Below are 72,089 nucleotides of genomic sequence, written 5' to 3' on the forward strand. Positions count from 1 at the left end.
AGAGTTAGGACATGTTGGCACCCCCCTCATCCTCTCCCATATCAAGCTTCAGATTAGACTTACAGTGTGGAAACAGGCCCTTCGGCCCAACAAGTCCACACCGACCCGCCGAAGCGAAACCCACCCATACCCCTACATTTACCCCTTACCTAACACTACGGGCAATTTAGCATGGCCAATTCACCTGACCCGCACATCTTTGGACTGTGGGAGGAAACCGGAGCACCCGGAGGAAACCCACGCAGACACGGGGAGAACGTGCAAACTCCACACAGTCAGTCGCCTGAGTCGGGAATTGAACCCGGGTCTCTGGCGCTGTGAGGCAGCAGTGCTAACCACTGTGCCACCGTGCCGCCCACAAATATACCCCCTTTCTTTCCTCCATTCAACCCCCTGCTCACCCCCTGGCAATGATACTGGACATCCCACCTCCTCAGGATCTCACTATTCCACTTCTTGTGTTGCCACGGAGAATCTGTGCACTCCCTTTCAGTCTTGAGCCGTCATATACAGAAGAACCTCAATTATCCGAACAACACGGGGTATTTTGTTCGGATAATCGAATGTTTGGGGAATCAAATGCCGGATGACACAGTTTAGCCAAGAGGGGGGAACCTTATGATCTTATCCAGAAAATCTGAAATTTGGATAATTGAATACTGGATAATTGAAGTTCCTCTGTACTCAGGGCCTGACCATGAAGCCTGCATATACCTTCGAAGGAAGTTAAAATTAATCAGTAATCAGGACCAACATTGTATGCTGAGTCAAAACATCCATTGTGAAACAATTCAATCTTTAAAACGGGTTAATGTTGTTAGTGTTTCACCTTCTTGATGTCTGCCTTTACTTTTTGGCCAACACAACGCAATCATTTCTTAGAATTGATGTCATTTCAGTTGCGTTAGGTGATTTGCTCAATAGTTCTTTCTGATCTGTCTCTCCCATTGCCGTCAGTGATACAATAATTTTATAGAGTCTATTCTCATTAATTCAAGGTTGCTTAACTCAAAAGGGCTGTTAGTTGAATAGAAAGCACCTCATTTTTAAATTGCTTGATTCAAAACATTGAATAACTTGATATTTCTAAGCAGAGGTAAGGCTAATGAATGTATTTTAAATAATGAACAGAAGCAAGTGGTACAGTGCAGGGAGAAACTGCTTAAAATTAAGGATAATTGTTACGGTTTAATCTTTAAATGAGGTACTGATGTTGAGACTGGCACTTTAATTAATTTCTGTCATTCTTTTACTCTCTGACCTTGCAATTACTTTGAAGAATACTGTCTGGCTTTATGTTCCCATAAGCACGATAAATTAGACAAGATATTTCTGTCCTGTCGGCTGCTCAGGCGGAAGATGAGGTGTTGTTCCTCCAATTTGCGATCTGATTCACTGAGGCAATGGAGGAGACCAACGATGGTCATGTTGGAAAGGGAGTAGGAAGGGGAATTAAAATGGGCAGTGACTGGGAGGTCTGGTCAGTCCCTGTGGGCCCGGCTGAGATGCTCGGTGAAATGTTCCCTTAGTTTACAATTGGTCTCACCGCTGGAGAGAAGATCACATCAGCAGCACTGGATACAGTACACTAGTTTGGAGGAGAGGCAGGTGAACCTCTGTCTCACCTGGTAGGACTGTTTGGGGCCCTCGATGGAGGTGAGGAGGCTGGTGTGCCGACAGGTTTTGTATCTTTTCGATTGCAGGGGAAGGTACCTGGGGGTTCTGGGGATGGTGGGAAGAGTGGGGTGAACGAAGGATCAGAGAAGGGAACGGTCCTTGTGGAAGACAGAGATGGGTGGGGAGGGGTAGATGCTCTTGGTGGTAAGGTCTAACTGGAGTTGGCAGAAGTGTTTTTAAGGAAGATGAGTTGGATGCAGAGGCTGATGCGGTGGTAGATGAGGACAATTGTCTTTATTGCGTTGGGGGGGCGTTTTAGAGCAGTGGAACAGGGAATGGAATTGGTGTGGTGGAGGGCTGTCTGGGTGACAGAGGGGGGGAAAGCATGTTGTTCAAAATAGGTGGACATCTGGGATACTTGGGAGTGGAGTGTCTCCTCATTTCAGCAGATGCAGCAGAGGCAGAGGAATTGAGAAAATGAGATGGAGTTGTTGCAGGATACTGGGTGAGAGGAGGTGTCGTCTAGGTAGTTACGGGCGTCTATGAGTTTGAAGTAGATGTCCATCTGGAGACTGTCACCAGAGACGGAAATGGTGAGTTCAAGAAAGGGGAGACGGACTAAGTGAATTTGAGAGCGGGGTGGAAATTGTGGGTGAAGTCGATGAACTGCTCAAGTCCAGCCTGGGTACAGGACATGCACTGATTGTCTCAGAAGGAGAAAGCTTAGGACTTGGACCAACAACTTTCCTGACACAAGGGCAAAAGTGACACTTCAACACCACACGATGGACCAGTGTAATTCTCACACCCAGGCATGGTGTTCAGCATAAGTCAAACTACAAGGCAGAGCAATGATGACTTTATTTTAAGTTAAGGCTTACTTGCTTCCTCTGCCATTCGATGAGTTCTCAGGTGGTGATAAGTGCACTGCACAATCTCCAGGCTCTGCTACATGAGTTGCAGCTGGTTTTCTGAAGAGTCAGATACACACGCTTCTCTCTGCCTCAGCATCACCTCCGTACATTGCTGACAATAGCCATCATCGATGTAATGGCAGAAGAGTGTAGGTACTGAAGAGGGACTATTCAATGTAGTCGATAAAGAGGCAGGCATAGCTGAGGCCCATCTGAATGCCCATGGCCACCTCCTGGATTTGGAGTAAATAGGAGGAGTTGAAGGAAAAGTTATTAAGGTTGAGGATTAGTTGGCAAGGCAGAGGAGGATATTGGTGGAGGGGGACTGGTTAGCTCTGTTGGAGAGGAAGAAGCACAGGTCCTGAAGGCCAGCTAGCCTGTATGTGTGGTTTCTAGGACCTTAAGTGGAGATGCCTGCCCTCAAATGGCACACTTTACAAGTTCTTAATGTAGTATGGGAACATATTACTCAACACATTAGTTCAAACACTCCAACCCTGGCAACATCCTTGTAAATCTTTTTCTGAACCCTTTTCGGGAGACCAGAATTGAACACAGTGTTTCAAAAGTGGCCTAACCAATGTCCTGTACAGCCACAACGTGACCTCCTAACTCTTGTACTCAATGCACTGAATAATAAGGGCAAGTATACCAAAGGCCTTCTTCACTACCCTGTATACCTAGAAGTCCACTTTCAAGGAATTAAGAGCCTCCACTCCAACGTCGTTTTTTAAGTCTTTTTAAATATTTGTTATCACATCCCATAATTGGATTCCAAGCTATCACAATTCCACATTGCAAAGCTAGAAAGAGGAACAAATTCACCTAATGTAGCACCTCACCACATCTACTTAAATAAAGTCATCATTGCCCTGCCTTGTAGTTTGACTTATGCTTTACACCATGCCTGTGTGTGAGATTTACATTGGGCCATCATGCAGGGGTTGAAGAGTCACTCTTGCCCTTGCATCAGGAAAGTTGTTGGTCCAAGTCCACACTTCTTGTTGTACTACTGTGCCTCACCTCTAGTAAATTACCCACAAAATCGTGGAGATAATGTACAGGAAATATAGGAATTGTAGTATATCTACTCTGGCGGTTCAAATGAGATTCAAATGCAGGTCCCAAGAGCAATACCTGAGCCTTTGGATTCATAAAATCCCTACAGTGTGAAAGCAGGCCATTTACCCCATTGATTCCACACCAATTCTCCAGAGAGCATCTCAACCAGAATACATCCCCAGTAACTCTAAATTCCCCAGGCTAATCCACCTAGCCTACAGATTCCTGGACACTATGGGACAATTTAGCATGGCCAATCCACCTAACCTGCACGCCTTTGGACTATGGGAGGAAACCAGAGTATCCAGAGGGAACTCACGCAGACTTGGGGAGAATGCGCACACTTCACACAGCCAGTCCCCCGAGGGTGGAATCGAACCCGGATCCCTAGTACGGTGAGACAACAGTGTTGCTCATTGAGTCATTGTGCTACTGTAGGCTAGCAATGATACCACCAGGCCATCACCTCCTCTTGGGCTTCATATTAACACGGAGTGCCTGGAATGGTACATATTCCCTTCAGCAGCGTTACAATGGAGAACGTTAAATTAGCAAGACATCGATTTTTATAAAATGGTGGCTTTGTTAGCTGTTGGCAGATTAATGTGCTGCAGGGTAAAATGATGCTGATGCACATACAGTATAATGTCTGCACATTTAATTGGATGAATTAATGGAATGAATAATAGAATCTCGAGCACTACCATTCTGGACACCAGGCCTGTTCTACCAAGGATGATACTCAAATATATTCAACTGAGCCTGCAGTACGGAAAGCATCTGTAATCACTTTTGTTTTTGCTGAATTTATTCAATTCAGTCATTAGCGGCAATCAAACTTCACTGTGACCTTATTCTGTAAATGGCCTAACTTTGTGCCTCTTGATTGGGCAATTTTCCTCTCATCATTAAGTAGCTTAATGAATAACAATCAACATTGTGAGTCTATGATTCATCATCTCAATTCCCTTTTATTTGAATTTTGCACTGCATTTCTATTTTGTTCAGCAAAAATTATATTTCCTTCATATTTCAACTTTCTCCTGTCCCCCTCAAGCTTCAGCTGGTTAGAGGAGAAATGTGCAGCAGTGTAGGGAGAAGGGAGAGCGTGGCAGTGTATGGGTTGCTCCTTAGGAGGTCCACAATGCGCATGATGGGCCAAATGGCTTTTTCCCCCATGATGACAATTCTTGGGGTAGGGTCCCATCCAGAATGAGCTCCAGGTGCCGGTCAGCAAAGCAGGGTTTGGGCAAATGTCGCAACATGTGTAGGGTAGCTCTAGACTGACCATGCTCATTCGGACACATAATGGCCTTTTAAAGGCAGCTGAAAATGTGTTGCTGGAAAAGCGCAGCAGGTCAGGCAGCATCCAAGGAACAGCAGATTCGACATTTCGGGCATAAGCCCTTCTTCAGGAAATTCCTGAAGAAGGGCTTATGCCCGAAACGTCAAATCTCCTGTTCCTTGGATGCTGCCTGACCTGCTGCGCTTTTCCAGCAACACATTTTCAGCTCTGATCTCCAGCATCTGCAGATCTCACTTTCTCCTTTTAAAGGCAGCACCAGCAACAGGGATGCCGGTTCGTTCTGCGATACACAAGCACAGGCAAATTCTTCCAGCTTCAGGGAGTGGGAGAATCTGGTTAGCATTAGATGAGAGGTGTGTCATAGGGTAAGTAGATACTAAGGAGACTTGAGATAATAGAGAAAGCAGGTTCAACCATGCGAAACATATGTTGACAGCCATGATTAGTAAGCTGATAACATTATAATGAGTATAATTAGCTGTCAACTAAAAATCAGGGAGGTCCTTTAAGGCTCCCCCCTCATAGAGCGTAAATGTTTATCAGGATAAATTCACACCACTGAGTGGGGAATAAGATTTCCAGGCGACAGGTATTCACCATATAAGAATTATCAAAAGCTTTTGTTTGGAGGATTTATTCTCTTGCTGTTGAAACATTTTATCATGTTGTAGTCAGAGACACAAGGTGAAAATGAGATTGAATTTCCTTTGATCCTGTCCTGGCAGTGGATAGATAGTGTGAGGTTGACGGGCTACCATTTAATTGAGTTCAAACTTCACACGGAGGGGCTGACCACATCAGCAGAGAATTAACATGGCTCTAGAGAAGGATTAACCCAGTGATATTACCATCACACCACCACCCTCCTTCCAACTTGAAGCAGTAGTGGTGTACTTTATAATGCGATGAGTAGCCTCTGTCTCCAATGCACTACTAACCAGAAGATGCAGGCTATTGATGAGTCTGAGGCACTGTACTCCAGTAGTTCAAATTGCATTCAGACCATTGTTTACACCTGTGAGCATGCATTGAATTAGCAAGGAGTTAAATTGTAACATGAACATTGTCTTCAGCAGAACTAATTATTGAGTGATAATTATTATAGGGTCATAGAGTGACACAGCGCGGAAAACAGACCCTTCGGTCCAATTCGTCCACGCCAACTAGATATCCTACATGCATCTCATCCCATTTGCCAGCATTTGCCTCATATCTCTCTAAACATTTCCTGTTCATTTACCCATCCAGGTGCCTTCTAAATACCACCTCCACCACTTCCTCTGACAGCTCATTCCATGCACACATCACCCTCTGCATGAAAACGTTGCCTTGTAAGTCTCTTTTAAATCTTTCCCCTCTCGCCCTAAAGCTAAGCCCTCACCCCAGGGAAAAGACCTTGTCCGTTTACCCTAACCTTCACCTGGGGAAAATACCTTGTCTGTTTACCCTAACCCTCACCCCAGGGAAAAGACCTTGTCTATTTATCCCAACCTTCACCAGGGGAAATGACCTTGTCTGTTTACCCTTTCCATGCCCTACATGATTTTATAAACCTCTATAAGGTCACCCCTCTGCCTTCAACACTCCAGGGAAAACAGCCCGACCTATTTAGCCTCTCCCTGTCGCTCAAATCTTCCAACCCTGGGAAAACATTGTTATTACTCTTTTCTGAACCCTTTCAAGTTACACAACATCCTTCCTATAGCAGGGAGACTAAAATTGCACATAGTACTCAAAAAGTGGCCTAACCAATCTTCAGGACATCCGCAACATGAACTCTCAACTCCTCTACTCAATGCACTGACCAATAAAGGCAAGCACACCAGATGTCTTCTTCACTATCCTATCATCCTGCATCTTTCAGGGAATTATGAATATGTACGCCAAAGTCTCTTTATCTCTTTGTTATTCTTTGTGCCCTAAGTAACACCTTGATTGCAATTAATATGTTCCCTTATTTAAGCATACTCAGCAGAATACTCATCTTCATACGCTTTCTGATAACTCGAATGTGCAATTAAAAAGAATCAACTGTGACGAATGGGAAGCATACTTAAGAATGCCACTGACTTGGCGACATTGCCTGCTTAATTTAATAAATAATATAGTGTTGGTCAATTCGATGAACAGTGTCCGTAAGAAGTGGAAGGAAAACAGAAGAAAGGTTTGATGTCAGCATGAAGTTACAATTACTTTCTCCAGTTACAGAACTTTAAAGTAGAGAAGGAGACCAGTCTGCCCCTTATGTCTCTGCTGGCCTTTGAATGGGGCATCCTATTCAGGATCTATGCTTTGGTCTCAGATGTACAATGCATTTAAAAATAGGGAATTCTTGCTACAGCTGCACAGGGCTTTGAACAGAGAGCACCAACAATGCTGTGCACAGTTTTGGTCTCCTTGCTTGAAGAGGGATACTGGAGTTGCTTCATTAGGCTGCTTCCTGGAATGTCTTCTAAGATTAATGTTGGGTCTAAATACATCGGAGTTTAGAACAATAGGAAGGGACCTTACTGAAACATAAAATTCCAAGGGTTAACTGGGTAGATTCTAAAAGGAGTGGGTGAATCTAGAACTAGGGCACATTTTAAAAATAAGAGTCTGTTATTAAGTTGGAGTTGATGAGAATTTTTTTTTTCTCTGAGTGTATTTAGTCTTAGAGTCAGAAAGGTAAATAACCATGGCCTTCCCAAACCATTGGCATTCTCTTTCACCAGAGAGAGATAACTGGTGATGGTTTGGTCTGAGGGTCACCATGCCTCAGATGAAGGGAGAGATTGAGGAGGAGGGCACTTCATTGTAATCGCAGCCCGTGAGGGAATTGAACCCACACTTTTGGCATCACTCTGAATTGCAAACCCAGCCTTCCAGCCAACTAAACTGCCACTCTCCCTTCCTCAAACAGCACTGGAGGCTAGGTCAGTGAATACATTCAAGATTGAATTCTATGTATTTTTGGTCTACAAGGGAGAGAAAGGCTATGGAGACAGGCAAGGAAGCAGAATTAAGTGCCTCTGAGTGTAAAGAGCTAGTCAACCAGATTTTCAATATCAATGGGGCTGATTTCTAACTTCCAGTGGTAAACGAGATGGGCAGTTGTCCGAACACATTATTTTCTTACAAATTCATGCACTGGATGTGAGCATCACTGACTAGGCCAACATTTATTGCCCATCCCTAGTTGCCCAGCAGACAGCTAAAGGCCAACCCCATTGCTGTGGTCTGGAGTCACATGTAGGCAAGACCACATAAGGGATGGCAATTTCATTCTCAAAAGGACATTAGTAAACCAGGTTTTCACAACAACAGACAACAGTTTCATGGTCATTATCAGACTCCTAATTTCAGATTTGTTATTGAATGTCAATTTTACCATCTGCCATGGTGGGATTCAAACCTGGGTCCCCAGAACATTGCCTGGGTCTCTGGATTAATAATCTAGCGATATGTCACAAGAACATCACATTCCCTGACAGTAGAGTCCCAGTGGATTCAATAACTGCTCTCATCAGATGGTCAAAACTGGTGGTTATTTGACCTGAGGGGTGAGGGGCAATGTTGAGAAGGTAAGACCTTCATCATAACCTGAGTCCACACATGAATTGAACTTAGAAGCTGAAAGAGCTGCAGATGCTGTAAAACAGAACCAAAAAGAGAAATTGCTGAAAAAGCTCAGCAGGTCTGGCAGCATCTGTGAAGAGAAATCAGGGTTAACATTTTGGGTTCAGTGATCCTTCTGATTTCTCTTCACAGATGCTGCCAGACCTGCTGAGCTTTTCAAGCAACTTGTGGTTTCGATTCACGAATTGAACATGTCCTTTTGCTGTCACTCTGCATTGCAAAGCAACCAACTGAGTTCAGCAACACCATTCCACTTTGCAAAAGCCATTATAGAGGCCTAACCTTGTTTCTGTTCTGCTGGTAAGCTGCAGGGGTAAAATGGATGATGGGCCCAGCTCCTGTACTGTGAAGGCTGTCACTTTGCATTGACTGTGGGCGGCAAGCCATACAGTGTGGGGAGATAGGGAGTGGAAGGATTGGGTTAAAGTCAACAAAGCCTTCAAAAGATCATTCAGAACTGGTTGATAAACTGTCTCTCAATAGTTTCTTTGCCAAAAGCACAGGAACATTAAAATCTCATTGACTGTGTCTGATTACTTGCTCAAAACCTCAGCGATCAAACCCTGAATGTCCTACATCTGCTGCCAAATGGGCCTCGAGAGAACTTTTTGTGCAATACTTTTCCCTTTATTGTCTCTTGTCTTTGATTCAGGAACACTCTCCAACAGGATTTCAATCTGTCTGGCTAGCTGCAGGGCATCCACCAGTCTCAAAGCAAGAAAGCTAACCAATCCAGTTATCAGCTGGTAGACACAGGCCATGCTGCCATAGCACTGTGAACTACAAGCCAGAGGGAGGAGAGATGCAGGCACTGCAGGATGTAAGTTAAACAAAAATGTTATTTTTATTCCAATTAAAAGTTTTGAAGCAAAAGAGACATAAGTCAACAAATACTGTGCTCTGACGAATTTCTAATTAGAGTCATAGATTCATAGAGATGTACAGCATGGAAACAGACCCTTTGGTCCAACCTGTCCATGCCGACCAGAGACCCCAACCCAATCTAGTCCCACCTGCCAGCACCCGGCCCATATCCCTCCAAACCCTTCCGATTCATATACCCATCCAAATGCCTCTTAAATGTTGTAATTGTACCAGCCTCCACCACATCCTCTGACAGCTCATTCCATACACATATCACCCTCTGCGTGAAAAAGTTGCCCCTTAGGTCTCTTTTATATCTTTCCCCTCTCAACTTAAACCTAAGCCCTCTAGTTCTAAAATTTTAAAATTCTTCACAATGCAACAGGAAGATTCACCAAACTTCACCTTGCTCTTGGGAAATAATGTTAGTTCATAGTGAGAGATGTCAGATCTTAGTGAATGGTGTGTTTGAAGGGTGAGGTGAAAGTGACTTACCTTGGCATTAGACTGAGGTGTGGTACCAAGGAACCAAGCGATGTTAAAGTCAATGGCATTCAGGGGTGCAGGGAAGGGTCACACGAAGCTAAAGGCTTGTGAGTTTTGGAGGCCGATCATTTCAACTGCAGGACATTGTTACGGGAATTTTGCACTCCTTGGGCCAACCATCTTCAGGCACTTCGTCAATGGTTTCCCTCCATTATAAAGTCAGAAGTAGGAATGTTGTTGAATATTGGAGTCCCTTAAAAACTGAACTGTTTTAGTATTGACGATGGAGCAAGAGATTTCATTTAACAGCCAATACAGTACACTTTCCAAAATTCTAGCATATGAAAGAATTACAGCAAAAACAGAGGTCATGGTGCCCAAGACCATCATCCAGAGTTCATCAGATGCCAAATGCATCTTATTAACAGGGCGTTGTGCTTGAAAATAAGCTTTGAGAGAATGGTAAACTGACCCTCAGATGAGGGTGGGCAAGGGGTCAATGATCATTCAGCATTTTGCGTGGTTGTCCCATGGCCGCTGGTCAAAAGGATTCAGAAGATTGATAGACTTGGATGATAACATGCCCCTGGGAGTTTGAGATAACAGTAGGTGCCATGGTCAAAGAGACGAGTACTGAGGACAGGAGGCACTGGTATAAGTTCAAAGGTTCAAAACAGATTCCTCCAGGAGGAATACGCTAGTCCAAGGAGGTCATAGAACCCTACACCATGGAAACAGGGCATTAGGCCCAACAAGTCCTCACTGACCCTCCGAAAAGTAACCCACCCCCCAACACAATGGGCAACATGGCCAATTCACCTAACTGACGTACTTTTAGATTGTGGAAGGAAACCCACACAGACACAGGGATAATGTGCAAACTCCACCCTGACAGTTCCCTCAGGTAGAAATTGATACCAGGACTTGAGTGTTCTAAGGCAGCAGTGCTAACCACTGAGCCAACCCCAACTCAGAGAAGCCAAATCCATGCTGGATTAACTGCATTAGGTCTAGGTCAAATTACACTGGAGGACCCCAGCAGGTGCCAAGAAAAGGGTAGACTCAGGGCAGTTGGGGGGATTTCTCAGTCTTCACTGAGCAGTCCTTAAGATGGAAGATGAACCAGAGGAGAGGAGGAAGACCCCAGGAAGGGCTCCCTATTACCTCAGCTGGGAGAAAGTGAGGACTACAAATGCTGTCGATCAGAGTCTAGATTAGAGTGGTGCTGGAAAAGCACAGCAGGTCAGGCAGCATCCAAGGAGCAGGAAAATCAACGTTGCAGGCAAAATCCCTTCATCTCCCTATCACCTCAGCTAAAGAGTAGATGTTGCCTGCACGGCTTTGACAACACTGAAACATTCTGACCAACAGCTCGATTATCCTTTGGTTTCAGTGAACTATCCCCAGTTGTCATAATTGTCTACTTTCCTTACCTAACTAACTAATGTATCATAGTTCAGTTACTGCTTCGTCACACACTCAATAAACTATAAAATTACTAACAAACTATCGACTGCCTAAGTGTGATCATGAACCCCTAAAAACAGTAATGTGCAATTATAAAGACCATAGGGTCATAGAGTCACACACCGTGGAAACAGACCCTTCAGACAAACTAATCTATGCCAATCCAGTTTCCCAAACTAAACAAGTCCCATTTGCCTGGTCATATCTTTGTATTTTTCTTAACTCTGAATTGTGATCACTGTGGCAAAAAGGTACTGCTGTAAACCAGGGAGTGTAAAACAGTTACTGCACTTTTAAAAAACAAGGTACTGGAACTCATTGTGAGTTGTGTTTGTGCTATTGCTTTGTTCAAGCTGTGGGCAAAGATGTTTGAAACCCAATGTCACTGTGATTGTGTTTAGAGTAAATTCACCCAGAGACAGAATTCTGATTGATTGTTCAATTAGGACAGTCAAGCAGGCCAGGAGTCATCATGATGATAGTAACTCTCTGACTGGTTCCTTGGCAGGGGGTCAGAGTATGTGTGTGTACAATACGGTGGTGGGCTGCAACAGAGTCAGTATCTCTTATTCTTTTCCCGCAGAGAAATAAGCAAAACAGATAGAAAGTTCGTTATTCTTTCCCACCATTTGTTTTAATTTGCCTCTAACCAGTGACTGAGAAACTGAGCAATTAATGTGCTGTCTACCCAGCGTCTTCAATAAAGATCTGAAAGGACTTGGAAATGAAAATCGGAGATCAGAAGGACTTGAAAAAAGCAAAGGGACACCCCACTGAATCCTGTGAACTGGTGCTATTGAACTATATTCCCCTCATTTTCTTTTTCTGCTTCCATAATATTTATTTTTGTTGGTTTGTCTGTGTCTGTTGGCATGTGCATGCAGGGATTTAAGAATGAAAATGGCTTATTTAGAGTTATTAGTTGGTAAGTCTTATTTTGCATTCCTTTGGCTAGAACTGATTTCTTGTGACAAAAAGCAGTTCTGCAGGATGACCAGGTTTTAAGATTGTGTCTCAGTGCCATCTCCTAGGCAACAATCCATAATGGGTTTCAAATGTTGGCTTTAGCAGCTTACATCCCATGAATGTATACATCTAAACAAAAGTGGGACAAAAATGAGTACATGAGGGTAGGTTGCAGTTCAGCCATGATCTCATTGAATAGTGGAAGCAAATGGCCGACAGCTACTCCTATAATCCTATTTGTCTTGAATGATTTTGAGTTGGCATGATAAACACACATTTTATACATCTCAGATGTCCCTATACTCTAAGTACTTCAATCAACATCATTTAAATGGGAGAAAACAGTATTTTTTACTCAGTGGACTGGAATGTGCTACCTGGAAATGTGGTGGAGGCAGGTTGACTCAAAGCATTCAAGAGGCCATTCAATGATCATTTGAGAGAGTAGTGAATAAAATATACAGAATGCAAGGCTTCATTAATATGGGCATACAGTAGAAGAACAATGAGATTATGGTGAATTGGATTGGACATTGTTTCGACCCCAGCTGGCGTATTGTGTACAGTTCTGGGTACCACACTTTAGAAAGGATGTGAATGCTTCATAGGAAGTACAGAAGGATGGTTCCTGAGATGAGAAACTTCAGTTGTATGGATAGATTGTAGAAGTTGGGGCTGTTTTCTTTGGAGAAGGGAAGGCTAAGTAGAGGTTTGATGAGGAGAAATGATTCCCACTCATAAGAGCACTGAGAACCAGAGGACACAGATTGTTTTGCAAAAGAAACAAATGCAAGATGAGGAAAATCTTTTTTCAATCAGAGAGCAGTTAGGCAAGGGAATGAATTGCCCAGAAACATTATAGAGGCAAGTTCAATCAAGGCATTCAAGAAGGCATTCAGTAATTATTTAAATAAAAACAGTGGAGAGACTGAACAGGCTGGGGCTGTTTTCTCTGGAGCGTCGGAGACTAAGGGATGATGTTATAGAGGTTTACAAAATTATGAGAGTCATGGATAGGATAAATAGACAAAGTCTTTTTCTTGGGGTTGGGGAGTCCAGAACTAGAGGGCACAGGTTCAGGGTGAGAGGGGAAAGATATAAAAGAGACCAAATGGGCAGCTTTTTCACACAGAGGGTGGTAAGTGTATGGAATGAGCTGCCAGAGGAAGTGGTGGAGGCTGGTACAATTGCAAAATTTAAAAGGCATTTGCATGGGTATATGAATAGGAAGGATTTGGAGGGATATGGGCCGGGTGTTGGCAGGTGGGACTAGACGAGTTGGACCGAAGGGTCTGTTTCCATGCTGTACATCTCTGTGACTCTATGACTCTAAGTGAATGGGACTAAGTCAGAATGACCATTCAGTAAGCCAGTAAGCCAGTGAAAGGCTGAGTGGTCTCCATTTCCACCATTAATTTGGTGACATTGAAGACTTTGCATATATGCGCGATCATACTGCTACCTAGCTGAACCACTTCTTAACAATGGTTACTATTGCTTTGTCATAACAACAGGAACCAGTCAGTGCATTGAAATATCCCATAATGAGACAGATAAGGAAAAAGTAAGGACTGCAGATGCTGACGGTTCAGAGTCAAAAAATGGGGTGCTGGAAAAACACAGCAGGTCAGGCAGCATCTGAGGAGCAGGACATTCAATGTTTCAGACATAAGCTGTTCATCAGGAATGTAGAGGGGAAAGAGGCTGAGAGATAGATAGGGGTTGGAGGTGGGGCTGAGGGAAAGGTATCTGGGAAGGTGATAGGTAATGCAGGTGAGGGGTGATTGTGATAGGTCGCTGGGGAGGGTAGAGTGGACAGGTGGGAAGGAAGATGGACAGGTACAACAGGTCCAGAGGGCGGTGGAGGGTTGGATGTGGGATGAGGAAGGGGAAGAGGAGATTTGGAAACTGATGAAGTTGATGTTGATGCCGTGTGGTTGAAGGTCCCAAGGCTCATCCTGCCTCATCCCAGATCCAACCCTCCAACTTGGCACCGCCCTCTTGAACTATCTGACCTGTCCATCTTCCTTCCCACCTATCTGCTCTACCGTCCCCACCAACCTGTCACAATCCCCCCCACCCAGCATCCACCTATCGCCTTCCTAGCTACTTTCCCTCAAGCCCCGCCCCTACCCTCCTATTTATCTCTCAGCCCCCTTCCGCTTCCTCATTCCTGATGAAGGGCTTGTGCCTGAAACATTGACTCTCCTGCTCCTCTCATGCTGCCTGACATGCTGTGCTTTTCCAGCGCCACCCTTTTTGACAATGAGATAGATAAACCAAAATCATAACTGTGGGATAAATGTTGGCCAGAGCACCAAGAGACGTCCTCAGCTCTACTTGAAATTGTGCCATAGGAACACTAGCATTCACTTGTGTACTGTTGTTCCTTCAGTGTCACTGGGTCAAAATCCTGGAAATCCTTCCCCAATGGCACTGTGAGTCTACCTACGCTGAACAGACTGTAGCAGTTGTAGAAGACATTTCATCTCAAGGGCAACTAAAGATGGACAAAATGCTGGCCCATACCTTTTTCCACGTATGGAGTCAGCTATTACGAGGAGGCATAGCTTTAAATTAATGGGTGGTAGATATAGGACAGATGTTAGGGGTAGATTCTTTACTCAGCGAATCGTGAGTTCATGGAATGCCCTGCCAGTAGCAGTGGTGGACTCTCCCTCTTTATGGGCATTTAAACGGGCATTGGATAGGCATATGGTGGATAGTGGGCTAGTGTAGGTTAGGTGGGCTTGGGTCGACGCAACATCGAGGGCCAAAGGGCCTGTACTGCGCTGTATTTTTCTATGTTCCATGTTTCTATGTTCTATGATGCCCACATCCCAAGAATGAATTTTAAAAAAAGAGAAGAACCTCAGTTTAATGTTTTTTTTCCCCTGAAGGAAGTACCTCCAGCATTCCTCACAGCACGCCTCACCACCGCAGTGAAATATCCTGCAGTAAAGTCCTGAGGTGAGGTTTGAACCTGTGATTTACTGACTTGGAAGTATGAGTACTACAACTACTGCAGAAACAAGCAAACTGTAATAAATCACAACATAGTCATTTTAGCCTCTGTACTGAAGTTGCTGCTGTAGTACATTTGCACCTTATTTCTGTGTCAGAGGACTGTGCACATTATAGTTCAAGCAGCTGTTTCTTCTCTGATTTTTCCCACCTTTAATGTCTGCTCAAAAAAGCATTGCTTTGAATGAACATTTGGGTGTTATTCCTATCATACCCACAAACTATCAACATTTAATCTTTTTCCTACCCTTCATGAGAAGTCAACATAGAGAACAACTGTTCCTTATTGGCAAAACATTCAAGAACCAGAGGATTTTGATTTAAGATGAATTGCAAGAGAAGCAATAATGATATGCAGAAAACCTTGATTAACCCCACAGTATATGGTCAGGCTCTGGAAGTCCTTGCCCGAGAATGTGATGGAAGCAAAAGTACTCATGCATTTGAAGAGGAACATTACCAAACACTTGGAGATGACACAGTCTGAGACTGGCTAAGTTACTCTTGGAGAAATCTTCGAGTAAAAAGTGAGGTCTGCAGATGCTGGAGATCAGAGCTGAAAATGTGTTGCTGGTTAAAGCACAGCAGGTCAGGCAGCATCCAAGGAACAGGAAATTCGACGTTTCGGGACAGAGCCCTTCATCAGGAATGAGGAGAGGGTGCCAGGCAGGCTCAGATAAAAGGTAGGGGGTGAGGGACTTGGGGGAGGGGCGATGGAGATGTGATAGGTGGAAGGAGGTCAAGGTGAGGGTGATAGGCCGGAGAGAGGGTGGGGGCGGAGAGGTCAGGAAGAGGATTGCAGGTTAGAAGGGCGGTGCTGAGTCCAAGGGAATCGACTGAGACAAGGTGGGGGGAGGGGAGATGAGGAAACTGGAGAAATCCGAGTTCATCCCTTGTGGCTGGAGGGTTCCCAGGCGGAAGATGAGGCGCTCTCTGACATATCACCGTCGTGTTGTTATGTTCTGGGAATGGAGGAGTCCAAGGACCTGCATGTATTCGGTGGAGTGGGAGGGAGAGTTAAAGTGTTGAGCCACGGGGTGGTTGGGTTGGTTGGTTTGGGCGTCCCAGAGGTGTTCCCTGAAGCGTTCTGCAAGTAGGCGGCCTGTCTCCCCAATATAGAGGAGGCCACATCGGGTGCAGCGGATGCAATAGATGATGTGTGTGGAGGTGCAGGTGAATTTGTGGCGGATGTGGAAGGATCCCTTGGGGCCTTGCAGAGAAGTATTGAAGGATCCCTTGGGGCCTTCTCTCCAAGGCCCCAAGGGATCCTTCCATATCTGCCACAAATTCACCTGCACCTCCACACACATCATCTATGACGGTTGGAGGAAGAGCGCCTCATCTTCCGCCTGGGAACCCTCCAGCCAAAAGGGATGAACTCGGATTTCTCCAGTTTCCTCATCTCCCCTCCCCCCACCTTGTCTCAGTCGATTCCCTTGGACTCAGCACCGCCCTCCTAACCTGCAATCCTCTTCCTGACCTCTCCGCCCCCACCCCCTCTTCGGCCTATCACCCTCACCTTGACCTCCTTCCACCTATCACATCTCCATCGCCCCTCCCCCAAGTCCCTCCCCCCTACCTTTTATCTGAGCCTGCCTGGCACCCTCTCCTCATTCCTGATGAAGGGCTTTGGCCCGAAACGTTGAATTTCCTGTATTCTTGGAGAAAACCAACATAGATACTATGGGCTGAATGGCCTCTTTCTGTGCTGATATCATTCTAAGGATATTTATCCACTTTAAAAAGAATCCTAAAAAAGCAAATTGCCACAAATGTTTGAAATATTAATGTGTTCCACCAAGATGAGTCTCTCAGGGTAACACAACAGCTCTGCCCATTCTCAAATTGAACAATGAACTTTGCTAAGATATTGACTTTCAGGATGCCATCCAAGTTGGATGTGTATTCTGTGCTGCCGGTTAAATGGGATAATGAATAATACAATGGGAATTGTACTGTAGAAAATGTCTTGATAGCATCTAACCCCCATTAGTAGATTGTCATGAGCTCGACCCACTGTCAAATTCAAAAGCCTGGTTTGTTCAGAACAGCGGAATGTAAGTAGGTGGCATTTTAAAGATAGCCCTAGGATAATAACTTCTGAAATCTCCAAGGAAGTGAAAGTGTTACCATGTATCTTCAAGTGTTAACAGATGCAACATTGATGCTTCAATCTGCAGTGACATTACTCAATGGTGTAAGCACGTGTGGAGAACCTATAATCACCTTAAGTACTGGCTATCTCATTCCTGAGGTTCCACCAACTGAGAATGTTGTGCATTTGAATGTTTGGAGAAGGCTTATTCTGAAGGTGCTCTCTCACCAGCGGATGCATTTCCAATGAGGAAAATGCAGATATTCCTGTGTAAACTTTCCTTAATGAGTGCAGTTCCACCAACAATCAAGACTCAACAACATCCCAGACAAAGCAAATCACTTGATCAGCCCTACATGCCACCAGCACAGCTGTGTGTATCACAGGACGGGCAGCAACTACCCAAGGCTTTTCCTACAGTATCTCTAAGCCTCTACTGTTTGAAAGATGAGGCTAGTAGACAAAAGTGAGTACCACCACTTCTAAATTCCTCTCCAATGCTTATACCATTCTGACCTGGAATGATGCCACTGTTCCTTCACTGTAGTCTGATTAAAATCCCAGAATTTCCTCCTGAGAAAAACCATTGGAGTGCCTGTCCTTTTATAATGTGGTTTGAGTGTGGGTTCAAAACAGACTGTTGAAGAAAAGGCAATATGAAGAAATATCTTCAGGCTGAGACTTTAAAGGAAAATTTTTAGTATATGTTGCCTGGTACCACAGAGTTTAGTAATAATCATTGATGTATTAGGTTCTAAATTACAGTAGGTAGGGATTAGTCCATCTCCTCCATGTGTTCATGTCCACCTGAGTCTTCCAGAGTGAGATTTCCATCTCTGCCCATCCTCTGCTATTTGTGTCCAGTGATGTGCAGCTCCATTGGCATCATTGCAAGGTTGCTCCAGACTCCTGAAGCCTTGGGCCCCTACAACAGAAGGATTGGTGCCGTGCATGTTGTTGGATCACCATCACCTTCACAAGATCAATGGTATTAGGATATATGTATATGAGGGAGTTGGTAAAGTCAGCAAATTGGCACTTAGATGTGAGTTGTTATAAAGGAGATGGATTGCTCTCAGCCAGTCCCATGTTCTTGGCCTTGCATATCTCTTCCTGGTGATGAAGGACTTTTGCCCGAAACGTCGACTTTCCTGCTCCTCGGATGTTGCCTGACCTTCAGTGCTTTTCCAGCACGACTCGAATGTTGATTCTTATCTCCAGCATCTGCAGTACCCATTTTCGCCTTGGATAAAGTGACTGGAGATGTGATCCACTGGAGTGAACGTGCTGGAGCTTCTTTTGCATTCACAGCGCTTCGGGTAAGGGAATATAATTTTCTCTGCTGCATCTATCAAGATGGCTTTGTTTACATGAAAAGCTGTTTGGAGGTGGATGTTCACTCTCACACATGGACACCAGCTCATGAGTTACCTTCAACCGGTTTAGACTACGAACAGACAGAGCTACTGTGGTGTGGCCATTCACAACACAGCATGGATTCTCAGGTGAAAGCAGAGTGTTGAGGCCCTGCTGCAGATATCTGTCCAACATCAAGCAGGATGTAGCTGCTTCCTGCAGAAGCACCACAATCAGCACATTGGCCTGGTTAATAAATAAGGACCTAGACAGCGATGCCTACATCCCATGATTTGAATTTTTAAAAAAAGTTTCAAATACACAAATACTAATCATAGAATCCCAACAGTATAGAAGCAGGCTATTCAACCCATCAAGTCTACACTGACCCTACCACCCAGCCCAAACTATGTATCCCATGGCTAGTCCACCTAATCTAGGTTAGAAACCTATACAGCCCTGGACACTATCGGCAAATTGTTATGGCCCAACAACCTAGCCTGCACATCCTTGGACTGGGGAAGGAAACTGGAGCACTCAAAGTGAAGCCACGCAGAAGGAAAGGGAACCGGCAGGCAATGCAGGGATCCCCTGTGGCCATTCCCCTCAACAATAAGTATACCATTGTGGATACTGTTGGGGGGGAAGCAGTGGGACACAGGGCTCTGGCACAGAGTCTGTCCCTGCTGCTCAGAAGAGAAGGGGGAAGAAGAACAGAGCAGTAGTCATTGGGGACTCCGTAGTTAAGGGATAGATAGGAGGTTCTGTGGGGACGAGAGAGACTCATGGTTGGTGTGTTGCCTCCCAGGTGCCAGGGTTCGTGATGTCTCTGAACGTGTTTCTGGGATCCTAAAGGGGGAGGGGGAGCACCCCCAAGTCCACAAATGCACCAATGACATAGGTGGGAAGAGAGGTGGGGATTTAAGGTAGAAATTCAGGGAGCTAGGATGGAAGCTTAGAGCTAGGACGAACAGAGTTGTTGTCTCTGGTTTGTTGTCCATGCCACGTGCTAGTGAGATGAGGAATAGGGAGAGAGAGGAGAGGATGGTGCAGGAGGGAGGGTTTTGGATTCTTGGATAATTGGGGTTCTTTCTGGGGAAGGTGGGACCTCAACAAGCAGGATGGTCTTCATCTGAACCAGAGGGTTACCAATATCCTAGAGGGGAAATTCGCTAAGGCTATTGGGGTGGGTTTAAATTAATCCAGCAGGGGGATAGGAACCAAAAGTGTAGTTCAAGTATAGAAAAGGTTGAGAGTAAGGAGGTCCGAAATCAAGTTTCAGGGAAGCAAGATGGAACCGGCAAGCAAGAAGTTGGTTTGAAGTATGCCAACTTCAATGCCAGGACCATCCAGAATAAGGTGGGTGAACTTACAACATGGGTTGGTATCTGGGACTTCAATGTTGTGGTCATTTCAGAGACATGGGTAGAGCGGGGACAGGAATGTTTGTTGCAGGTTCCAGGATTTAGATGTTTCAGTAAGAACAGAGAAGATGGTAAAGGGTGGGGGTGGGATGGGGGGGGTGGGGTGGCGGCATTGTTGGTCAAGGACAGTATTACAGTTGCAGAAAGGATGTTTGAGGACTCGTCAACGGAACTAGTATGGGCTGAGGTTAGAAACAGCAAAGGAGAAGTCACCTTGTTGGGAGTTTTCTATAGGCCTCCAAATAATTCTAGAGTTCTAGAGATATAGAGGAAAGGATAGCAAAGATGATTCTCGATAGGAGTGAGAGAGACAGGATAGTTGTCATGGGGGACTTCAACTTTTCAAATATTGACTGGGAACACTATAGTACGAGTACTATAGATGGGTCAGTGTTTGTCCCGTGTGTGCAGGAGGGCTTCCTGACACAGTATGTAGACAGGCCAACAAGGGGCGAAACCACATTAGATCTGGGTACTGGGTAATGAGCCCGGCTAGGTGTTAGACTTGGAAGTAGGTAAGCACTTTGGTGATAGCGATCACAACTCTGTTATATTTACTTTAGTGATAGAAAGGGATAGGTGTATTCCACTGGGCAAAAATTACAGCTGGGGGAAAGGCAATTACGATGCAATTAGGCAAGATTTAGGAAGCATAGGATAGGGAAGGAAACTGCAGGGGATGGGCACATTAGAAATGTGGAGCTTATTCAAGGAAAAGCTCCTGTGTGTCCTAGATAAGTATGTACCTGTCAGGCAGGGAGGAAGCTGTAGAGCGCGGGAGTCATGGTTTATGAAGGAAGTGGAATCTTTGGTCAAGAGGAAGAAGAATGCTTATGTTAGGATGAGACGTGAAGGCTCAGTTAAGGCGCTTGAGGGTTACAAGGTAGCCAGGAAAGACCTAAAGAGAGAGCTCAGAAGATGCCAGGAGGAGACATGAGATGTTGTTGGTGGATAGGATTAGGGTAAACCCTAAGGCTTTCTATAGGTATTTAAGGAATAAAAGAATGACAAGAGTAAGATTAGGGAAAATCAAGGATAGTAGTGGGAAGTTGTGTGTGGAGTCAGAGGATATAGGGGAAGCACTAAATGAACATTTTTCGACAGTATTCACTCTAGAAAACGACAATGTTGTTGAGTAGAATACTGAGATACAGGCTACTAGACTAGGTGGGATTGAGGTTCACAAGGAAGAGGTATTAGAAATCCTGCAGAGTGTGAAAATAGATAAGTCCCCTGGGCTGGATGGGATTTATCCTAGGGTCCTCTGGGAAGCCAGGGAGGAGATTGCCGAGCCTTTGGCATTGATCTTTAAATCGTCATTGTCTACAGGAATAGTGCCAGAAGACTAGAGGATAGCAAATGTGGATCCCCTGTTCAAGAAGGGGATTAGAGACAACCCTGGTAATTATAGACCAGTGAGCCTTACTTCAGTTCTTGGTAAAGTGTTGGAAAAGGTTATAAGAGATAGGATTTATAATCATCTAGAAAAGAATAATTTGGTTAGAGATAGTCAGCACGGTTTTGTGAAGGGTAGGTCTTGCCTCACAAACCTTATTGAGTGCTTTGTGAAGGTGACAAAACAGGTAGATGAGAGTAAACCGGTTGATGTGGTGTATATGGATTTCAGCGAGGCATTCAATGAGGTTCCCTACAGTAGGCTATTGTATAAAATGCGGAAGAATGGGATTGTGGGAGATATAGCAGTTTGGATCAGTAATTGATTTGCTGAAAGAAGACAGAGGGTGGTGGTTGATGGTGGTGGTGGGAAATGTTCATCCTGGAGTCCAGTTACTAGTGGTGTACCACAAGGGTCGCTGTTCAGTCCACTACTGTTCATCATTTTTATAAATGACCTGGATGAGGACGTAGAAGGGTGGGTTAGTAAATTTGCAGACAACACTAAGGTCGTTGGAGTTGTGGATAGTGACGAAGGATGTTGTAGGTTGCAGAGAGACATAGATGAGCTGCAGAGCTGGTCTGAAAGGTGGCAAATGGAGTTTAATGCGGACAAGTGTGAGGTAACCGGAATGCAAAGTACTGGGCTAATGGTAAGATTCTTAGTAGTGTAGATGAGCAGAGAGATCTCAGTGTCCAGCTACACAGATCCTTGAAAGTTGCCACCCAGGTTGACAGGGTTGTTAAGAAGGCATATGGTGTTTTAGCTTTTATTAATAGAGGGACTAAGTTCTGGAACCATGAGGTTATGCTGTAGCTGTACAAAACTCTGGTGTGGCCGCACTTGGAGTATTGTGTACAGTTCTGGTCGTCGCATTATAAGAAGGATGTGGAAGCTTTGGAAAGGATGCAGAGGAGATTTCTTAGGATGTTGCCGTATGGAGGGAAGGTCTTACAAGGAAAGGCTGAGGGACTTGAGGCTGTTTCTGTTAGAGAGAAGAAGGTTGAGAGGTGACTTAATAGAGACATATAAGATAATCAGAGGGTTAGATAGAGTGGACAGAAAGAGCCTTTTCCAAGTATGGTGATGGTGAGCACGAGGAAGCATAGCTTTAAATTGAGGGGTGATAGATATAGGACAGATGTCAGAGGTAGTTTCTTTACTCAGAGAGTAGTAAGGGTATGGAATGCTTTGCCTGCAACGGTAGTAGATTCGCCAGCTTTAAGTACATTTAAGTCGTCATTGGACAAGCATATGAACGTACATGGAATAGTGTAGGTTAGATGGGCTTCAGATTGGTATGACAGGTCGGCTCAACATCGAGGGCCGAAGGGCCTATACTGCACTGTAATGTTCTATGTTCAATGTTACATATTAGAAACGCGGACAATGTGCAAACCCCAGATAGACAGTCACCTGAGGGTGCAATTGAACCTGGGTCCCTGGTGCTGTGAGGCAGCAGAGTTAACCACTGATACTCTATACTGGGAGAACTTTATATATCATCTTGGAATACACACCGCGCAGCTTGTATCATCAACCCCTTTGGTCAGATATCTGAATTCAAAGAGAAAACTGAGTTTATTTGGCAGACCAAAGATTACACCATGTTTAAATCACACCTTTCACATGCTCAAGATATCACAAAAACCGCCGACAATCGGTCATTGTTATTGAGGTAAAGCCACTGTTCCAGGGAGAGACATTCACACACAGCACTACCCCATAGGCACTTGTGAGAGGCCTCGCCTATCCTCAAATAAAAGCAAAATATTGCAGATACTGGAAATCTGAAACAAAGAAAACGGAAAAATGCTCAAGAAGCACCTATAGTTAGAAACAGGTAAGATTTCAAGTATGACTCTTCTTGTTGCAATGTCTTCCCACTGGATTCAGAGCATTATCTCTCTCTGCACAGATTGTGTCAGAGCTGTTGAGATCCCCCAGCATTTTCTGTTTTTTATTTTAAGAACTCTCCACTACATCAGTTTGACCCTTCGTTTCTTCTGCATAATCCTGTTAATTTAGAAACCACTTTGTGCCAAAATTCATTGTTTGGAGAAGAGCTAAGAGGAGGCTTTCAGTTATATTAGGTCTGACTTAACTGCAACCCAGCTCTAAGGTTGAATCTTCTAACACTCTGTGAAGCTCAATTCCTTTTCACAAGGTTTGCACAAGGGAGCTGCAGCCATGTCCAGCGTGACCTTTGCAAAAGCCAACCCAACTGTTGTCGTTTCACTTCTTCCAACCAGCATTTCAATGCACAAATATAATCTTTAATCTCTCATTGCATTATGCACCTTATGCCACGTTAAACTTGAATGGCATTTAAGATTATAAAGTGAAAGGTCTTTCTTCTCCAGAAGTTGCCAAATTTAACCAAGCCGAGGAACGGGCTATCAGCCGAATAAAAGTGTTTCAGCAAAGTAAACTCGTTGAGTTCATGCAGCACATGTGGATAAAGAAATAGTTTCAGGCCAGTGACCTTTATCCAGTTCCAATAAAAGACCACTGACTTAAAAGGTAAACTCTCTATATACATTGCCTGACCTGCTGAGAATTTCTCGCTCTTTCATAGAATTCCTACAGTATGGAAGCAGGCCATTCATTCTATCGAGTTCATGCCAACCCTCCGTACAGCATCCCAGCCAGATCCATCTGCGAGCATATCCCTGCATTTTCCATGGCTAATCCATCTAATCTACACATCCCTGGACACTATGGGCAATTCAGCATGGCCAATCCACCTAACCTGCACATCATTTAGACTGTGGGAGGAAACCCAGGGCACCAGGAGGAAACCCACGGGCAGACACGGGGGAGAATGTGCAAGTGCCACACTGTCACCCACAGAGGGTGGACTCAAACCCAAGTCCCAGACACTTCCAGTATCCACAGTACTTTTCTTTCAAGGTTAAATACTGAGGTGTAGGAATTGAGTTCATGACATGTTTTCCATAGTCGATAACATTTCAGTCTCAGCTGAGATATTTGGAAAAGCTTTCAGAAGAGAAGGCTTTCAAGAACAATGATATACATTTTTATAGTGTCTTTAGTTAAGTAAACACACCATAACATGCTTCAGAAGATCATGATTAACCGCCAAGCCGCAGAGATTCATGGCCAGGAGACCAAAAGGTGGGTTTTAAGGAATGTTGTGTTAGAGGAAAGAGAGGTAGACAATTTTAAGAAGGGAATTCTGGATTTTAGGAGAGAGGCAAGTAGCTGAAAGTGCAGCCAAAGAAGGTGGAATGGTTAAAACTGTGGATGTAGAAAACTCCAAGCCAGTCTCTGTGGCGCAATTGGTCAGTGCCATTGGCTGTTAATTGAAAGGTTGGTGGTTTGAGACCACCCAGGGATGTCACAATTGTTGCTCTTACTCCGACAGTTTTCTTGGGATGGCACGGTGGCTCAGTGGTTAGCACTGCTGCCTCATAGTGCCAGGGTCCCAGGTTCGATTCCAGCTGTGGATAACTGTCTGTGTGGAGTTTGCACATTCTCCCTGTGTCTGTGCAGGTTCTCTCCAGGTGCTCTGGTTTCCTCCCATGTTCCAAAGATGTGCAGGTCAGGTGAATTGGCCATGCTAAATTGTCCATAGTGTTAGATGCATTAGTCATAGGGCGTTGGGCTACTCTTTGGAGGGTCGGTGTGGACTTGTTGGGCCAAAGGGCCTGTTTCTGACCTGTAGGGAATCTAATCTAAAATCTAATCATTGAGCACAGCAGATAACCTCTGAAGCTGGAGGAGATAATAAAGACATGCCGTGATAACAGACAGGAATGAGTTTTTCAAATTGAGACATTGCTGGACAGGAAGATAACTTGGGTGACAGAGAATGGGGCTGATTGCTAGACAGCCCTTTGTCCAACTGGAAATCAACAGACAAGAAAAGGTTAATCTATCTCTCTCACTCAGTCCCATGAGCTGTCTCACATCTAACCAGAGTAACACTGTTTTACAGCCTTGCTCTTGCAACCTTTCTGATTAATGTGTGGCTTTGACAAAGTCTAAACAAAGACCGTCAGAAAAAGAGTGAGCAAGAAATCTATTAAATGCAGAAGCATTAAGAAAAATTGTCTTTTTTTCAAAGATCGAGATGGACATGAGGCAAAGCATAAAACTAAATGTTGAGAAGTAACCAAGGTAACCGTGAGAATGAGGGACTGAAAAGCTGTCCACGGTTTAGTAAGGCAATAAAAATCCTGATAGTGTGTAATCCAAAATAACATTATTCACAATATGCGTCAATTGAGAAGTGTAAAATGAGAGTTTTCAAAATGACCATGTATGGAGACCTCAGAAACAATAAAATATTTGACAAGTAGGAGTTGAGAGAAAAGAAAATAAAGAGCAAGCAAACAGAGCATGAAATAGCTGTCTGGGGACGTGAGCAAATTGGTATTGAACAGAACGGTAATGAAGAAGCACAGGTTTTACATTAGGAGGGTCCCTATTTGGGGTCGAGTGACTCGCTAGAGTAGCTATATCTTTTGAATTGTGTTAGTTGTCAGAAGCCTAGTGAGAACATTTGTTGATTCATTGCAGAGTGATTATGTGATCATACCCAGAAACCAGTTGGTCTGGTTGATGTTTTTATTTCTTTAGTCTTCTATGAGTTGTGGTACATGGTAGATTGGTTAGCAAGGTTAGATCTTATGAAATCCAGGGAGAGCTAGCCATTTGGATACAAAATTGGCATGAAGGAAGGAGACAGAGTGTGGTGGCGAAGGGTTGTGTTTCAGACCAGAGGCCAGTGACCAGTAGTGTGCCGTAAGGATTGATATTGGTCTCCCTGCTGTCGAAAGATGTTGTTAAAGTTGAAAGGGTTCGGAAAAGGTTTACAAGGATGATGCCAGGGTTGGAGAGTTTGAGGTATAGGGAGAGGCTGAATAGATTGTGGCTATTTTCCCTGGAGTGTCAGAGGCTGAATAGTGACCTTATAGAATCGTGATGGCCATAGATAGGGTGAATAGCCAAGGTCTTTTCCCTGGGGTGGGGGAGTCCAAACTAGAAAGCATAGGTTTAAGGTGAGAGGGGAAAGATTAAAAGGGACCTAAGGAGCATCTTTTTCATGCAGAGGATGGGACGTGTATGGAATGAGCTGCCAGAGAAAGTGGTGGAGGCTGGTACAATTACAACATTTAAAAGGCATCTGGATGGGTATATGAATAAGAAGGGTTTAGAGGGATATGGGCCAAATGCTGGCAAATGGGACTAGGTTAATTAAGGATATCTGGTCGGCATGGACGAGTTGGACTGAAGGGTCTGTTTCTGTGCTGTACATCTCTATGATTCCATAAGTGAGTCGCTTGCTTTGCCATTTCACAAAGTAACTCAGATGAAGGGCTTATGCTCGAAACGTCGAATTCTCTATTCCTGAGATGCTGCCTGGCCTGCTGTGCTTTGACCAGCAACACATTTGCAGCTGTGATCTCCAGCATCTGCAGACCTCATTTTTTACACAAAGTAACTCAGAGTCAACTATGAACAAAAAAGAACTGCAGATGCTGGAAATCTGAAACAAAATCAGACACTGGGCACTGATGAAGAGTCAACAGACTCAAAGTTTCTTCCCACAGATGCTACCACACCTACTGAGTTTCTCCAGCACTTCAGAGTCAACCATGTTGCTGTAGGTTTGGAGTCATACATCAGCCAGACTTGTTAAATGATGGCAAATTTCCTTCCCTGAAAACAGTAGCGTACATCGAGCTTTATCATTTCATTTCAGTCATCTTGGGGACAAATCTGACTCTCAGAGGAGAATGTGGGTCTACTCTTAGTGATGACTTTTGGGAATTACAGGATCCTGATAGAGTTTTAACTTACTTGCAAGGATATCTAGTCGACTAGGTGAAGTCATCTGGAAGCCAGTGAGGCCATGAAGGTTACGTTACAAAGTTCAGAGATGTTTACAGTGCAGAAAGAAGCCATTCGGTCATTGTGTCCATACCAGCCATCAAAGATCTGACTACACTGATCCCATTTTCCAGCTGTTGGCCTATAGCCTTAGCGGAGTGGGTGGGGGAGTTGAAGTGTTTGGCAACGGGGCAGTGGGGCTGTTTAGTGTTTAGTGCGTGTGTCCCAGAGATGTTCTCTGAAATGTTCTGGAAGTTACAGGTCCTGGGCCTCCTCCACTGTCAAATTCTAACCAATCAACATCGAGAGTAAGAAAGCCTCATCTTCTGCCTTGGGATCCTCCAACCACACAGGATCAATATCTATTTCACCAGTTTACTCATCTCTTCTCCCCCAACTTTATCCCAAATCCAACCCTCCAACTCGGCACCGCCATCTTGAACTGTCCTACCTGTCCCATCTTCCTTCTCACCTATTGGCTCCACCTCTGCTCTGACCTATCACCATCACCTCCCCACGTTAATCTACCTATTAGATTCCCAGCTACACCCCCTCCCCCACCATCCCCTCCTCCCCTGTATCTCTCAGCTTCCTTGTGTCGCCACACATTCCTGATGAAGAGCTTATGCTTGAAATAATAACTCTCCTGCTCCTTGGTTGCTACCTGAGCTGCTGTGCTTTTCCAGCCCCACATTGATTGACTCTGATCTCCAGCATTTGCAGTCCTCACTTTCTCCATCTTTCTGTAAGGCGCAAGTTGAAAGTGTGATGGAATATTCTCCCATGCCCTGCATCCATTCAGCTCCCAACAACATATGAGGAATTTGACACCATCTAGGAAGTATAAACATAGACATATATATAGGCCATTTAGCTCTCTGAGCCTGGTCTACAATTTTATTCAATCATGGCTGGTCATGTACCTCAGTCCCACTTTCCTGTATTATCCCATTTCCTTTAATCTCCAGACATCTATTGATTTCTGCCTTGATCATACTCAATGAGCTTCCAGAACATTCTGAGCTAAGGAGTTTCAAAGATTCACCATTCTCTGAGTGAAGTATTTCCTCCTGGTCTCAATCTTCCTTAACCTGAGATTATGTTCTTGGGTTTTTGATTTAACAGCCGGAGGAAATATTTTATTTATTTCTACCCTTTGGAAACATAAATTGTGAAAAGGGTACAACAAGGCTTAGAGAGGACTTGGATAGGGGTAATCCTGTTGCCAGGAGCCCCTGCCCCAAGGAGTATGAAAGTCTGCATCTGTAACCCAAACAAATATTCTGGAGGGATTTTCCCTTCACTGTGATGATTTTACAGACTTCATATAATTTCAGCAATACAGTTCTGAACATTTCTCAGAGTACACTTTTCATTTTTCAGTGAATAAGGTTAAGTTTGGAATGGCAATTATGTATTTATACTTCAGGTCCAATTCATTTTCTGGTCAATGGGTAATTTCTAGGAAGTTAATCATGGAGGATTCAACAATGGTAAGGCCATTGAATATCAAAAGACATGGTTTGATTCTGTCTTATTAGAAAGGATTTATTGAAGGTTATTGTTATATTATTGTTTGGGGATGTGGATTCTAATGTGGAGGGAAAATTATTTTTGCTTACAGTTTTGTGAAGGTCCAACTTGTATTTTGTTTAAGAAAATGACCATTTTGCATAATGAGTTTAAAACAAGAATTGGTAAGAAGGGGATTCTCATATAATTTTAGCTAAATTGAGTACAGGAGTTGGGAAGTCATATTACAGCTGCACAGGACATTGGTGAGGCCACTTTTGGAATACAGTGTTCAATTTTAGTCTCCTGGCTATAGGAAAGATCTGGTGAAACTTGGAAGTATTCAGAAAAGATTTACAAGGGTGTTGCAGGGGTTGGATGGTTTGAGCTATAGGGAAAGGTCAAATAGGCTGGGGCTATTTTCCTGAGAGTGTCAGAGGTCAGAGGAAACCTTATAGGGGTTTATAAAATCATGAGGGGCATGGATAAGGTAAATAGGCAAGGTCTTTTTCCCAGGGTAGGGAAGTCCAAAAAAATAGGTCATAGGTTAAAGGTGAGAAGAGAAAAATTTAAGAGGAACCTAACAAGCAACTTTTTCATAAAAGGTTAAAGGTGAGAAGAGAAAAATTTAAGAGGAACCTAACAAGCAACTTTTTCATACAGAGTTGGTGCATGTGTGGAATGAGCTGTCAGAGGAATTGGTGGAGGCTGGTACAATTACAACATTGAAAAGGCATCTAGTTGGTTACATGAATAGGAAGGGTTTAGAGGGATGTGGGCCAAATGCTGGCAAATGGGACCTGATTAATTTAGGATATCCGGTTAGCATGGATGAGTTGGATTGAAGGGTCTGTTTACATGCTGTACATCTCTGTGACTTTATAACTCTAAATGACTAGTATGCCGCTTGGGAGATAACTATTAAAATGTTTTCTGTCTGAGCAGCACCCACCAGGTTAGGCCCGTAGCTTTATGGAACTCACCCATTGTCCTCAATTGAACAGTGAGTGCTGGTGTGTGTAAAACAGATTTGCACTGAGGCAAGACTCAGAAACTATCTCGAGTGCAGGGAGGACCAGTGCGTAAAATCATGGCACCTGTTGGTGTGGCTTGATTCACAGGTCTATCCCATCCATCCTCACCAGGATTTTCCCATGGTTTGGAATGGAGTCAACAACAGACTCCCAAAGGCTTGGTGAGATATACTACCACAAACCAAGCGACATTCGTTCAGATTCCCCTCCACAACAGCGGCCCAAGACACTTTTTAATTTAAAAGTTTAAAGTTGGATAAAGATTACATGACTCAGCACAGATGAGGAATCAGATCTTAGAGCAGTCATGGCCTGTTACATAATTAACAAATTTACTGAGTCAGATGCTAAAAAATCGATATGAGGATGATGAGTGCTTAGTAACTTACAATCACAAGTATCATTAGCACAAATGCAGTATAAATGCGCCAGCCATTTACCGCTTCCCATTATAATACATAACAAAAACAACAAATACTAGAAAATTTAGATAAAAATCAAAGGTATGTGGTGAAGAATAAAATGAAGTTATTGGCCTTTTGTGGCATTGGATACTGGAAGGGTAATCAAGAAAAGCATTTGCACTTTTTGTGTATTTAAAATGCAAGCCATAGTGTCATTCAGTGTGGAATGAGGCCATTTAGCCCATTGTGATTGTGCTAACTTTTTGAAAGAGTTATTACTTTAGTCCCATCTCCTCTGCTCTTTCATCATAGCCCTGCCAATTTCTTTTTTCAAATATGATGTGGAAGTGTCAGTGTTGGACTGGCTTGGACAAGATCAGAGGTCACATGACATCAAGTTATAGTCCAATAGGCTTACATGAAATCACAAACTTTTGGAGCGGTGCTCCTTCATCAGGTGAAGGGGCAATGCTCCGAAAGCTTGTGCTTTCCAATAAATCTCTTGGACTATAACCTGGTGTCATGTGACTTCCTTTCAAATATTTATCCAACTGCCTTTTGGGATTTGCTATTGAATCAATTCTACCAACTTTTTAGGCAGTGCATGCCAGATCACAGCAACTCATTGCCTGAAGGCAGTTCTCATATTTTCCCCTTCCTTTCTCTCGTTGCATGTCGTTGTTTATTTGGAATATGAAATGCAACACCCGTAGGCTAAGTATTATACTGCCTGCATCTGCAGGGCAGATTTATATCGGGAACAGAAGACCGGCATTTACAGCAAATGCATTCTGAAGCCTCTTACTTCAGAGTTATTGGATAAAATGAAATGCTGAAAAGGGCCAATTTTGTCCACAGTATATGAACATTTTAATTTAATTTTATTTATTTTTGGAATGTTGGAAATCTAATTTATTCCAGGAGTAGAACTGCCTGTAGATAGAGCTCACTTTCAGATAATCAGTCACTGTGCCACAATACTATACAGAGATTAGTGTTAATTGTCAGGCCTTAAAAGTACTCTTACATCCAATACAACTTTCCTCTAAGCACTCTAAAGGCTTTTAGTCAACTAAATTGCTGTTTCTACTCAACACCTACACATGCAGTGTTTCAGAGACACCCCAACTGTACTTTAATCAGTAATTCCTTTGGGTATTCAGAATGGACATCATGCTGTTTATTTAATTTTCTGATGAGCTGCAGTATGATGGAACGAGATATTGTTTCAAGTGATAACTTTAGACTGGAAACAGAGACACACTCACCACAGAGATAGAGGCCATATAATACCGCAGGCAATTGCATTAGCAATTACTGGAAAATTTAGATACTGGAAAGATATGTGGTGAAGAATAAAGGTGAAGTTAATGGCTTTTTGTGGAACTGGATACTGGAAAGGTAATCAAGAAAAATATTTGTATTTTTTGTGTGTTTAAAATGTAAGCCATAGTGCCCTCTATTCCTGATGAAGGGCTTTTGCCCGAAACGTCGATTTTCCTGCTCCTCGGATGCTGCCTGACCTGCTGTGCTTTTCCAGCACTACTCTAATATAAACTCTGGTTTCCAGCATCTGCAGCCCTTGTTTTTACCTAATTGCATTTCTCCAAACATCCTCCTTTTCATAGACAAAAAAACAGAAAATTTACACGCATTAACTGTTGTGGTTAAAAGTTATGCAAGCTGTCCAATGTATATGGTCACAAAGAAATTAATCATTAATTAACAGTCAGTCATTAGTCAGTCTCTGCACATTAATCACTCCACAAGGCTGTCAATGGAATATGTGTGTGCATGTGTCTGTGTATGTATATGTATATATGTGTGCATGCGCTTTGTATGTGTGTCTCTGTGAATGTGTGTGTATATATGTGTGTGCATGCATTGTGCATGTATGTGTGTGAATGTGAGTGTGCATGTGTGTATGTATGCACATGCATGTGCGCGAGTGAAAGCCCATTTGTGTGTGTCTGCACATGTCTGTGTATGTATATGTATGTATGTGTGAGTGATTGAGTATGCGTTATGTGTGAATGTGCGTGAGTGTGTGTCCGTGTGCATTGTGAGTGTGTGCGTGTGAGTGTGCATTTGTGTATGTGTGTGTGTGTGCATGTTTCCATTGGCTTGTCCTCTGGTATATTCTTATTCCTAGGGTGATTCAACTTCTCTAGTGAGTGTTGTTTCAATGGTGAGTGCCGTTGCCTTGGTAACAGTTGTTGCTGATCTGGTTTGGTGCTGGGGAATGGTAGATCTTTGAGACTACGGTCATAACAGTACTGTGTGGAGGTGGTGAGCTGATCAACATCCTGCAGTTGATGGAGCATTGTACATATATATCTGTGGTTCTGATGACATTTTGGATCATTTCACATTCACCATGTATAATTGAGGTGACAACTGCTCCAGTTGGTCCCAAGTCACCACATGAGCTGATTTTTGTTGAGAGGTTGCATGTTTGCACTGACTCTATTGATCAGCTTTGGTAATGACTTGAGAGTTTTATCAAAGTACAATTTGGCTTTCATCTTGATTTTTTTTCTCTCAGCTTCTGTAGGTTTTTGCAATTGGAGGAGTAGTTTGGGTGCAATGTGAGATTAGCCTTTGGGTTGGACTAACACCCTTGCTTTCAGCAGATGCTCTTATCTACTCAAGGATTGCCTTGTAAACATCAGTGCTGGATTTCTTTTAGATCCCTTTGATGATCCTTACTCAAAGCCTCAGCCTTTCCATTTGACTGGGACTAGTGTGTAGATAACGTTAAGTTTCCCATTCCCTTATGAAGTTCCTGAATTCTTCATTTTCAAATTGTGGTCCATCATTGCTCCTCACAAATCTGAAATTGCGTCATGATTAAAGTGTGCTTTCAGACACTCAGCACTGTCACTGGTGTTGCTGGTCACTGGTCTAATTGCCAGTCATTGACAGTGACAAGATAATCAATTTCTGTAAGAATGATGAGGTCTGAGCTTCATCATTCTACATACTGCAGGAAGTGAAAAGATGGCCTGAAAGAATCAATGGCATAATTGATGATGGGCATGCAAAGGTGATGCAATAGCCCAAGATAGTATCTTTCACAAAGAAAAGAGTCGTTATCTCTGAAAAGTCGCTGACATGCATCTCTGCAAGCCTCCCAGGATGTGCACCTAATCTGAAGAAGGCAATATGCGACACTGAGCCACCGGCTCAGTGATTAGCACTGCTGCCTCATAGCGCCAGGGACCCAGATTCGATTCCAGCCTCGGGTGACTGTCTGTGTGGAGATTGCACATTCTCTGCGTGGGTTTCCTCTGGGTGTTCTGGTTTCATCCCACAATCCAAAGATGTGCAGGTTAGGTGAATTGGCCATGCTAAATTGCCCACAGTCTTCAGGGATATGTAGGTTAGGTGAGTTAGTCAGGGGTAACTGTAGAGTAATAGGATAGGGGAATAGGTCTGGGTGGGATATTCTTCGGACGGTCTGTGTGGACTTGTTGGGCCAAAGGACCTATTTCCACACTATAGGGATTCTGTGATTCTAAGTTCTTTACTGCCCAAACATGACCAATATGTTTCAGCACCACATTAACCTGTGCACCGCTGGTAGTGAATACCAATCTAACCAGGACAAGGAACTGCTTATGACACATGACATTCCACTCATGATACAATATACCCTGTGATGTCTCTTAATAGGCAAGAAAGTAAAGTTACGATAGTCCCACTCATTAGAGAGAGAGATGACTGAAGGTGGCTTAATCTGAGAGTCAGCATAGCTCAAGTGAGGAGAAGAGATTGAGAAGGGGAGTCCTTCACGGTAACCTCAGTGAGTGGGAATTGATGTGGGAACTGTTGGCATCTGTCTGCATCACCAACGAACCATTCAACCAAAGGAGCAGACCAACCACCCCCCCAGACCACCCCCCCTCCCCCACCCACCCCTTTGAATGGACGACTGCACAGAAAGGCATTGGCAAAATACTGCAGATGCTGAAAATCTGAAACAAACACTGAGCACATTGTCTGGCACCATGTGTGAAGAGAGAAATAATGTTTTGAGTCTGGTTTGACTCTTCTTCAGAACAGAATGGTGTTGGAAAAAGTCAGGCGCTCGGTGCAAAAGACAAATGGTAAAGAAAGAAAAGAAAATGTAAAATTGCATAAATTAAGGTCTCGTTATTGGATTCAATAATTTCAGAAATTGACCGCATGATGTCTGTTATCCAGCTTTCGTCCATTCCCTCCACCTCCTCCTAGCCCCATAACTTTGTCTAGTTTGTGCCTTGATAACATCACCTACAGTAGAGAGGACTAATTCTCTTCCTTAATTTACACATATGTTCCATCTCCTTTTCTTTCAACCTCTTTGCCTTTTGCACCAGGCCTCTGCCTCTAACAAAAATATTAGAATGTTCAGCTCTGAAAAGAGTCATATCGAAACGTTTACTCTGTTTCTCTCTCAACAGATGCTCCCAGAAATGCAGAGTTTCTTAGCATTCTCTGAATTTGTTATACTAACAGCAGAATTTCATTAAGTACTGTTGCATTTCTCCAACCGTAAAGGGAACTCCATAACATAGAACACAGAAACTAGTATACCACAGGAACCGACCCTTCGGCCCACCACGTTGTATCAAATTAAATTAATCCCTTCTGCCTGCCCTTGGTCCATATTCCTCCAATCCTGACTTTTCATATGCTTATCTAAAAGTCCCTTAAATGCCCCTATTGTATCTGCCTCCACCACTACCTCTGACAGCAAATTCCAGACTCCTACCACTCTCTATGTATAAACCTTGCCCCTCACATCTCCTTTGAACTTTTCCTGTCTCACCTTCAATGCATGCCCCCTAATATTCGACATTTCAACTCTGGGAAAAAGATTCTGACCATCAACCATATCTACACTTCTCATAATTTTATAGTCTTCTATCGGGTCTCCCCTCGGCCTCCACCGCTCCAGAGAAAGCAACCCAAGTTTTTTTTAAGTTTCCCTACAGTGTGGAAACAGGCCCTTCAGCCCAACCACCGACCCTCCGAAGAGTAACCCACCCAGACCCAGTTCCCTCTGACCAATGCACCCAACACTGTGGGTAATTTAGCATGGCCAATTCACCTGACTTGAACATCCTTGGACTTGTCCAACCTCTCCTTAGTCCCCCTAATTCAGGCAATATCCTGGTAAACATCTTCTGCACCCTCACCGCATCCTTCCTGGAACCTTCCTGAAAAGGTTACTTGATATCAATAACACACAAGTGGTGATAGATGCTATCTTCGATCGATATTTCAGGCCAGCAGGTGGCTGCAGCTGATGACAGGTTGACGAGCGGTAACGACATTTTGAGACTGTCACTGGTGCAAACTGACATTTCCTGCTGTGGAAGCAAACAGCTAACCAGGGGTAGCCCTTCAAAAGGAAGAACAGAAACCTCCAACAGCACACAGACAAATCACAAGGGATCCAAACCAATTAGATTAGATTACTTACAGTGTGGAAACAGACCCTTCGGCCCAACAGGTCCACACCGACCCGCCGAAGCGTAACCCACCTATAGCCCTACATTTACCCCCTACCAACACTATGGGCAATTTAGCATGGCCAATTCACCTGACCTGCACATCCTTGGAATGTGGGAGGAAACCGGAGCGCCCGGAGGAAACCCACGCAGACATGGGGAGAACGTGCAAACTCCACACAATCAGTTGCCTGAGGCGGGAATTGAACCCAGGTCTCTGGCGCTTTGAGGCAGCAATGCTAACCACTGTGCCACCGTGCCACCCAATTGGGGACCAATAGGCCGCAGCAGGTTCTTTGAATCCTCCACATTCAGGTAATTATATTTTTGAAACTAACCCCAGTGTGAGTTTTGAACGCCTGTAAAGTGGGGACCGCAAACGAGCATACCCAAACATTGGTTTCCAACAATGTGACTTGTTATACTTCAGACTCATGTTGGAATTAGAGACTATGGACTGAAACCAAGAAAATGAACATGACTTTTAAAACAAAGAGAGAAAGTACAAGGAGGAGGTTACAGCTTTGAGAAAACAAGTGAAACTGACTGGCAGCATATGAAATTTTTTTTTGGAGTCCAGTCAATCCAACACCACTGGTATGGGACCAGGAGGACTCAGCATCATAACAAAACTCAGATTGGTCAGGCTGCAGTTGAGCATTGATCCTGAGGGGGGAAGAGAGAATTAAGTCAAGCTCTCTTTCTCTCTCTCTCTCGCTTTTCCTAAGTCAAGTTACTCTCTTCAATTTTCTGTCCAAAGCCAGGTAAAAATACACATTCGGAAACATTGAAATAAATCATTCTGAAGTCGACAGACAACTAGAGAATGACAAGCTGATCTTGGCTGAGCAGATAATATTGTCCCATAATCAAACCAACCCCATCTAGCTTTTGACTGATGAGATAAAACTGTGTTCATCTATAGCTTTCCGGTGAATAAGTGCTGGAGGTACAGAGTCCAGAACTGTGTGGACCCAGGACTGGAGACTGACCATCTGGAATATGAACAAGTCATTGTGGCAGTCTATGTTGGAGCAGCTCTTGAGACAGGGTTGCAACAAAAGTGAAGGATTATACTCCCTGGTGAATGTTATTCGTGACCTTTTGTGTCATTTAGGGCTGGTTACCAAGAAACTTAGAGGATTTCTCTTGAGAGAATTTGCAATTTGATATGCACAACGCAATTTTTGCTTGCAGTTTGTTAATTCTGTGTGTTAGAAATAAATGGTACCTATATTGTAGGTTGTATTACTGTTCCACCTCGTAAAGTATTGCTTCTTCAAAAGCAAAGATTCTTTCAGGCTTTATCCTCTTAGTGCCCTGGATTTCACCTTGAGTCAATTTTAAAACATAAAACGTTGCTGGTCCCTCACCAGATCATAACATAATGTGGTGATCTTGCTGGGATCATAAAACGCATCATAACATTGTGATTACTGCCGATGGAGTTGGAAGAGGTTCTTGAAAAACACGGACGCTGCACGACTGAATTTCTGGCCACTGACCATCTTGTGAGAAACAAAGCTCACTCACTTCAATAATTTCAGTCCGAGACAAGATCTGAAGCAATCAGTATGTTTATTGCAAGCGTGGTGCCTAAAATAGACACACAGAGTTTAGCAAGTACATATCTTATATAGGATTCACTACTCCAAACCCGGTGCCCATTACTATTGTTTATCTCTTGCTGTATCCGGCCTTGAGCATAACAAAGTACAAGTTTTACTCGGCCATTTTACCACATCCTGCTGTGGCCCATTGTTAGGTATATCCTTCTTCATGATTATCTACTTCCTCCACATGTGCGATTTCCTCCCTTTCCCTAACTATATTGATCCTTATGACCTTTTAACTGGGGTTTGTTTTTGTGTTTTTGCAAAAGTGGGAAACAGATGCTTATAACTACTGCCTGTACAAGCATATCTGGCATAACCTACATCCTCACAGCACCTTATCTATTTGTCTACCATTGTTAGCAGGCATGTTTCATTCTTGCATTCACATTTTAGCTAATACAAAAACAATCATATATTTCCTCCACATAGTTTTCATTCTTGTTGACTCAGCTCTTGGGTTGAAACAATTATACATTGGTGTGAGTGCATTTACCTTGCATAAGTAATCATGATTGCAGAAGTAACACTACTTTACCTATATCCCACAATTTCTCCCTTTTTCTTTAATTACCATTTGTTATCTTCTGCATTTTTCTTTTAAGCATCGCCCCCAAAATTCGCAAGCATCATTCCGGAGATTTCATCCATCTTGGTCTCACTCATCCCCTCATTATTTAATCGATAATGTTCCTCTGCCTGATTCCCTTTTAAGGGCATCTGTTTCATTAAGGCTGTCTCAATCAGTCTTTGGGTGAGCCCTCGTATACAGGGTATGATACAACAGCCAATGCTATCAATACCCCGACTACTACTATCAGGGAAGTAAGGATGTAAACTACCACTCTCTTCCATTTTCCAAACCAGGATTCAAGCCATCCCATGAGAGATGTGTCTACTCCTGAATTCTCAGCCAGTTACTCTGCTAAGGTAGTCAATCCCCTTAAGGCCCGAGTAATTGAACCATCAGGCGCAGTGTTATTAGGAATAAAGGTACAACAGCTTCCTCCTAACATCACACACACACACCCTTTTTCCGCAAAAATTATATCAAGGGCCATTCTGTTTTCCCATGCCATCCTACTCGTCGCATCAAGCTGGTCTGATATTCCTTTAACCACATCTCTTATATAATTTATAAATCGCTGTTGAATATAGAAAATGTAATTTATCCAATCTACATTTTTATTAATTGTTACCCACCAAAAGAGAGCTGACTCAAAGCCTGCTGTAATCTGATTACGAGCCTTGAATTCATCAGGTACCCCCCAGGGACTCCTACAGAATCGAGATAAATCCTGTCATCGAAAGAAGTGTCTAACAGTGATCTCTTACTCCTTCCCTTTTTCCCTACTATCTTTTCCTTCTCAACTGCCAGAGTAAATGGAATTGCCAATTGCACATATCCCTCTCCAATCCAGAGGGAGGGTAGGTCTCAGTATTTTGCCTCCACAGTAACACCACAGATCCGCTCAGGGAACCTTTAATGCTGAGTAGTTCTCTCCCTTGTCTGCTTCGATGACATTCTTAATCGCTGTACATAATTTCAGCTCCCCCAAATCTCTAGACCGATTTGTACCTCGTCTACGCACACACGACGTGTGATTTCCAACTGCGGCTGAAAATGTAGGGGGGGCTTTTGAATCTTTCTTCTCCAAGGGAGGGAACATCAGAGATAGGGCGGTACAGTTCCTATCATTCCATGCAGTCTCATCCTGATACAGGGCTATCATACATTTCATGCCCTTCCTGTCTCGCTTCCACCCAAGCAGAAAGGGGACGACCTGGGCCACTGGCCTACCAGAGGCACATGCATAGCAATTGCTCTTGTTCAGACTTTTTACAGTATACTTTACCCATTCAACACAGGCATTTGCATCCTCATATCCAGTTTCTATTTCAATGGTCTGATTTAAGTCCTTTACCCCTATAATTTTTACTACTTTAAGGTCATCGGGAGGGGTGAAAGGTTGTGCCTTATTATCCAGTAGTTCTACCCGTTTTCCCTGTCCTACACTAATTCGAAAACAACAGCCTGAGAAATCATTCCCGTTTGCTTTCATTTCATTTCTATCCCAAATGTTTCATTTAATTGTATCTCATAGGTGCCCCCTCCCCCCCAGAATTGCTTCATGCCATGTGGTTTTCTTTATCGTTAAGTATATTGGGTTACACTTTTTGTAGGGACAATCGAGAGCTGGTTAGAAGGGGGCCCGGTGTACTGTGACGAGACCATTATACCAAGTACCATCTCCAAGGCCATCCCCACAGGACTTAGGATGTATCTCTGAGCTGCGGTACTGTCTCTGACTAAACACATCCCCACAATTTACTAAGCTGCATGCATCAGCGTCTACTACTTGTGGATTGTCAGAGTTAGGAACCGTTAATAATACATATGAAAATGATATTTGACAAAATCCCGATACTAAGAGGGCTAGCATCATAACTCTAAACATCCCCAGCATTCTAAAAAAAAGCGTGCAGAAGCACAAAAAGACTTAATATGCAATCCTACAGAAATAATCCCCGCACTCGAGTCACCACTGTATAATCAGTTACTCAAAGTCTCCTTAGCCTGAGTTTCAGTGGGTCTTGTGTTGATTCGGCTGTCCAGACTTCTTCCTCAACTGGAGATTCCACAGGCCCTTTGATCTGAGTGTAGTGAGTCCAGCCTTTCTCCGCTGCCCTTATTGCCGTTTCAATAGTCAAAAGAGCCTGGTACGGCCCTTCCCAGTTCGGCTGCAATTTAGTCTCTGTCCATGATTTTACTAAGACCCAATCTCCTGGCCGGATGGGGTGAACGGTGAATTCAAGGGGCGGAGTCTGTGCCAATAAATCCTGTTTCCTGAGGAAAGACAAAGAGGAGGACAAGCCCAGTATATACATCGTTAAGAACAAGTCTTTAGTTTCGGGAATTGACAATTCTCCATTCGTTCCCAGATAAGGTAATCCAAATAAGATTTCATAGGGGGATAGTCCCAAATCTTTCCTTGGGGCTGTTTGTACTCGCAAGAGAGCTATAGGTAAACATTTGGTCCAAGGGAGTCTGGTTTCTGTTATCAATTTAGAGAGCTGCCGTTTGAGTGTTTGGTTCATTCTCTCAACCCTTCCTGATGATGGCAGGTGCCAGGAAATTCCCAACCCTTTCATTACCCCCTGTAACACTTTACATGTAAAATGAGTTCCTTGGTCAGAATCTATATGGTTCACTAGCCCATATTGGGGAATTATGTGCTCTAATATTGTTTTAGACAACCCACTCGCAGTGGCGGTAGCTAGGGGGTATGCCTCAACCCAATCAGATAGATGATCTACTTTGACCAGCATATATTTTAGTCTTCCTACTCTGAGTAGTTCAGTATAATCTACTTGTATACTCTGGAAGGGTCTCAATCCCGGGTCTCTTCCGCCCGGGGTCTGTTTTCTCAAGACTTTCTTATTTACCTTTCTGCATATTATACATCCCTCACATATTTGTTTCGCAATTGTATATATTCCTTTACATCCATATTCCCTAAGAACTAAATCACACATTGCTTGTACTCCCCAATGGCTGCCTTGATGTAGGACAGCCATAATTTCTCGCATCACCATTTTGTTTAACATTTCCCTTCCATCAGGTAACATCCAATGGCCGTCTGCTGTTTTTGCAGCCACAAAATCTTTCAATTTTTTTTCCTCTCTTTCAGTAAATATAAGAGCTTCCCAAGGATCTGGGACAGTAGGTATTAGGGAATGAATCACCACTTCTTGCGGGTTCAGGGCTGCTTCCTTAGCCATTTCATCGGCTAGTCTATTCCCCCTAAGTTCTGGTTCATTTCCTTTCTGATGACCATTCACATGCACTACCGCTATTTCTCGGGGGAGGAATAGGGACTCTAAGACCCGTTTAATCAACTCCTCATGTGCTAATTCCTTCCCCCGGCTATTGATCAGTCCTCTTTCCTGCCATATCTTTCCGAAAGTGTGCACAACGCCAAATGCATATTTAGAGTCAGTGTATACTGTTTTCTAATGGCCCTAAGGGCTCTTTCCAATGCAGGTCTGTGCTGACCACCCATTTGGCAACCTTCCTGCCTCTACTACACTACCTTTCGTCCCATCTACGACTGCATACCCATTATATCTTTTCCCTTCAGTCTCCTGGGATGTTCCGTCTATAAAAAGTCGGGCTCCTGCATGAAGCGGAACATCTCTCAGGTCCATGTGGACCTTAGTTTGGTATTCTATAATGTCAAGGCAGTTGTGCTCTGGATTCTGAGGAGATTCTCCTTCCCCTTTCCAAAAAAAGGCAGCTGGATTTAAACAATTGTCCGTCACCAACACAAGATCATCCTTTTCTATTAATATTGCCTCATATTTCAGAATCTGAGAGTCTGTCAACCATCGCCCAGCTTTTTGGTTTAGGATTGTTCTCACTTGATGTGGGGTGCTTACTATTAGGGCTCCTCCAAATGTAAGCACTCTGCTTTCCTCCACCAACAGTGCAGTGGCAGCCACGGCCTGCACACACTCAGGCCACCCCCGGGATACTGGATCCAATAGCTTCGAAAGATATGCTACTGGCTGTTTCATTCCTTCCCATCTCTGGGTTAATACTCCCAAAGCCACTCCCTTATCTACAGTAGCAAAGAGGTGGAAAGGTTTATCTAGAGAAGGTAAGGCTAACACGGGGGCATGGATCAGATCTCTTTTGAGTTCCTCAACTAGTTGTTTTTCCTCATCATCCTAACTTAGACACTTTGGTTCCTCCTCTAATAGTTTGAGATATAATTTCTTAGTCTTTTGAGCATAAGAATCAATCCACAGTCTGCAATATCCCGTTAGACCCAAAAGTTTAGGTAACTCCCATTTAGTCCTGGGCAGCGGCATCCCCACTATTCCCTCTATCCGTTCCGGGCTTATCTTTCGCTTTCCCTCACTAACTAAATGTCCCAAGTATTTCACTTCTCGTTCCACATATTGCAGTTTGTTTTTAGATACTCGCAGTCCCTGCTGGCCCAGAAAATTCAATAATTTGTTAGTGGCTTCTACTACTCTTTCTCTTCTTTTTCCTGTTACTAGGAGGTCATCTATATACTGCAACAGCTGTAATTTCTCCAATATTTGTTCTAGCATCTGTCCAAATAAATTCGGGGATTCCATAAACCCCTGGGTCCACCGGTATTGCTGCTTCCGTCCTGTCTTGGGATCTTCCCATTCAAAGGCAAAAAAATTCCTACTTTCTTCTGCCAAGGGACAAGCCCAAAAGGCATCCTTTAAATCTATCACACTAAACCACTTGTAGTCATGAGGGATCTTACTTAATAACGTATAGGGATTTGGCACCATTGGGTGCCTGATCTGTACTATTCGATTCAATGTTCTCAAATCCTGCACCAATCGATAAGTTCCATCGGATTTCCCTACTGGTAGGATGGGGTATTATAAGGAGACATATATGGCTCCAACAGTCCATCTCTAATCAGTCCCTCAATTACTGGCTGCAGTCATTGTTTATCTTCTATGGAAATGGGATATTGTTGCACACAGACAACGTCCCCTTTCCTTTTTAAACTTATTTCTAGGGGAGGGATCTATATTTTTCCATGATTCCCTTCCCTAGCCCATACAATAGGGTCTATCTCTCGTTCCACAACCTCTGTTAACATTGCCATTTGTTCAACTAATTCTTTTTCCTGAATTCCAATCTCCAGTCCTAAGAGGATAACTAAATCTCTCCCGAGTAAGTTACTTCCTATGTCAGAGATATGCAACAGTTCCCCTGTGACTCTATCCTTAGGACCTTCTACCATCATAGGTTCAAATACTGGAACTGTAAATCCTTCCCCCTTTACCCCGGAAACAGTAATTGACCGTGTTGATATTCCTACTTTCTTTGGTTTAAAATTCAGCGATGACCGTGCTGCCCCCATATCTACTAGAAAGACTACCTCTTCCAGACAGGGTCCCACCTTCAAGTTTATCAAGGGTTCCTGGTGGGTCCCCGGGGGCAGGAACCCCTGATACCCCTATTCTTCATCAAAATTCACAAGCGGAATTGCCCTTTCTTCCCTTTGTAGATCAGGACACTCCCGCTTAAAATGCCTAATCTTTCCACAATAATAGCATCCTGCCTATGGAGACTTCCATCTCTGCCCCTGTCGCCCGAACCCTCTATCAAATGCTCCCCCTTGTCTTCTCCCTCTCCCTCTCTGTCCTACATGCTGCCACCCGCCGCTCCGGTTGCTCACTATTGGTTCCATTCTTTCCTTAACTACTTCATCAACCGTAGCTACCATCATTTTTGCCTTCTGTTTTTGTCTTTTATCCTCTCTCTTTACAAACACTTTCTGTGCCTCTCTTAATAATTTATCTAATGGTTTTTTGATCCACCCTTCTATCTTCTGTACCTTTCTCTGTATGTCTGGCCATGCCTTTGTCACAAAACGTACTTTCAGAAGACCCTGTGCCACTGGGTCCTCAGGGTTCATTCCAGAGTTTTTCCGCATTGAGTCTCTTTATCTTTGCAAGAAAGCTGAGGGAGTCTCATCTTTCTCCTATCTAACTTCAAAGGCTTTAGTCAAATTCTGCGACTTCGGAACTGCCTCTCTTATTCCTTTTAGAATCAGGCCTTTCAATTCCCTCATTTCTTCTCTATGCCCCGGGTTTTGATTTTCCCACTGGGGGTCTCTGAGGGGAAACTTTGTCTCTCCCTGTCTAGCATCCCCATCTCCAATGGGATGTTCCCGGTCCCATATTTTAATGGCTGCTCCTCATATAAATCCCCTTTCTTCCCCAGTAAATAGTATATCCAAAATAGACATTAACTCAGTCCACGTGTACAGACTGGGCCCCAAGAATTGATTAATTTGTTCAGACGACCCTACCAGATCCTCAACCAGGACCTTCATCTCCTTTTTAAATGTTCTGACCTTCCCATTGGTGAGGGGGGCACTTACAAACCCAATCTCTTTGTCTCCTATTGGTACCTCCCGAAGGGGGATAAGTCTTTACATTCTTCCCCTTTTTTTGTTTTTGTTTTTCCTCCTTAGGCTTTGGTTTAGATACTCCGGAGGACTCCTTTACATCTACTTTATCTTCCCTTTCTTTTGTTGAGGATTGAGGGTAGGGAACAACAACATCCCCGTCCACCATCCCTTCGTCCTCCTTTTGTGGGTCATCCGTTCCCTGTCCCTGTCTGTCTCTCCTCCTCCCCCATTTTCACCTAATCTGATTTTATGGTATGGGGGAGGGGGGGCCAAGCAGCCAAGAGGATCCCAGGGACTGGGTGGGGCAGAGGGGGATCCCTTGTCCTTACTACCATCATTCCCAAACTGCTCTTCCAACAGGATGCGTAGTCTGCCTCTCCTTGACTAAAAGGTTGTTTTTTTATTTACATACAACTCTAAATACTGACATACCCAATCCTCGTCCAAACCATACTTTGGCCAGAAGACAACTGGGCGAAGGATTGGTTCTTTGGTCCATACTAAACAACAATATTTAATCATTTTCTTTTTATCTTTTACCCTTGTACAAGTGTTACTTGTCCATTCCCGCAACATCCTCCCCAACTTTCAGAAGGAATGTTACCAGGGACGTTTTCTTCCTTTACTCCGAGACAGTTACTCTGCCTACCCCCCATTTCTCAGGGCCCTCTCCAGTCCCTCAGCGATTAAATACCCCTTTTCCCGGCCACCAAGGCAATACTTAAAAGTCAGTTTTCTTACCTTGGTCTGTGCACAGAGTTGCCTGACCCCAGAGTTGCTGTACTTTCTATCAACCTCCTTTCGCTGTCTGATTCAGATGTCTCTCTTGTGGGATTCGTACCAGTCGCCCAAGGGAGCAGACCAAACCGGGACACAAGACCGCTCCTCAATTGGGAACGGGACACGTCTTCCCAGTGTCCAGGGCCAGCCACTCCCCCCGGCAATGGAAGAACATCCCGGACGGCCCCCAATTGTGAGAAACATAGGTCACTCACTTCAATAATTTCAGTCCGAGACAAGATCTGAAGCAATCAGTATGTTTATTATATGCTTGCAAGCGTGGTGCCTAAAATAGACTCACAGAGTTTAGCAAGTACATATCTTATATAGGATTCACTACTCCAAACCCGGTGCCCATTACTGTTGTTTATCTCTTGCCGTATCCGGCCTTGTGCATAACAAAGTGCAAGTTTTACTCAGCCATTTTACCACATCCTGCTGTGGCCCATTGTTAGGTATATCCTTCTTCATGATTATCTACTTCCTCCACATGTGCAATTTCCTCCCTTTCCCTAACCATATTGATCCTTATGACCTTTTAATTAAGGTTTGTTTTTGTGTTTTTGCAAAAGTGGGAAACAGATGCTTATAACTACTGCTTGCACAAGTATATCTGGCTTAACCTACATCCTCACAGCACCTTATCTATTTGCCTACCAATGTTAGCAGGCACGTTTCATTCTTGTATTCATATTTTAGGTAATACAAAAACAATTATCTATTTCCTCCACATAGTTTTCATTCTTGTTGACTCAGCTCTTGGTTGAAACAATTATACACTGGTGTGAGTGCATTTACCTTGCATAAGTAATCATGATTGCAGAAGTAACACTACTTTACCTATATCCCACAGTCTCTAACTATTTGGTGGAAAATTTCATTCATTTGTCTTTCCATCACTTACTCAAAGGGTCACCACAATGACCAAGTAAACTCTTGCGAAGGACAGAGCATTTCAATTCTGGTCAATTAAATCCTTCCTTATTTTAGGTTATTTTTATGACCAATATTGTTGAAAATTATTTTTCTACCATGACAATTACGGTATAGAGAAAGTAAAGGTGGTTTCTGCAATTTGGAATCTGTTCCAGATGACAGTTTGTACACCTTCAGTTTTAACTAGGCTTTGCTATGTAGATATAACATTCCTGTCTGAATTGTGCATTAAAAATTCCCTCACAAAGCTTAAAAACCTACTTCATATAAAATGTACACCGTGAAAGGACCGCATATTTGCATATAAGTGAAGGCATCAGGCCATAAAGTCACAAAACTAAATAATAATTTTCAGCAAGTTACATAAATGATGAGAATCATAGACAATTTTAAAAATCACACAACACCAGGTTATAGTCCAACAGGTTTATTTAGAAGTGTTAGCTTTCATAACGCTGCTCCTTCATCAGCTACCTGATGAAGGAGTAGTGCTCCAAAGGCTAGTCCTTCCAAACAAACCTGTTGGAATATAACCTGGTGTGTGATTTTTAACTTTGTCCACCCTTGTCAAACACTGGCACCTCCACATCATAGAATCATAGAGTTAGACAGCACGGAAACAGACCCTATTGTCCAACTCATGCATGCCAACCAGATATTCTGAACTAATGTCTTCCCATTTGCCAACATTTGGCCCATATCCCTCTAAACCCTTCCTATTTATATACCCATCCAATGCCTTTTAAATGCTGTAATTGTAGCCTCACCATTTCCTCTGGCAGCTCATTCCACACACGCACCACCCTCTGCACGAAAAAGTTGCACTTAGATCCCATTTAAATCTTTCCCCTGTCACCTTAAACCTATGCCCTCTAGTTTTGGACTCCCTTACCCTGGGAGAAGAATTTTGACTACCAGCCAATCCATGCCCCTCAGGATTCTATAAAATTCCTCAGCCTTCGACACACCGGGGAAAATAGCCCCAGCTTATTCAGCTTCTCCCTTTAGCTCAAACCCTCCAACCTCGGCAACATCCTGGTAAATCTTTCTTGAACTCTTTCAACTTTAACAACATCTTTCCTATAACAATTTCCAGTATGTTCCCACTTTGAAAGACTGATGAATGCAGGATGCCGTACAGGCCCACTCACACAGCAGTTCCAGTGTTGAATCCCGTTGAGAGGCCTGATGTGCTGTTGAGCAACTGTGGAAGCCCTCACTGTCTTTAGACTCCACCCCTTTTCCCACTGTTCAACCCATTATTCATAGATTGCAAGTTGCTTGAAAGGCAGTGAACAGCATGGACAATCTGTTTGGCTACCGTTTTAGCTTATTATAAATCTTCATACAATCCTTGAGACAACAGAATGTATGAGATACAGGTAGTAATAGACAATTTTCCCACCATGCCTGCCCCTTAGTCAGAACATTGATTATTGCAGTGTGGGACATGATGTTTTTAGCTATAATGACATTGGTGAGGCCACGTTTAGAATACTGTGTACAGTTCTCATTGCCCTGTTATAGGAAGGATGTTGTTAAACTAGAAAGAGTACAGAAAAAATTGACAAGCATCTTGCTGGAACTGGAGGGTTTGTATTATATGGAAAGGCTGAATGGGCGAGGCCTTTTCTCCCTGGAGCATCAGAGGCTGTGGCGCAACCTCATAGAGGCTTATAAAATCATGATTGGTATAGATAAGGTGAATAGTCAAAATCTTTTTCCAAGGGTAAGAGAGATCATAACTAGAAGGCATAGGTTTAAGGTGAGAGGGGAAAGATTTAAAAGAGACCTGAGGGAGAACTTTTTTTCACACAAAGGGTTGTGTGTATAGGTGATGAGCTGCCGAAGAAAGTGGTTGAAGAGGCCACAATTACAACACTTAAAAGACATTTGGACAGATACATGAATAGGAAAGTGTAAAGATTGTAATGAAGTCAGCCAGGTGGACCTTACAGAATATGAGTTCCTTGATTGGTGCTGTTAACTTGGTCTGATCAGGGAGTAAAAAGTGAGGTCTGCAGATACTGAAAATGTGTTGCTGGTTAAAGCACAGCAGGTTAGGCAGCATCCAAGGAACAGGAAATTGATGAAGGGCTCTGGCCCGAAACGTCGAATTTCCTGTTCCTTGGATGCTGATCAGGGAGACGTGGCTGACAGATATAAACAGGGGTGTCAGAGGTTCTGGTCACTCTGAGAGTTGGCTCTGAGGAAGCCAGACCAGTGTCAAGTACAATGCATGCGCAAATAAAAGGTGAGTTGGCGACAGATCACTGGCCTGTGTAGAGTTAGTTCAGAAAGGCTTAGAGAGATATGGGCCAAACACAGGCAAATGGGATTAGTTTAGTTTAGGACAAGTTGGACTGAAGGTCCTGTTTCAGTGCTATGACTCTATGACTCTAAAGACTAGAACACTGCAAGTTCAAGACAGCAGTTGCCTTTACATTGTCAATGGTGATAACTGTTCCTCAATTCGAGGATCATGCAGTTAGGGTAGCTGCCATGTGATTTCATGTGACTGTAGAGGCTAATTCTCAAACCAAAGATCTTTGGAATACATGGGGTAAAACGTCACTTCAACTTGTGTCACAACATAACTGGAAGAGTGAACCAATAAGTGTGCGCAGTTTTGCCACAAGCTGACACAAAATAAATAAAATCCCAAATTAGACCACCATGGTTATTACTGTGCTTGATTGACCTCTAATTCAGCACAATACCAATTCACATCATTTTTTTTTCATTGACAGAATGCAGTTCCAATTATTGCATCATGCATAACTTTAACAAATGGCAGAGAAAAGAAATAATTCAGTTAAAGTTCTGGAATCCACATTATAGGAAGGATGTGGTTGCATTGGAGAGTGGGCAGAGGAGATTTACTCAGATGTTGCCTGGGCTGGAGAATTTTAGTTATGAAGAGAGATTGGATAGAGTAGGGTTTTCGTTGAAGCAGAGGAGTCTGAGGAGGGACCTGACTGAAATGTATAAAATTATAGATAGGGTAGACAGGAAGAAACTTTCCTCTTACTGAAGGGATGAATGACCCTGATAGATTTAAGCTGAGGAGTTTAGAGTCATAGCGTAATAGAGATCTACAGCACAGAAACAGATCCTTCAGTCAACTCGACCATGCTGACCAGATATCATAATCTAACCAAGTCCCATTTGCCAGCACTTGGCCCATATCCTTCTAAATCCTTCCTATTCATATACCTATCCAGATGCCTTTTAAGTATTGTAATTGTACCAGCCTCCACCACTTCCTCTGGCAGCTTGTTCCATACACGCACCACCCTCTGCATGAAAAGGTTGCCCCTCAGCTCCCTTTTAAATCTATCCTCCTCATCCTAAACCTATGCCCTCTAGTTCTGCACTCCTCCACTCCAGGTAAAAGATCATGTCTATTTACCTTGTCCTTGCCCCTCATGATTTTATAAACCTTTGGGAAGGCTTTTTTTCACTCAGGGAGAATGTGTCGGGAATGTGGAACTCATGGCCTGCAACGGTGATCAAGGCAGAAACCCTCATAATGTTTAAGAAGTAATTAGAAGCACACGTATGATGTCAGGGCATATAATGCTAGCAGCTGAGTGCTGGAAAATGGGATAAGAATAGTTTGGTGGATTTTTTCACTGACACAGACTCAATGGAGCAAAGGGCCCTTTTCTGTGCCTTGGACCTCAATCATTCTAATTCCTAATCTACCTCTTTTCAAACACAAGCACACACGCACTCATTCATTAAAGAGAGATGGTTGATAGGGATGTTACAGTAGAAAAATAATGGACAAGGACCAAAACTCTAAAGATTAAAAGTCCAGATTTCAAGACCAGGTTAAATTGTCCTTTTGATGGCATGCTGTTGTTTGTAAAGCCATGGTTGTTTTTCATTTCAACACTTGGTTGGTTGGACTGAGGTCTTGTTTGGATTCCTTCTTTTCAGCTTTCTTGTTTTTTTTTCCTCCCCTCATAGAAAGAGAGCTCGGAAGGTGGTTTTGGATTGCAGGCTCTGTATATTTCTGACTACACTTGCACTTGCAGCATTGTAATAAACTGCCCTTCAACTAATCAGAAGGCAGTTGTCAGGCAGAATTTCACTAAAATGCGAAGACTCTCAGTGCCACTTTGATCATGACATTTCCTTCAACGCTTTGAAAAGCAACATTTTGCTGCACAGCTGCAAGAAAATCTGCACCATTTGATTTTCTAAGCTGTGAAACTCTCCAGAAATGTCAGCTAAATCACAGTCTTAACTTTCATTTTGTTTCATTGTCCCAAAAAGAAAAACATATATAGTCTTTTACAGTGTTGTGACACTGAGAGTAGAAGCATGGTATTTCCTTTTCCTGTCATGTGACATGGGCAAGACCAATATTTACTGTCCATCCCAGTGAGCCCTTGAACTGAGTGACTTGCTGGACCATTTCAGAAAGCAATTAAGAGTCAACCACATTATGTGGGTGTGGACAGGAGTGAATCAAGTTGTTTTTTTAACTTGAATAATATTTCATCCAGTTGCTTATCCAGAAGCCATCTAACTTCTGCCTTAAAAAAAAATCAAAACCCATGTAATAATCAAAAGAACGATGGAAATCAGAAACAACAATAGAAACCGTTGAAAAGGTTCAGGAGGTCTGGCAGCATATGTGGAAAGAAATCAATGTGAATGTGTCGGATCCAGTGACCCTTCCTCAGAATCCTTTCCATCGCCTTTTGAGGAAGAAAGTTCCAGACAGATCACTCTTTGTGAGAACAAATATCTTTCTCTATATCATAAATGGGCAATTTCTCATGCTACATTTCTCATCAACGACTGTAAAAATATGGAAGAAAAAGTTGGCATAGATCAGTCTAACGGTACAGTCTTCACTTTCCCCATTATTGGTGTTGCTACTGCACAAAGCAAGATCCACTTCTACTCCGGTGGTAGAGCTACACATTCATTTCACTGATCTTATTTGCCCTTGCTGAAAAATGTGTTGCTGGAAAAGCGCAGCAGGTCAGGCAGCATCCAAAGAGCAGGAGAATCAATTCTCCTGCTCTTTGGATGCTGCCTGACCCGCTGCGCTTTTCCAGCAACACATTTTTCAGCTCTGATCTCCAGCATCTGCACTCCTCACTTTCTCCTTATTTGCCCTTGGTCAATTCGCATGTGGCTCAGGTAATAACCCAGATATTATTACTTTTAAAGTTCGATTTAAATGGGTGCATAGCTCCAAGTAGTAGAACGACCACCTAACTTATGTGTTAAAATTTCTAAGTGGGTCTTAAACGCCACACACAAAGGCTTGAATTGTCCCCTCCACCCTCGAGACACATCTATCTTGCTTTCAAAATAGGGAGGGCTACTGAGAGGCGAATATTCATTAGGTATTGATTGAACGTATTTAGAGAGGGAAACAGTAGACAGTTGACGAGGGAAGAATTGCAGAATTTTGAAAGATGAGTGAGAAAGATGAATGTTTTGGAAGAAACTTCAGTGACAGGTAGAGCAGCCTGTCTTCAGTGGGGAAATGGTCTACAATCTGAGGACCGTCATAGGCAACACACACCATTTTTAATATGATAAATTTTGACCAGTGCAGTGATTTGGTATGCGGTTTCTGACATAGTAGATATTTTTGCAATGAATACAGTGGTTCACCATGATGAAGATAAATCAATAACATTTTAATCCTGCATATGAGATTGTTTTCTGATAGATGCAATTGTTGTGTGTGACCCTTGTCCTTTTATTATGCCATATGTCTTCATTATATTTGGTTCGGGTAGAAAACAAGACTGTCTACATTGTTTCAATAAAATCTTGATTGGAAAATAAAAAAATTATGGGAGTGCATATCTGATAACTCAACAAATTGCCAATCAATGCTCAATTCCCAAAATCTCTTTACAATGTAACAAATGCAAAATTTAATATTAAAGACTAAATAATTTGGCAGATTATTAGAACAGAAAGACACCACTAAAATTAAGCATAAATTTCATAGGCATATAATATACAACTCCAGTTAAAGAAGATCAATCCCTAGTTCAATTCCTAGTTTCGGTTTGTAGCTACAGAAACACCATGCTGCTGTGTTTCAATGATATTACTGTTTTAGTTCAAGAGGAGCTGAAAATGTGTTGCTGGTTAAAGCGCAGCAGGTCAGGCAGCATCCAAGGAACAGGAAATTCAACGTTTCGGGCATAACCCTTCATAGTTCAAGAGGAGCCAACATTAGGAACCTGAGGGAGGACCCTCGACTGGGAAAGATTTAAAATCTGTATAAAACTTTAGTTGGGCTACATTGGAATATTTTGTGCAGTTCTGGTCACCATGCTACCAGAATGATGTTTTGGAGAGAGAGTGCAGAGAAGATTTACCAGGATGTTGCCTGGTCTGGAGGAGTTTAGTCACGAGGAGAGATTGGATAAACTCCAATTGTTTTCATTGGAAAGACGGAGGCTGATGGGCGATCTAATAGAATTCTACAAAATTATGAGAGGCAGTGATAGGGTGGATGGGCAGACACTTTTCCCAGGGTGGAAACTATAAGAAGGCACAGGTTCAAGATGAGAATGGGAAAGTTTAGGAGAGAGGTGCAGGGAAAATATTTCACACAGAGGGTAGTGGCTGCCTGGAGCACATTGCCAATCAAGGTGATGGAAGCAGGAAAGTTGAAATCACACAGAGCAACAAGTAGTGGGATTAAATGAGGATGAGGAAACGACGCAGGCTTAGTGGGCCAAAGGGTCTGTTCCTATGCTGTATTGTATTGTAATCACCAAGAGATAAGTTCGAAGCTGATGGCAAAAGAAAATCATAAATTAATGCTTATTCTCAGCTTTTCTGAAAGATTTATTTCACATCAAAATGAAACTGGATGGCCACAGCTATCAGTTCAAATGACCTCTCCTCCACTCCACTGTATAATTGATGACTAAATGGGTTGTGTTCAACCATGAATGAAATGTCAATGTATTAACCAGTGGAAACGATGAACTACCATGAAAGAAATGTTTCCCATTTAACATTTGTGGGCGGCACGGTGGCTAGCACTGCTGCCTCACAGCGCCAGAGATCTGGGTTCAATTCCCACCTCAGGCGACTGACTGTGTGGAGTTTGCACATTCTCCCCGTGTCTGCATGGGTTTCCTCCGGGTGCTCCAGTTTCCTCCCACAGTCCAAAGATGTGCAGGTCAGGTGAATTGGCCATGCTAAATTGCCTGTAGTGTTGGGTAAATGTAGGGGAATGAGTGGGTTGCGTTTCGGAGGGTCAGTGTGGACTTGTTGGGCCAAAGGGCCTGTTTCCACACTGTAAGTAATTTAATCTGAAAAAACAGTCTCTTGACCAATCCTTCTCTGATCTTATTTTGATTCCCAGACATTTTTGTGCTTTGTGTTAAATTAAGCTCCAAGCTCCATAGGGTATGCCATCAGCTCTCACTACATTTAATAGCATTCTATGTGGCAGCAGTGTGCAATTTCATAAAGGCCAGCCTTGCAGTGACCCTGTGTTGGCTTCTGATGAATGTTGGTAATTATGAAGAAGGAATTGTAAGTCATTCAGTTCCAAACTCTACAAATATATCTGTCTGAAGGAAACAGAATCTACAGGGTTTTTTTTTATCTAGACAGAGCGTTATTTCCCAACTTTTTTAAAATTTGTAATCAATTTTAAGACGTATATCAGAAACAAAGGCATAAATTGCTGGAAAAGCTCGGCAGATCTGGCAGCATCTGTGGAGAGAAATCAGAGTTAACGTTTCGGGTGCAGTGACCCTTCCTCAGAGCGTTAACTCTGATTTCTCTCCACAGATGCTGCTAGACCTGTTGAGCTTTTCCAGCAATTTATGTTTTTGTTTCAGACTTACAGCATCCAGTTCTTCCAGTTTTTATTTAAGACATTTGCGTTAATCTCATGGAATGGGAAGGAGGAACAATCACAGAGTAATAGAACTGTGCTGTAAAGGACCATTTGGTTCTTAAAGTCTATACTGAATCTTTTGAAAAGTCATCTAAACAGAACATTACAGCGCAGTACAGGCCCTTCGGCCCTCGATGTTGTGGAACCAATCTGAAGCCCATCTATCCTACACTATTCCATTTTCAACTATATGTTTATCCAATGACCATTTAAATGCCCTTAAAGTTGGCAAGCCTACTACTGTTGCAGGCAGTGTGTTCCATGCACCTAACTACTCTCTAAATAAAAAAAATACCTCTGACATCTGTCCTATATCTATCATCCCTCAATTTATAGCCATGTCCCATCATGCTAACCATCACCATCCGAGTAAAGAGGCTGTCACCGTCCACCCTATCTAACCCTCTGATTATCTTCTATGTCTCAATTAAGTCACCTCTCAACCTGCTTCTCTCTAAGGAAACAGCCTCAAGTCCCCAGCCTTTCCTCAAATGATGTTCCCTCCGCAACAGGCAAAATCCTAATAAATCTCTTCTGAACCCTTTCCAAAGCTTCCACATCCTTCATATAATGCAGTGACCAGAACTGTATGCAACACTCCAAATGTGGCCGCACTAGAGTTTTGCACAGCTGCAGCATGATCTCATGGTTCCGAAACTCAATCCCTCTACCAATAAAAGTGAACGCACTGTACGCCTTCTTAGCAGCCCTATCAACCCGAGTGGCAACTTTCAGGGATATCTGCCAAATGAACACAGAGATCTCTCTGCTCATCCATACTACCAAGAATCTTACCCCTGTACTCTGCATTCCTGTAGCTTCTTCCAAAGTGAATCACCTCACACTTTTCCACACTAAACTCCATTTGCCACCTCTCAACCCAGCTCTGCAGCTTATCCATGTGCCTCAGTAACTTGGAAAATCCTTCAGCACTATCCACAACTTCACTGACTTTAGGTCATCTGCAAATTTACTAACCCATCCTTCTACGCCCTCATCTGTCAAACAACAGTGGCCCAAAAACAGATCCCAGCGATACACCACCAGTAACTGAAGTCCAGAATGAACATTTCCCACCAAACACCAGAGTCTGTCTTCTTCCAACAAGCCAAGTTTTGATCCAAAATGACTGAATCACCCTCAATCTCTTGTCTCCATATTTTGTGCAATAGCCTACTGTGGGGAACCTTATCAAATGCCTTACTGAAATCCATATACATCGCATCAACTGCTTTACCATCATCCACCTGTTTGGTCACCATCTCAAAGAACTCAATAAGGTTTGTGATCAAAGTTTGTGAGAAGATTTGTAGTTTGGGTGCTCTTTGTTGTGGTTCTGTTCGCCGAGCTGGGAATTTGTGTTGCAAATGTTTCGTCAGCTAGTGGCAGAGACAAATCACTATAAATGCCGGAGGAAACATCACAGAAGCGCTTCACAGGAGGCTCCCAAGCACTGAGGGTGTCACCTAGACAGGGGACGAAACGTCTGCAACACAAATTCCCAGCTCGGCGAACAGAACCACAACAACGAGCACCCAAGCTACAAATCTTCTCCCAAACTTTGAACACCTATGGGCGAGAGATGCTAAGACAAGCCAACCGTCTAAGCGCCACATACAAACAACTCCAGTTCCTGCATGAATAAGCAGCAGAGACAAACTACTATAAATGCCGGAGGAAACATCACAGAAGCGCTTCACAGGAGGCTCCCAAGCACTGAGGATGTCACCTAGACAGGGGACAAACGTCTGCAACACAAATTCCCAGCTCAGCAAACAGAACCACAACAACAAGGTTTGTGAGGCACGACCTACCCTTCACAAAACCACGTTGACTATCCCTAATCAACTTACTCCTCTCCAGATGCTTATAAATTCTATCTCTTATAATCTTTTCCAACACTTTACCCATTAACTGAAGAAAGGCTCACTCATCTAAAATTACCAGGGTTGTCTCTATTCCTCTTCTTGAACAAGGGGACAACATTTGGGGCAACACAGTTGGTCAGTGGTTAGCACTGCTGCCTCACAGTGCCAGGGATCTGGATTCCATTCCAGCCTCGGGCGACAGTCTGTACGTTCTCCCATTTCTGCGAAGGTTTTCTCTGGGTGCTCAGGTTTCCTCCCACAATCCAAAGATGTGCAGGCTAGGTGAATTGGTAATGCTATATTGCCCAGAATGTTCAGGGGTGTAGGTAAAAACAAGTGCTGCAGATGCTGGAAACCAGATTCTAGACTAGAGTGGTGCTGGAAAAGCACAGCAGTTCAGGCAGCATCCGAGGAGCACGAACCGTCAATTTTCCTGCTCCTCAAATGCTGCCTGAACTGCTGTGCTTTTCCAGCATAATTCTAGTCTAGAACCTGTTCGGGGGCGTTTAGGTTAGGTGCATTAGTTAGGGGTAAAGGTAGAATAATAGGGAAGGGGAATGGTTCTGGGTGCGTTATTTTGTGGAGGGTCAGTGTGGACTTGTTAGATTGAAGGACCTGTTTCCACATTGTAGGGATTCTAATTTGCTAATCTCCAGTCTTCTGGCACTATTCCTGTAGACAAAGATGACATAAAGATCAAAGCCAAAGGTTCTGCGGTCTCCTCCTTTGCTTCCCAGAGAATCCTCGGATAAATCCCATTCAGCCCAGGGGACTTATCTATTTTCACACTCTCCAGAATTGCCAACACCTTCTCCTTGTGAAGCTCAATCCCGTCTAGTCTAGTAGCCTGTACCTCAGTATTCTCCTTGACAGTATTTTTTTTTCCAATGTGAATACTGAGGAAAAAATATTTATTTAGTCCTCCCTCTATTTCCTCAGACTCCACGCACAACTTTCCACTACTATCCTTGACTGGCCCTAATCTTTCTCTCATCATTCTTTTCTTCCTGATATACCTATAGAAAGCTATAGAAAAATAATTGTACTTCCTCTCTTCCTTCCCTATGTCACTGCAATGTTTTAAGCTTCAGGTATTTATCCAAATCATTTTTGAAGGCTAAAATTGAATTCTTGTCTGCCATCCTCTCAGGCAGTACATTCCCATTAGAATTAGGGTTCTTAATCAACTAATATTTCCTGTTTATAACTGCTGTGAAATTGTCTGATACAGCATTGATTTCTTTTCTCTCTCTCTCTCTCTAGCTCACTCTCTGAAAAGGCATAACCAGCTAGGGACCAAGACAAGACAGAGATAAAGGTCATGAAGTTCAGCACTCTCAGTACTGAGGGAGAAAATGAGGACTGCAGATGCTGAAGATCAGAGCTGAAAATTTGTTGCTGGAAAAGCGCAGCAGGTCAGGCAACATCCAAGGAGCAGGAGAATCGACGTTTCGGGCATGAGCCCTTCTTCAGCATTCCTGAAGAAGGGCTCATGCCCGAAACTTTGACTTTCAGTACTGAAGTCACTATACTTCTGAGTTAACTTCAGGGGTCATTTGGTGGTCTCTAAGTAGCTAAAGGCAGTAGGACAGACAGAGAAAGCAGTGAGTAAAGTATTCAGTTTTCTCAGCTTCACTAATAGGGACAAAAACAGGGCAGTTATGCTGAGCTTATACAGGCTATAGGAGAAAGTGAGGACTGCAGATGCTGGATATCAGAGTCAAAAAGTGTGGTGCTGGAAAAGCACAGCAGGTCAGGCAGCATCTGAAAAGCCAGAGGGTTGACATTTCGAGCATAAGCTCTTCATCAGGAATCCTAACACAGGCTACAGTTTAGACTTCAGCTGGAAAATTGTGTAGACATCTAACTACCACACTTTTGAAAGGATGTGAATGCTTTGGAGAAAGTGTACACAAGGTTTATGAGAATAGCTTCAGGGATGGGAAACATCAGTTCTGAGGTTGGGTGGTCGGTTTGCAAAACAGTATGATGCCCACGGTGCGGGTTCAATTTCCATCTCTAGCTAAGGTCACCATGAAAGACTCTCCTTCTCAACCTCTCCCCTTGCCTGATGTATAGTGATCCTCAGGTTAAATCACCACTAGTGATCTCTCACTAATTCTCAAACTGGAGAATTTGAGACTGTTTTCCATGAAGAAGGGAAGCTAAGAAGGGACTGATAGAATCTTTAGAAACCACAATGTACCAGGACAGAGTGGATCAAGAAAAACTATTGTTCATAAGAGGATTGAGAGCCAGAGCACCGAATGAAAGTGTTTTCCAAATGAAGCAAATGCACGATGAAGGAAACATTTTCACGCAGTGAGTGGTCTGCATTTGGAATGCACCGACTGGAAACATGGATCAATTGAGACATTCAAGAGGGCATTCGATGATCATTTAAATAGAAAGGTCGTACAGGATTATCAGAGAAATGCAAGAGATCTGCACTGAGCCAAAATGCTCAGACAGCCAATTCAGACATGATGGACCAAATGGCCTCCTTCTGCTCTGTAACAATTCTGTCATTCTGTGATTCTATATACCCCCATTCCTACACAGGTTTTTAAAAAGACCCAAAAATCTATCTCAGGCTGGAAGATAGGCCACAAGAGGTAACCATCCTGAATCAAGTCAAGTAAAATCATCACAGTCTTACCAAATCATAGGGCTGCTCTCTCATTAGTGAGAGATCACTGGTGGTGATTTAACCTGAGGATCACTATGCATCAGGCAAGGGGAGAGGTTGAGAAGGAGAGTCTTTCATGGTGACCTTAGCTAGAGATGGAAATTGAACCCGCACCGTGGGCATCATACTGTTTTGCAAACCGACCACCCAACCAACTGAGATAAACCAAACTCCACCTGTTCTACATTCATTGTTTGGAAGGGTTTGACCAGGTGATTGATTCAAAAGAAGAAACCGGCCAAAGGAATACATGCCCTGTACATTAATAGTTGTACGTAGAGGCTGGGAGCCAAAGGCTTCCTGACATTGCAGCTAAGATGGAATGGAATAAAGAAAGGGATGGAGACTGTTGTGCCAAGGCAATGGAAGATTGTCGACTCTTCCGCATGAGCTGTTGGGATCAGCTACATCAATTTTCCTGTTCTCTGAGATTAACTATAATATTTCTGTAATATTATGAGGGTCATATCATATTTCGATATAATTAACTAATGTACTATATCTAAAAACTGTTGCCTCTTGTTCATGACTACTCTTTCCATAAAAATAATTCTCATGTCTCTTCTGGCTGTTTTGCCTTTAGTTTGTCATTTACTGAAGACATTCAGTCGATCAAACCCTTCATAATATCAAAACCTCAAGTCAATCTTCCCTTAGCTCTCTCTTCTGTATGGTGGATAACCCCAACTTCTCCAGCCTAGTCACATCTCTCAAAGCCAGTATAGTTATAGAGAAACATATGCAAATTCTGTTATTACTCTGTCATTTACTCAGTATCTGCATGGGAGAATGAAAGAGGAATCTTCTTGGCTCCAAGATGTCTGGCTGAATGCTCGGTGACTGGAAATAACTGAACAATTTGTGTCAGATTTAGGGAGTCTTGGATGAGTGTGGCACCAACAACACTCAAGAATTTGGACACCATCCAGGCCAAAGCAGCTGACACACAACCATAAGCATCCACTTCCTTCACCACCAATGCTCAGTAACAGCAGTGTATGCTACCTGCAAGATGCACTGCAGAGATTCACCAGAGAGCTGTGGCATTGTGGCTCAGTGGTTAGCACTACTGCCTCACAGCGCCAGGGACCTGGGTTCGATTCCAGCTTTGGGTGGCTGTTTGTGTGGAGTTTGCACATTGTCTGCATGGGTTTCCTCTGGGTGCTCCAGTTTCCTCCCAAAATCTAAAGATGTGCAGGTTAAGTGGGTTGGCTGTGCTAAATTGCCCAATGATGTGTAGGTGAGGTGCATTATTTAGGGGTAAATGGAGGATAATAGGGTAGGGGAATGAGTCTGGGTGGGTTACTTTTCAGGGGTCCATGTGGACTTGTTGGGCTGAAGGGTCTGTTTCTACACTGTAAGGGTTCTATGATTCTATGTTCAGACAGCACCTTCCAAACTCATGCCCACTTTCAGCTAGGGCAGCAGATATGTGGGAACACTGCCACCTGCAAGTTCCCCTCCAAGCCACTCCCATCTTCGACTTGGAAATATGTCGTCACTGGGTCAATATTCCTGGAATTCCCTGCCTAAGGGCATTATGGGTCAACCCACAGCACATGGACTATAGCTGCTCAGGAAGGCAGTATCTGGGGATGGGCAAGAAGTGCTGGCCCAGCCAATGACACCTGCATCCCATGAGTGAACAAAGTTTTTGTGGGAAATAGAATGGGGTCAAAGCCAGTGTTCCTTCTCAGCTGCATGTGTACAATGCAATCCCGATATTCCATAAACGGTAATTGTACGCTGATCATGGCACTAATCTCCGTGTCCAGAAATCATTGACATACATAGGCCTTGGAGACCCTTGAGAAAGTGCTAGACAAGGCTAGATCCTTGTTGGACCCCAAACATAATGCTGTTTGCAGCAGGAAGAGAAGCCATTGCAGGAGATTCTCTGAGTCTGATTGGACAGGAAACACAAGGAGCTGGGGTGGGCAGTCCCACTCAGCTGGTTGACTGGGGTGAGGTGTTTGAAATGGATAAGCTGATTGATCGAGCCAGAATCAGGGAACTTTACTTTCCCTAATCATTTTCCATCCGAACACCTTGCCCGATCAGAGGTGATATTCCTGCAGATCAGCACCTTGCTTTCTTGTAGTATACCTCATTGTGACAGCATGAAATTTGGCATTCTTGCATTTGTCCTGACAAGTACAAGATAAAAAGCTTCAGCAACACGTCCCCTCTTTCGGCCATATGCATGGAATGTGGTAGGTGTACTCAGTACTTTGCCAAAGCCAGAAACTGAATTCTCAGACACAGGAAAGTGAGTTGGATTCTAAAGGTTTATGTTAAAGGCTATGTCATGATCAAGACAGGAATAACATCCCTCTAAATAAACAAATGCAGGAAATTGTGTTAACTGGATCTTATTACTTCTGGTGATGAACTATAATTTCCTTCCTGCCTCAATATTGATTGAAACATTCCCTGCAGCTGAAATATGTCAAACAAAAATTAGCAGAGCCACAAAACCTCGTTCTAATTGCGTTTATATATGACCTTATTACATTTTGACATTTTCAAAGTGTTTCAAAGCCAATTAGTTATTTTAAAGGTGTAGCCATGGCTACTGTATAAAGTAAAAACAGTCGTTTTGTATGTGCAATTTCAGTACAACGGCAATGTTGTAGAATAAATGAGCAATTAAACAAGTGGGTGAGGGAGAACAATCCTAAACACTGACCTATTATCTGAAGCTCCTTTAATTACGTTTTACCTGCTAATTCCAACATTCTATATTTTGATCATTTTGATCCCTATCACGTGTTGTGCTTCCTGCCTTATCTACAACATGGCGTAACATCTTTAACATTATAAAACACCCAAGGCAAATTAAGGGTGGCATGGTGGCTCAGTGGCTAATACTACTGCCTTACAGCACCAGGGGCCTGGGTTCAATTCCTGTCTCAGGTGACTGTCAGTGTGGAGTTTGCACATTCACTCTGTCTTTGCGTGGGATTCCTCCCACAATCCAAAGGCATGCTGGTCAGGTGAATTGGCCATAGTGTCCAGTGCATTAGTCAGAGGTAAACATGGGGTAGGGGAATAGGTCCGGGTGGGTTACTCTTTGGAGGGTCGGGCCAAATGGCCTGTTTCCACACTTCAGGGAATCTAATCTAATCAATGCACAGGAGTGGTATGAAACAAAAGATGACACTGAGTCACACAAGCAGATATTATGATGAAAAGCGTGGCCAGTGGTAAGTTTTGCAGAGCGTCTTAAACAAGCAGTGCACAGTTGAATAAAAAAACTGAATGGTCCAGGGAGGAGATCCTAAAGTTTAGCACCTTGACAACAGAAGGTACAGCCAGCAGTTATGGGACGATGAAAATCAGGGCGCTCCAGAGGTTGGAACTGCAGAAGGTAAAAGGATCGAATGGCATTGTTTTAAAATTAAGGAGCCATCCCTTTAAGACAGGGATGAGATTTATTTTTCTCTAATCAAGGTCAGAGCTCAGTCTCTCAGAAGAGACTGGTTAAGGTAAGGTCACAATCTATTCTTACAGATGATAGATTTTTATTAGGCCAGGCTTTTAAAGTTTAATGGCGGGGAAAAGGGAGCGTAGAATTAAAAACACAAACTGATCAGCCATATTCTAAGCGAATGGCAGATCAGGCTCAAGGGGCTAAATGGGCTGATTTCTCTGGATGTTCACATACACGTGTCAGAGGATTCCTGGGCCGGAGGGGAAGGCAGGGAGATGGTGAGGGGATGAAAGAATTTGCAACCAATTAATTTTGAAAGTGCGCAGGCAAATTAAAAACTCCTGCTTTATTGAACGTAAGGGTCTCATCATAGAATATCTACAGTGTGGAAGCAGGCCATTCAGCCCATTAAGTCCACAGCAGCTCACCCGGACCCAACTGCATAATCCTTTGCTTCCCATGGCCAATCTACTAAATCTGTACATCTTTGGACAGTGGGAGGAAATCAGGGCATCCAAGGAAACCCACATGGACATGGGAGAACATGCAAGTTTCACACAGCCAATCACCCTAGGGTGGATTTGAGCTTGGGTCCTTAGTGCTGTGAGGCAGCCAGGCTGACCACTGTTACACAATGCTGCTCATGACTCAATGGCCTGGTTTTTAATCTTTAATGCTTGTGAGAAGTGTACAGCAGTCCAATTGTTTTTCAAAATGGATTGGCACTTTAAAATAAAAGCCTTAGAAGTTCAGGAGCAGGAATATGATCCCTTGAACCATCTTCACCATTCATAGAGATTGTGGCTGAATCTCATCCTCAGCTCTCCTATTGTGGACAGATCCCTTGGCTCCCCCAGTGACCAAAATGTTATCGACCTCCCTCTCTCTCTCGGGTCAACTCAATGATTGAGCGTTCGCCGCCCTTTGGGGTTTTCATTCAACACTGCTGAACAAATAGATATTTTTGAACAGGGTGAAAGGAATTGATGATTTGCTAGTCAATCGCACAAAATCTTGGCATTTCTGCTTCCCAAGCTTCTCCGGTAGACAGGCAGGAGGCTGGGAGAGCACAGCAAGGCAGGCAGCATCAGGAGGGTGGGAGAGCACAGCAAGGCAGGCAGCATCAGGAGGGTGGGAGAACACAGCAAGGCAGGCAGCATCAGGAGGGTGGGAGAATACAGCAAGGCAGGCAGCATCAGGAGGGTGGGAGAACACAGCAAGGCAGGCAGCATCAGGAGGGTGGGAGAACACAGCAAGGCAGGCAGCATCAGGAGGCTGGGGGATCACAGCAAGGCAGGCAGCATCAGGAGGGTGGGAGAACACAGCAAGGCAGGCAGCATCAGGAGGCTGGGGGATCACAGCAAGGCAGGCAGCATCAGGAGGGTGGGAGAACACAGCAAGGCAGGCAGCATCAGGAGGGTGGGAGAACACAGCAAGGCAGGCAGCATCAGGAGGGCGGGAGTTCTCCCAGCCTCCTGATGCTGCCTCCCTTGCTGTGTTCTCCCAGCCTCCTGCCTGTCTATCTTGGATTCCAGCGTCTGCAGCTTTTTTTGGTCCCTTCCCAAGCACCTCCTTCAGAGCTGCACTGTAGCACCAGGCTGGGTTGTGTGCTCAAGAAGCAGAGTACAGCTCGATCCTGCAAACCGTGACTCAGAGATCTGAGTGCTACCAACTGAGCCAAGACAATCCAATTAATTGGAAATGCAGAAGCGAATTAACATCTTGCTAAAGTTGCCTCCATGCCCTAATGTTTAGCCAGACGGGAGATCTCCCTTCGGTAAAAGACTGCTGGGCAGGATGAGCTGACAAATATTTTACAACTTGAATCACTAATTCACGACTTAGAGATCAGTTCTCCGCAGAGATCTCCGTGGGTAAGCAGGATAACACAGCAGGTTAGCAAGTCTGCAGATGACAGGCACAAATTGTGTGCAATGCCTCACTTCCATTCAAACAAAAAGGCCTGAAACTATTCATTTCGCATTTTTAAACATCTAATAGTCAACATTGGCAGGAAACATTACAGAAGGGGGAAAAAAAACATTTATTTGCCAACTCAAACGGAAGTGGAATTATTCATCACGCCTGCTCCTTGGATAGAATGAACAGTACATTAGCAGGAGATTTGTATAACTACTCCATTGATACTTAGCAAAAGAATTGAGCTGGTTAGCACTCATGTTCCAAGGACTCAAGTGGCCTTAGAACTTCAAAGTACGTTATAGTTCATGCACTCAAGTGTGGTGCAAATTGCAATGGGTGGAATATGAATTAAGCCATTACACACACGGTCAATGGTATCTGGAGTCATGTAGAGTATTATGTCAACCGGTTTAGTGTCAATTTGACAATGCCAGTCAACACATTCTCTTAACCACATACAGCTGAACATGTGTACAATAGCAGGAGGATACACCAAGATAGAATAATGAAGGCGTTTGGTATGCTTTCTTGTATTGGTCAGTGCATTGAGTACAGGAGTTGGGAGGTCATGTTGTGGCTGTACAGGACATTGGTTAGGCCACTTTTGGAATATTACGTGCAATTCTGGTCTCCCTCCTATAGGAAGGATGGTGTGAAACATGAACGAGTTCAGAAAAGATTTACAAAGATGTTGCCAGGGTTGGAGGATTTGAGCTACAGGGAGAGGTTGAATAGGCTAGGGCTATACTCCCTGGAGTGTTGGAGGCTGAGGGGTGACCTGATAAAGGTTTATAAAATTATAAGGAGCATGGATAGGAGAAATAAGCAAGATTTTTACCCTGGGGTCAGGAAATCCAAAACTAAAGGGCATGGATTTAGGGTGAGAGGGAAAGATACAAAAGGAATCTAAGTGGCAATTTTTTCCCACAGAGGGTGATGCATGTATGGAATGAGCTGTGGTGGAGGCTGGTACAATTACAGCATTTGAAAAAACATCTAGATGGGAATATCAATAGGAAGGGTGGAGAGGGATATGGGCCAAATGCTAGATTTAAACAGGATATCAGGTCAGTGTGGTTGAGTTGGACCAGAGGGCTTGCTTCCGTGCTGTACGGTCTCAAAAGTGAATGAGTTACGTTTTAGAGTGTACTGATAATATTAGGCAGACAATGAAAGTAGAGGGAACTATCTTGAAAGAATGAATATTCTTCATGGTGTTGGGCAACTATATTAACCAACAGAAGTTGTACATCAACTCAGGAGGTCATAGAGTCATAGAGATGTACAGCATGGAAATAGACCCTTCAGTCCAACCTGTCCATGCCGACTAAATATCCCAACCCAATCTAGTCCCACCTGCCAGCACCCTCCAAACCCTTCCTATTCATATACCCATCCAAATGCCTTTTAAATGTTGTAATTGTACCAGCCTCCACCACTTCCTCTGGCAGCTCATTCCACACACACACATACCACCCTCTGCATGAAAAAGTTTCTGCTTATGTCTCTTTTATATCTTTCCCCTCTCACCCGAAACCTATGTCCTCTAGTTCTGGACTCTCCCATACCAGGGAAAAGACCTTGTCTATTTACCGTATCCATGCCCTTCATGATTTTATAAACCTCTATAAGGTCACCTCTCAGTCTCCGATGCTCCAGGGAAAACAGCTCCAGCCTATTCAACTTCTCCCCATAGCTCAAATCCTCCAACCGTGGCAACATCCTTGTAAATTTTTTCTGAACCCTTTTGAATTTCATGACATCCTTCTGATAGGAAGGAGACCAGAATTGCACGCAGTATTCCAAAAGTGGCCAAATCAATGTCCTGCAAAGATGCAATACGTCCTCCCAACCCCTGTACTCAATACTCTGACCAATAAAGGAAAGCATACCAAACGCCTTCTTCACTATCATATCTATCTGTGATTTCACTTTCAAGGAGCTATGAACCTGCACTCCAAGGTCTCTTTTTAGAGTCATAGAAATGTACAGCGTGGAAACAGAACCTTCGGTCCAACCTGTCCATACCGACCAGATATCCCAACCCAATCTAGTCCCACCTGCCAGCACCCAGCTCATATCCCTCCAAACCCTTCCTATCTGTATACCCATCCAAATGCCTCTTAAATGTTGCAATTGTACCAGCCTCCACCACATCCTCTGGCAGCTCATTCCATACACGTACCACATGAAAAAGTTGCCCCTTAGGTCTCTTTTATATATTTCCCTCTCACCCTCAACTATGCCCTCGAGTTCTGGACTCCCTGACCCCAGGGAAAAGACTTTGCCTATTTATCCTATCCATGCCCCTCTCTAACAACACTCTCTAGGACCTTACCATTGAGTGTATAGATCCTACTAAGATTTGCTTTCCCAAAATGCAGCACCTCACATTTATCTAAATTACACTCCATCTGCCACTCCTCAGCCCATTGGCCCATCTGAGCAAGATGATGTTTTAATCTGATGTAACCTTCTTCGCTGTCCACTACACCTCCAATTTTAGTGTCATCTGCAAACTTACTAATTATGCCTCTTAAGGTCAAATCCAAAGAGAAGATGGCACATCAAAAGGTTGCTATGCAAAGTAAGAGCTCATGGTGGAGGGTATAACATATTTATGATTGTAGGATTGATTGGCTAATAGGAAGTAAAGAGTGGGTGCGAATGGGTCATTTCCAGATTGTCAGAGTGTGATAACTGATCACTGCAAATATGTTGCTTGGTTACAACTTAAAAGCTAAACATTAACCAAGAGACTTACATGCCTGAGGAAGGAGCAGCACTCCAAGAGCTTGTGATTTTATATAAATCTGTTGGATTATAAACTGGTGCCGTGTGCATTCTAATTATAACAGAGGTGGAATCATCAAATTTTTTTTTTAAACGTTTGCATGAGGTGTGGATATTGCTGACAAGGTTGGTATTTGTGAGCCATCCTTAATTGCCCTTGAACTGGGATCAGAGATCAGATATGAGACAACCATGTTACTGTGGATCTGAAGTTGCATGTAGGCCGAACTGATAAAGATGGCAAACTCCCCGCTTACTTAAGGGATATTAGGAAGCCAGATGTGTTTTTTTTAATGACCATGAACAATGGGCATTGCTAAACTCATTTTAATGCTAGCATTTATTGAATTCAAATTTCACCATCAACAATAATGGAATATGAATCCATACTTTATCCTGGCTCTTTTAAGGCAGATTTAGATAAGTTTTGACTAACAAAGGAATCAGAGTTAACTAGGGTGGGCAGAGATATGAATTTGAGTCACAATCGGGCCAAGGAAACTTAACTTTAATGTCTAGAAGGGAAGTTAAAGAGTATGAATGTAAATGGAGGGAAGAGTGAATGAAATATCAACTGAAAAAGAGCGGGAATAGAAAGAAAATAGTTTGGACAAATTACAAGGGATGAAGGGTGTCAATATCAACTTGGCATGGAACATTAGTTAGCCAGCAAAGTTTCCCTTAGACAGTGTTTTTTTGGGAGTGGCAAGGATGTTCAATGGGAATAGGGAAACTGACGAGTAGGAGTAGACCGGAAGAGTTTGCTCCACCATTCAGGCAAGATCTGGCTATGGTCTCAACTCAACTTTCCTGTCTGCACTCATAACTCTTGACTCACTTGTCCATCAAAAATCTATTAAACTCAGCCTTGAATCATTTCAATGGTCTAGCCTCAGTGAGTGACAATAACAAATGTAATGACTTGGATCAAGTGCCCATACTAGAGATGTAGGCTCCTGGATAATGAAATCAAATTGAGCAAGTTATCAACTGACTTTGTGGCCACACCTGAATTCTGCTGTTCACTGCACACAGAAGTCACCAGTGTAGACCGGGCCGAACCAATCCGCCCGAAGGAATTCCTTCCCGTTCATATGACCTTCATGTTTCCTTGCCCTCAAAGTCATCAAACTGCTTCAGCGATAGAACTGCCAAGGTTCTGGTCACTAGCCTTTGGACTGGATCTGAAGCATTGGAAACCCATTGTCTTTCCCAGGACAGCATGCATGGAAACAGCAAGTATCGGCTCATGATTCCCGTTCGATCCAACATTGGCTTCCTGAAGCTCCAGCCCAGAATCTCAAATCGACCAGTTTTCCTGAAAACATGGCTTGCACCTACTTTTAAAAAAAAGCACAAAATTAACAGGAACAAACAAAATGCTGCAAAAGGATGCTAAACTTCATCATCGTTCAGTTGCAAGTGTTTGATTTTTAAATGGTTGTGTTGCTGCCGACTCGTTATAGTTACCCTGTCTCCATGGTAATAGGTCTTGAAAACCTTCTCAGCCAGTTAATGCACCAAGCAAAACCTAATGACATTTTCTGGTGTTACTTTAAGTCGCCAACTGCGCTTGAAGCAACCAATTCATAAACATTTGCCATTGCCTATTTTAAATATAATTTTCTCTGTCATGAAGATTGCACACTTCAAAATGAGAATTGCTTCTGCAGAGAAGCAGTCAAATCAAATGAGATCTTTCAGCAGCCTCATGATTTCTGAAGCCAGGTCAGAGTTAATGGGGTTCACTTGTTTTGAAGTGAAGTGTTCATTAATATGGCAACCTAACTAGGAGGTGTGGCTTTCTCAGACAGCAGAGAAATGAACGACTAGATTGTCTGTTTTTTCATTCATACGCTGTCGTGGTTGGGTTCATATTTTCCACCTGCCACAAGTTTAAAACCATAAGACACATGAGCAGAGGTAGATGCTGTTGAGAAAGAAGACAGATAAGATCATTCTGAGGAAAGGTGGGAGAGACATTTCTGGTCTGCTGAGTGGAATATTGAAGGGGCATTATTGAAGTCAAATAAGTGTCAGAGATAAGCAAGTGCACATTACCTAAATGAGATTGCCAAAGTGAAAGGCATAAGTGAGGACCGCAGTTGCTGGAAATCAGAGTCTAGATTAGAGTGGTGCTGGAAAAGCACAGCAGGTCAGGCAGCATCCGAGGAACAGGAAAATCGACGTTTCGGGCAAAAGTCCTTCATCAGGACTGAAGGCAGGGAGATCGCTCCACCCTGGAGGCTCCCTGCCTTTAGTCCTGATGAAGGACTTTTGCCCAAAACGTCGATTTTCCTCCTCCTCGGATGCCGTTTGACCGGCTGTGCTTTTCCAGCACCACTCTGATCTTGCCAAAGTGAAAGCTTAGCTAATAGCAGTCACACAGTACAATCAAGGACGGTGCAACTACTTGAAAGAATCCCCACACTCACTGGTCTTCCTGCCAATACTGAGACTCATGTTGAGAACTGTGCCTAATGTTGAGGTTGATTCTTCCACAGGTCTGGGTACAACACCACAACTACCTATAGATCCTGGTCCAAAAGTTTAATTTGTCATCGCTGCTGGAGTGCATCCTAGTTTTGGATGAAGTTCCCAAGATGTTGTTTTCTGTATCACAACAGCCTCACCCTGTGAGCAAAGGTGAAACCTTTCTACGATGTACTGTCTATCTAGTCAGTACTGTCGATCCTAGGTGTCAGAGCGAAGTTCTCCTCACACACAGAATTGTCCTCAGAATGTTTTAGAGTATCATTTTAATAAACCAGGTTATTCTCTGGATCTGAATTCGAAGCAGAGGGGATTTCTGTTTGATGTCTTTGTGATCAATTGTATCAGATCGTTCAAGTCCTGGAGTGTTCTCTCTTAAGTCAGGTTTTTTTTTGCTCGATTAATCCTTACTGCTGTTCCATTCAGGTATTCCAAAGTGTCACAACCCAGAAATCAACTAACATGAGAATCTGTTATCCCACTCCAAGAACATGTTTGACTTGCAAACTGATACAGACAGGGGGGAGCTGAGAATACCTTTTAGATTAAAGACTCAGACAAAATAAATTTATGGCAGGAGGGGGAGTGGGAGTTGGATCAAAACTATAAACAGTGGAGTCACAAGTAGATAGGATAGTGAAGAAAGGCTTTTGATATGCTTGTTTTTATTGGTCAGTGCATTGAGTATAGAGTTTGATCATGATGCAGCTGGTCAGGACTTTGATTAGATCACTATTGGAATTCTCGTCTCTCTGTTACAGAAAAGATGTTGTGAAACTTGAAAGGACCCAGAAAAGATTTAGACCATAAGACCATAAAACATAGGAGTGAAAGTAAGGCCATTCAGCCCATCGAGTCCACTCCGCTATTCAATCATAGCTGATGGGCATTTCAGCTCCACTTACCCGCACTCTCCCTGTAGCCCTTGATTCCTTGCGAGATCAAGAATTAATCAGTTTTCAAGGATGTTGCCAGGGTTGGAGGGTTTGAGCTATAGGGACAGGCTGAAGAGGCTGGGGCTATTTCCCCTCTGGCATGGGAGGCTGAGGGGAGACCGTATAGAAGTTTATAAAATCATGAGGGATATGGATAGGGTAGGGGAGTCCAGAACTAGAGAGCAAAGGTTCAGGATGAGATGGGAAAAATTTAAAAGGGACCTAAGGGGCAACTGTTTCACACAGAGGGTGGTACATGTATGGAATGAGCTGCCAGAGGACGTGGTGGAGGCTGATAAAATTACAACATTTAAAAGGCACCTGGGTGGGTTTAGAGGGATATGGGCCGAATGCTGACAAATGGGACTAGATTAGCTTAGGTGTCTGGTCAGCATGGATGAGTTGGGCTGAAGGGTCTGTTTCCATGCTGTACATCTCCAAGACTCTAGTTCATAAGGTTTTGTATTTGTTGGATGAGTGACCTGGAGGGAGATACAGTGTGAGGGGATAGCTATCTTTCTCCTCTGAGAATTGTTACTAAGCACGTGCATCAAGCCTATCATCATAACGATATCAGGCCACATGGAAATTGGACCCAATTGTGTAGATTTCCAGAGATCTTCTCCCTTACCATCCCATTTATACAGTCATACTGAGTGAAGCCTGTTAATGTTCACTTACTGAAGTGCAGGCAACAGTTAGGAAAAACCTACCTCCACTGCAATTTCGGTCTTACTTGCTGTTGTCATATATCATTAGGCTTGCACTCAGGACTGGTTTTGCAAACTGTGAATTATTCAGCGAGTTAGGCAGCTTTTTATTTTTAAGCTTTTGCTCACTTTGTAGACCAGCATCTAGCTTCTATTAGGGTGGAGGAGAGCCATACACTTGGAGTTAGCAAACTTTCATAAAGTGGACAACTTAGGAACCATGAAACTGCACTGAATTAGGTATTATCGTTGTCCAAGAGAGGTCTGGCAACGTTTAAACCTGCCGGCCACTGGTATTCTGTTTAGGATTGGATACTGCTGCCCTCTACAGGAGAATTAGTCGGCAACAGTTAAAGCAAAAGTCAACCACAGGAGGCAAAGTTTGGAAAGCAATGGAATGAAAACTTTTTCAGTCAAGTCTAAAGTGTACAATTACGGCTGGGGAAATCTAATCTTGATTATTTATTACAATTAGGCTCAGTAATGACTCCTTTGAAGCTAACCTATATCATACTGATTTCAGGCATAGACCAGACACTCTAACTAATTCTCCAACTTATTCTGATACCTGCTTGTGGAAGTGAGGCTACATTTGAAAATCCAGTAGTGGCACAAACTTGACATAGCTTTCCTGCTGCCACAATCTACATGCCTTAGTCTAACATCACACCCCGGCTTCAGTCTCCCATCTGTCCAGTAATAGTGCTTCTATGAAAATGGAGAGGGGATGGTGTCAGACTGCTAATCCAGTGACCCAAATAATATTCTGGTGACCTGGGTTCGAAACTGGCAGATGCTGGAATTTGAATTTAATTCTTTTAAAATAAAACTGAAATTAAGAGTCTCGTGATGACCATGAATCCACTGCTGTGGAAAAGCCCATCACTCATGGTTTGGAGATGCCGGTGTTGGACTGGGGTGTACAAAGTTAAAAATCACACAACACCAGGTTATAGTCCAACAGGTTTAATCAGGTGCTCCTTCAACAGGTGGACAACCAGCTGATGAAGGAGCTGTGCTCTGAACACTAGTGCTTCCAATTATACCTGTTAGACTATAACCTGGTGTTGTGTGATTTTTAACTTGGTTCACTCATGTCCTTTCAGAAGGGCAGCTGCCAGCCTTACC

Source organism: Hemiscyllium ocellatum, chromosome 14 (assembly GCF_020745735.1).
Source record: "Hemiscyllium ocellatum isolate sHemOce1 chromosome 14, sHemOce1.pat.X.cur, whole genome shotgun sequence".
Taxonomy (NCBI): domain Eukaryota; kingdom Metazoa; phylum Chordata; class Chondrichthyes; order Orectolobiformes; family Hemiscylliidae; genus Hemiscyllium; species Hemiscyllium ocellatum.